General features: G+C 58.8%; 1 protein-coding gene across 10 annotated transcripts; it reads left to right on the top strand.

Annotated features, from left to right (window-relative positions):
* Positions 1-43289: 43289 nt before the first annotated feature.
* B3GAT1 (beta-1,3-glucuronyltransferase 1) lies at positions 43290-69228 on the top strand. Of its 10 annotated transcripts, XM_060304324.1 has the most exons (11): positions 43353-43445; positions 48378-48449; positions 49136-49209; positions 51168-51350; positions 51462-51553; positions 60203-60295; positions 60423-60569; positions 63963-64597; positions 65033-65329; positions 66089-66189; positions 67276-69228. In XM_060304324.1, the coding sequence occupies exons 6-10, from the start codon at positions 60292-60294 to the stop codon at positions 66173-66175; spliced, it is 1170 nt and encodes a 389-aa protein (XP_060160307.1). In that variant the 5' UTR covers positions 43353-43445; positions 48378-48449; positions 49136-49209; positions 51168-51350; positions 51462-51553; positions 60203-60291; the 3' UTR covers positions 66176-66189; positions 67276-69228. The 10 variants fall into 10 exon arrangements, with proteins under 10 accessions (XP_060160310.1, XP_060160304.1, XP_030697725.1 ...); XM_060304322.1 differs by lacking the exon at positions 51168-51350 and having other exon boundaries at positions 51405-51553; XM_060304323.1 differs by lacking the exons at positions 48378-48449; positions 51168-51350 and having other exon boundaries at positions 43377-43445; positions 51405-51553.
* Positions 69229-69545: the final 317 nt, after the last annotated feature.

The following is a 69545-nucleotide window of genomic DNA, read 5'->3' as shown; positions in this document are numbered from 1 at the left end:
GTAAGACACACAAATATTCCGCTTAAAAGCCACGTCCAGACTGAAGAAATGTGGCTGCGGTGATTTGCTCACTGAGACGGGTTTGAGGGAACCGTGTCTCTGCAGAGTTCGCCCTGCAGCAGCCTGAGGCTGGAAAGCCCGGTTCCCCAGCCCCACCAAGGAGGCAAGGACCCTCCCGGGCTGGAGCTAGAGACACAGAGGACGTGTCCAAGGAGCTTCCCGGAGGCCGAGGAGTGGCTCGCCCCATCCCTGCCCGGCAGGGCTGACCACCACCATGGACGGGCCGTCGGTTCCTCTTCCCCTTTCCTGGATGGAGGGTGGATCATTTTCCCTGGTGGTTATGTTAGCTTTTCTGCATGGTGGAGTCTCAGGTGGGCTGGAGTGAAGAGCTTTCTGTTCATGGGTCTCAAGCCCTTGGGAGCCGACCTGGGACGAGGTCGAGGCCTTGCCAGTCACACAGCATTGAGAGGCCTGGCAGCAGTGACCAGGTGGGATTTGGGGGCTGCCGTGGGAGTCGGGCGTGTGTCCTGTCGGGGGAGTGGGGGCGGAGTGGCAGAGACAGCTGGCCTGTCAGTCGTCTCCAACAGCCCTTCTGCGCGTCTGCGTGGTGAGCAGCGTGTCCCCGCTGGGCTCAGAGTGACAGCGTGCAGTGGACACCGTGCCCTTTCTCCCGTGGGGTGGGAGGGACAGGAAGCAGGCTTCCGGGGCCCCAGGGCAGGACAGGTGGGGGTCAGCCCTGGGCCCCAGCGGGGGGCACCTGCCAGCCCTGGCTCTGGTGCCCCTCCAGGAGCTGGTGTCTCCAGCAGTCTTTTAAACTTGGCAATGAAAAGCACGACTTTATGGGCACCAGAAATTGGCTAAACTCATTAGTTTTATTCTTAATAGAAAATTAATTCTGGGATGAGTGAGCCGGCTGCAGAGAGGACCTGTGGTTTCAGACATGAAAAAAAGGCAGAGCCATTTCCTGATGTTGACGGTTATTTCTGTCTTTACTACATCACAGCAGAAGTAAGTTTTCATCCTCTTCTCTTTTGTAGGGGAAGCATAGCTTCACAGTCCCAGAAATTTCATTTTTCTCCAGAGGAGGAAGAGAGGCCACCAGCCCTCATTTTGCTTCCACCCCGCTCTTTCCCTTTCTCGCGTCATTAGGGTGACAGTGCCGTGGGGCCGGTCCTGCCTCCAGGGTCAGGGAGCTGAGGGCAAGGCCGTGGAGCATCTGTGCAGCCTGAGGGGTCAGCTTTCCTCTTCGTGTCCTAACCCGCCTGCAGCACCTGGTTCTGGAGGCTGCCTCGCCAAGTGGAGTCAGGGGAGGAAGATAGAGAAGAAAGAAAAGAAGGAAGGAGGGGGGAGGGGAGGGGGAGGGGAGGGGGAAGGGGATGGTGGGGGAGGGGCCTAAGTAGCATCTCTGAGAGCCGACCATGAGCTAAGCACATTAAGGGCTTTACCTATTTAATCTTATTTAAATTTTGCAACAATCCTCTGAGATTGGAGTGATCTCCTCCGCTTTGGAGAAGGAGAATATGCGTGTCAGGGAGGCAGGTGAAGTCGGAACACGTGAGCCTCCAAGGGAGGCCTGTGCCGTCTGCCCTCGCGGCCCCCTGCCCCCCACACCTGCCCTCCCCATACCTGCTGCTCAGACCCCACCTGGAGCCCAGGCAAAGGGTCCCTGTACTCAAGGAGAAGCAGGGGTCTCCAGAGAGGGCCCAGGGGCTCACAGGGGCTTCTGTAAATGTGGACAGGTCCCTGGGAGGATGGGCAGCCCGGGGGCCGCAGGGCCATCAGGACTCCAGCCCAGCACACTGCCTGCCCCATTGGAGGAGCATCCAGTTCCAAAACCAGCTTTCCACTCTCCATCCAGTCACTGCAGCCCTGTGACCTGCCTGAGCACCTGCAATGGGGTCTCCCGGCCTCAGAGCCTCCTCCAGGGGCTCCACAGGGAGGGCCAGTGATGCCTGCCTCTGGGGAGGAGACCGTGTGAGGACCAGCTGCCTCGGGGGTGCTGGCCTCAGCTCCCCTCCAGAGCAGACGCAGTGAATCGGGCCACATGGTCCCCCTGCAGCACGGGCTACAGCCCAGGCATCAGTGTCAGACACAGGCTCAAGTCCACACCTGACCCTCCCTGTCCATTAACTTCAGGCAAGACGTTCACCCCCAGCCTTGGGCTCTGCGTCCACGGATGTAATCACAACCCTACACTGTCACCGTAAGGAGTGACGAGGTCACCGCCGGGAGGACCGTGGGCCTCACAGGCCCCGGGACGTGTGAGCAGTTGCAGCACACTCGGGCCAGGGTCCTGCTAGCATGGGGTGTAGGGAGGCTGTCTGTCTGCTGGGCTCTCATCCCTCCCCTATAACCACCGCACTTCACCCATCACCAGGACACCACTGAAATGTGGCTCCCTCCCCACAGAACAGGAGACCGGGGTCTGTAGGAATTCTCGGTGGATGTGGCACCCACGAGGTCTCCCCCTGCAGCTTCTCTCACCATCCCCCTAGCCTCCCCTCCTGCCTGGGCAGGACTGACAGGATGGAAAACAGAGCAGCCCCGCAGGGCACTCAGGGTCCCTGACCAAGAGCCACCGGGACCACACCCCAGCGTGGAGGAGCTCTGAGCCTCTGTTCTCCTAGAAGGAGTCTCTTCCATAAGTGAATTGGTGTTGTGTTCGAATCCAGGAGGAATGACCCTCCTCTGCCCTTGGAAGCTCCCAGGAGCTTAAGAGATTGGCTGACAACCTCCTGTAACAGCCTGAGTGCCTCCAGCACAACGTCTCCCTGGTGTGAACTGGCCTGAGAGCTTTCAGCCCGTCTTTTAGCAAGAAGGATGTGAGAGAGAGCTATGCTCGCCACGTCCTCACTTGCAGGTGCATCTTGCTGTGATCGGGGAGGGTGTTAGGCGGCTTAACACCTCCAGCAAGAGACCTTTGAGAAAAGATTTGGAAAAGCGCTGCCTTAATTGTTGGCACGTCTCGAACAGACATGATTCCCGCCTTGATTCCCGCCTTCTCTCGGGGCCATTGAACGAATGAGTACTCCTGCGAATGTCCAAATACTCAGCGCTGAAATGCATCCTTATCTAGACGTCCTGATCCAACGCTGTGGGAGCGTAAAGGTCAGGACTAAGCCAGCCCCCAGGCAGTGTTCTGACGGATTGGATCATAAGTGCACTCGCCCTCCAGGGGCTCCTCTGCTGGAGTCGTTAATCCATCAGCAAAGTGAGGGTGTAGATCTTCCGAGGGCTTGAGCCCACTAGGAATAATTCGGAATAAACTGGGGATTTTAAGCGCCTGCGTTACTTGGGGCTGATGGACCCTTGTTTGAAAAGTACCCAAGATTAGTTCTAATCAGACACAGTGAGGCCAGCAGATCAGGAGGCGACTGTCCCCAAAGGTAGATTGTTACTCACGGTTCCCAAGAGGAGGGTGCCCGGGGGAGCTCCAGGATCCAGAAAGAGCAGAGGAAACCCGAGCAAAATGCTTGCTTGTGGCTGTCGGGGAAGGAACGGGTGAGGCAGCTGAGCAGGCCGAGGATTGGACGTTTGGATGACACCTTTCAAGTATAAAAATTCAAACACCATGAAAATTGCCCCCAAAAAGGAGAGGAGAAACCTCCCTGGCCTGGAGATGCCAACCATTGACTCTGCAGTGACCCTCCTTCCAGAGCAGCCCCTTGATAGACGTGTGCATATAATTTTCTACAAATGGCATCATTCTATATAAGCTGTTCTACCATCTTGTTTCATGCAAAATGTCATTCAAAGATTTCACTTGAATCACCACTTTTGAGTTACAGTGTCTTGCTGGTGGCATATAAATTGGTGCAGCCACTATGGAAAACAGTATGGAAGTTCCTCAAAAAACTAAAAATAGAGCTACCATACCACTCCTGGGCAAACACCCAGACAAAACTATAATTCTAAAAGATACATGCACCCCAATGTTCATAGCAGCACTGTTTACAATAGCCAAGACATGGAAGCAACCTAAATGTCCATTGACAGATGGATGAATGGATAAAGAAGATGTGGTACATATATACACTGGAATATTACTCAGCCACAAAACAGGACGAAATAATGCCATTTGCAGCAACATGGATGGACCCAGGGATTATCATACTAAGCGAAGTAAGTCAGAAAGAGAAAGACAAATACCATATGATATCACTTATCTGTGGAACCTAAAATATGACACAAATGAACATACCTACAAAACAGAAACAGACTCACAGACATAGAGAACAGACTTGTGGTTGCCAAGGAGGAGGGCAGTGGGGGAGGGATGGATTGGGAGTTTGGGGTTAGCAGATACAAACTGTTATATATAGGATGAGTAAACGAGGTCCTACTGTATAGCACAGGGAACTATATTCAATATCCTGTGATAAACCATAATGGAAGAGAATATGATTTAAATTCTTTCCAATATGATCATGAAAAATGTCTCATTATTGTTGCTATTTGCATTTATTTGATTTTTACTGGAGATGGAGGTCTTTCTGTAGGCTTATTGTCCATCAGTGTCTCATGTATGTTGTACATGAGAATCTCCTGTTCAAACACTTTGCCCATTTTTCTATTGGGTTTTGTCCTTGTTCTTGCTGATCTGAAAAGGCGGTGGCGCCCAGTGGTTATGAGTCTCGGCTCCACCTCTTCCAACCTGTATAACCCTGGGCGAGAGCAGACCTCTCTGTGTGTCTGCATCCTTACCTGGCATAGCGATAACGTCCCCGCGCTCCTGGAGGCGCTGTGAGGATCATGTAAGTTAGTGAGTCTGACACACGTAAGCCCGTGCCTAGCACAAAATAAGCATTCAGTGACATGTTAAAGCCGGGGTGAAATGCAAAACATTTTGACAATCGTGTAGCGCAAGCATCAGCCAATTAGGATGAACATCGGCTGTGCCCTTGGGCAGCACCCTTCAGGCACAAATCTGCATTTTCCTGTGTGGGGGGCAGGGGAGGCGGGTCCTAGGGGAGCTGGTGACAGGGGAGAGGTCACTCGGAGCCCAGGGAAGCAGCTCTTTGCCAGCTGGTCTGGAAGCCAGCAGCATCCTGTGGTCCAGCTGCACCGCCCTTGCGGGCCAGGTGACGTCAGCAACCTGCCACCTGTGAGACGTCTCACCTGTTGCTCGGTTTTGCCCACAGTTTCTAAAGCTTTAAAATGTCACGTGATCAGAAGTATCAACCTTTTCCTTCGTGCTTTTGAAAGGCCTTACCCACCCAAAGATTATACAAATATTCTCCCACGTTTTCTGTCCTCTTTTAACATGTAAAATCTTTGAGTGAATTATTTTCTGTTGCTGTTTAGTTTTTGAAACAGACTCCTTTTTATTGCAGGAACCATACCCTACGGGCTGCAATTTAAAATATACGTATATGTGTACATAATGTAATGTCTATTCTATAATATATAGTATATGTAAGATATAATACATATTCATATGTGTGTATATTATATATCTCGTGTAACATAAACGTACCAACAGCAAAGCACCAAGGGGCTTCAGCTGCCCCGGTGCCGTGGCACAGGCCCAGGTGGTGGCCCGTCAGCGAGACTGACCCTCAGGTCACCCACACCCCCTCATGGCACACTCGGTGCCCATCTGGTCAGTGTCGACGCTCCCGCCCGCGTGGGGAGATTCCACAAGGACGAGGATGAGGTTCTTCCAGCTCCTCATTCTTCCCCAGTTTCCAAGCACAGGGCCTGGCGTGCGGTGGGAGCTGCACAGGTGTCCGTTCAGAGAGGAAGAGACAGACACATGGAGGAGAGAGCGGAAGGTGGGCTCCAGACTCTGCTTTCCCCCCACCGCCCTAGCCCACGTGCTTCCCCAGAAATGGGTGCTCAGCATAGGTGGCTGAATTAAAGTGAATAGGGGTGAGTTGAAGGGGGCTGTTGGGCCCCAGGTCCCAGAGCCCAGAAGCACTCCCCCAGCCCCCAACACTGCCAAAGTTGAGATATTTCTCTCCTTGAGTGAGAAGCTCCTGGAAAACAAAGACTGTTGACCACCATCGTTACCTCCCCGCTGTTACGTCGTTACCCCAGTTGTGCTCAGAGATGTTTGGGGAATGAAGCAGGACCCTCAGCACCCTCCCCAGCCTGGGTGTCCCTCATCCACACGTTATAGTCACTGACCTGTGAATTACCATCGATGGAGGGACAGAGACGCAGCTAAGGGGGAGATGGGAGTCCCAGCTCTCGCCTCGAGGACTCGGACCTCACCCACGTGACAACAGCAGTTCAGCGTCCCGCAGGGCCAGGGCTCCCTCCCTCCTCCCCCGGCCCCCCAGTGCCAGAGAGGGTGGTCACCCTCACAGATGGCTGTCACCTCCTGCTTACGGGACCTGCGCCAGGAGGACCCTGCTGGACTTCACGGCCCACATCCCAGGCCAGGAACAGAGGAGAGGCTCTCTCTGCGCCCTCTGGGGAAGTCAATACTGGCCCGAGAACGCTCGGCTGAGCTGCCGCACCCGGGACAGAGCAGCCTCCTGAGTCCGGGAGCCCCGGGTGATCACCGCTCCTCTGCAGCACAGACCCTGCACTCCGGACAGACCAGGGAAGAGACCCAGGCGAGGCAAGCCGGCCACAGCTCCCTGGGTCTTCTCACTCCCTCTCCCCTTCTGTGCCTGAAACGGAGGCGTTCACCAAGAGCACAGCAGCCAGCTGTCAGGGAGCCAGCGAGGACCCGGGGTTCAGGGCCGCCTCTGCCACCTGCTGACCACCCCGGCCTCAGGCCAGGCTCACCTCCCTCCCGGGCCCTCCCTCCCATCCTGCCGGGGGGACCATGACCCTCACCCCAGCTGCTGTAATATAAAGGACAGTTTTCCTGCCTGGCGTTTCTAAAAGTTCACCCTCTCTTAGTTCCCAAGAGAACTTTCTAACATCATCGCCCCCGCGTACCAACCACAGCAGACCACCTCCTACAGGTAATACAATTCCCCTTCATGTGTGATCCCACAGCAGTTTTTACCTCTACGCTTCTCGTGTTACCTTCTTTCCATATTTTATATGTTCCTTCCTGTGTGATACTTTACACACAGTTTAACTCAGGGGTATGTACACGCTAAGCACCCAGGGAGTACTTCCTGATGGATGAAACACACGTAAATGAAGGAGTAACCCCAGCTCACCTCGTCCATATCTGTAAAAGGGGAATGACAGTGAATCGGAGAGCCAATGTGAGGAGACATTGAAATACCGTGAGTCAAAGTGCTTTGCAATTTGAAAATAACTGTTCAAATGTGGATTATTATTAAATAATCATCACCTGTGTTCTCTGGCAGCAAGAATGCTATGACAGCACGAGGGCCAGGGACGGGGTGGGGCGACCATCCAACACCCAGGACTTGAGTGTCGCTGAAGCAGTGGGTTGGGTTGGGTTTTTCAAGCCTGAATAAGTCTTCTGTCCCTGAGGTCACCCCTTGCTGAGGCCTCACCCACTTCAGGATGTTTGGAAAGGAGACAGAGGCCAAAGAAGAGAAACAGGAGGGAGGGTCCCTAGAAGGATGGGGGTGCTGCACCACAGTCCTGGTGGGAGGAGAGGTTGCAGCAGGTGACCCGGGACCCTCACTCCACAGGGAAGCCCCCCAGGTGCACGACAGAGGGGCCTCAACCCCCAACCCCTTCAGCGGCAGCATCTTCTAAGGACCCCTCCAGCCTGTACAAAGGCTCTCGAGAGTGACAGAGCACGTGAGTCAATGGGGGAGAAACGCAGCAGGGCCCGAGAGCCTGAACCCTTCCGATGCCTGGTGGGAGTAACCTGGCGGAGGGGTGTGAGGCTGAGGACCCCGCCTCCTGCAGGGCCTCTGCAGCAGAGACAACGGGCGCCTTTCCTTAGATGGGGCGATCATCCTCTGAGTCCAGAGTGGGGACGCCTGCCCTTCCAGAAACCCCTGGAACAAAACACAGCGGAACAGGGGTCGGGGTGCAGGAGGGAGGCCCCACCCGGGGTAAGACCCAGGAGGGTAAGCACAACCTTGCAGACAATTAAGGAGCCATTCGGGTGGCTGAGAGACGCAGCCAGACTTTAGTAAAGGGGCAGAGTCGCTTTATAAAGGCACCGTGTCCCTCTGCTCTTAGGTGGCGTCACACTGAGTGTCACTGAAATCCCACCGCGAGGTCGGGAGAAACGTGCCGACAGACAGCAGGTGGAGAAGTAAATCTGAGCACAGCCGTCTTTGCTGCGGGCGGAGGCGGGTGGAGCAAACGCAGAATCCCTCCACCCGTGGAGTTCCAGGTGGTGAACTCGTTAGCTTTGATCTGCTAGCAGCGCAGTCAGTGGACTTTCCTCTTTAAGGCGAATCTATAATTTTCACCAGAACTGTCTTCAGAAAGGCTACCCCCAGGACCGAGCATTGGAGGGACAGCCGATCGTGCATCTGGAGGTGGCCTTTCAGTTACTGCCATGTGACCACGGGCGCCTGGGGCTGCCAGGAAGGGGGACCACAGCGCACATCCCAGGGGAACATCACTCAGGGCAGAGCAGCGTCTGTCCAAAGCGTCGGACTCATTCTCGAGACGGGCTACATTATTTCCAGCAATTGTAAGTCAATATAGGAAAAAAATGAAAACTGAGTTTAATCGAATAGCCAAAGCAGAAGAAATCACGGCCTTTTCCAATATTCTCGCCATCACACCGCAATCCTGGAGCCCTCAGAGGTCCGTCCACTCAGGCGCACGCCAAGGACTGCGGTGGCCGCCGTGAGGCTCCTGTGAAGGTTCCCTCAGAGTGTCAGGAAGGAAGGTCCTCCCTGAAGCAGAAATGCAGTGGCTTCGGTAAATGCACACTCAGTCAGAAATACCAGTGCCCACGTTCCTTTTCCTCCTATGACACACACAGACGGGGCAACTTGCGGTGTGGACAGTCCTCAGAATGAAGGAAACACAGGACAGTTTCAAGGGCCGATCTGGGCCGGGCACTGAGCGCAACACCAGGACCACTGGGGTCCCTCATCAGGGCGCCCACAGGCCACAAAGAGATGGGGGAGCCGTGGGGGTCATCTGAGAGCCGTGCGGCTGGGCAGGCTGGACACGGGAACCCCTGGGGGACACAGCACAGGTGCCCAAGCTGAGCTCGGAGGGTGAAGAGCTAGCCCCATGGCGAGCAGGGAGGAGGGTCACGCGAAAGGGAACCGGAGATGCAATGTCCACAGAAAACAGCACGCGAAGCACCCTGGGGGCAGGACCGGAGTTTCACGGGGCTGGAGGCCAGGGCTGTGTGCAGAGGGGTAACTGGCGGAGTCCTAGGAGTTGGGATCAGGAAGGCCCAGAGGAGAGCTGGGCTTTACGCCTGGGCAGCGTGTACTCATCGGCGGGTTCGGAGCGCAGGGACGATGGGAAGAGATTCGTGAACAGTGAGAGCTGGGGGGCGGCTGGAGCTTCTGCAGTGGGCAGGCGAGACCCAGTGGGGCTGGAACCAGAGAGAAGGGCCGGAGAGCCGTGAGTGGACTGGAGGACACAGGAGGCGAATCCGCGGGCGGGCGGGGGTTGGGCTCAAGTGGGAGGGGCCCTGGGGCACAGGACAGGGCAGGCCCGTCTCCAAGACGAGGAGGAACAGGGTCCGACAGGCCACGTTCCAGCTCCTCTCTGTCGGCCCCGGGGTTGGGATGCCATCCAGTGACCAGCGCCCACGTGCTGGGCCCAGCCGGTCATGGGAAAGAGGACACAGCGCCTGGAGGAGCTCTCAGGCTCGGAGGAAACGCAGCCCATGGGCTCTGCCTTCCCTGCCAGGCTGACCTCAGCTGACCGCCGATGTGGCCGTGCATCCTGCTGCCCTGCGTCCAGGGCCCGCCCCGTCCTCCCTCAGGTCAGCCTGCTCGTGCTGAGAGCTTCCAGGCCTTGGATGCTGGCTCTGAGAGGAGGCCTCTGCAGCCCCGTAAGTGATGCTCTCAGAGGCCCCAGGCCCTCCCTCCAGGCCTGGGCTGCAGGCAGCAATTCCTGTAAGGCTGCTCCAGGCGTCCCAGACCATGGTCGCCACCCTCTCCTCCACTGCTCTGTCCGTCCCGCAGACAGAGAGCTAAGAGCTCACCCCCGGGTGTGTGCGTGCGTGCACACACATTTACACATGTGCACACACACAAGCACGCAAAGACACACATGTGTTTCCCGGTCTACTCAGCACCCTCTTCCCTTGCTCTGTTTTGGAACCTCCAAGGTGCACTCTTAAAACAATGGGATCCCGGATTTGTCAGGACCTGCATGAGCTAAAGCCGTCTCCTCCTGCGGGGGAGCGAGCAGAAGCTCCTACAGTCCCAGCCCCACCCCCAAGCCCTGGGACCCCAGCCACCGTCCCTTCTCACCCTAGACACTCTGTTCCCACCTCTCTCTCTCCGGATGCTGACAAGGTGGAAAGGCATCCCTAGGGGTCTCTACTCATCATGTGAATCAGTCTACACAGCCCCACCGCAGCTCCTGAGAGCCCCGTGCAGACAGACGGGCGCTCCAGCCTTCAAAGACCCACCAGAGCAAGTGGGTCAGCTGTCGGTCACAGGGGCTGCAGCGAAGCCCCCAGGCAGCCCCGCCGGCCCAGCTGGACCAAGTCCCTGGCTCACCTGGGACTTTGGCCTCCTCCATGGCTACCTCTTCACCTCTCCCAGCCCAGGCCTCAGAAACCCCTGAGCCAACAAGAGGTCTCTGCCCTCTTCCCTCCGGCTCAGGTAAGGCCTGCGGTGCAGCCAGGCCGCCCTCCCTGCAGAGGTGGGGCAGCCATTTGGGGCCAAGTGCATTCGCCCCCAGGGAAGGTGTGGGCAGAGCCTCTCTGGAAACAGCTCTCTTTTGGCACTTGGTCAGTGGGCCTGGAGGGTCTCAGCCTCTCTGAGCTGCAGGGCAGGCACCAGCTGCAAGCAGATGGGAGGATGGAGGGGGTTTCCAAATGAAGGACAGGGACGCCCCCCGCAAAGACGGTCCAAGATGAGGGGCGGGACCCCTGCCCAAGCTGCGCCTTCCAGGCCAGAGTCCCTCACACCCGGCCTGGGCTGCAGGGAGTGCTTCTGTGTCCAGACGTCTTTACACAACACAATGCAGAAATGGCCTGGAATGAAGTTAAATGGCACTTGGGTTACACCTTAATCACTGCAGGCAGGTGAAGATGCCGCTGTGATTACGACCAAGGAATCTATATTTATTGTCTTGTGGGGATTTGCATCCGGGATACTGTGATCGCCCCGCAAGGCACCTGATTGATTCATGGAGCTGTAACGAGGCATTTCCACCTGTGTCATTGGGTTGCGTCTCCCTCCCACCTGGCAGGTCGGGGGGTCAGAGATTGAAGCCTCCCCGTGGGCAGGCCTCCCAGGTCGGCTGGTCTAGAGGATTGGGGAGGGGCCCGAACAGCCCCTAGGGGACGGGGTGTGGTCAGCACAGACCACTTGAGACCCAGCTGGCCAGGAACACTAAGGTATGGGCCGCCCACCCTCTGCTGTTAAAAGCAGGAGAGGGCCAAGCTCCTGGGTGCAGCTCTCAGTGGGACAGGAGAGACGCAGGCCCCCACGGGCCCCAGGCCTCGTGCCATGGGATCTTCACAGGCTCCTTAATTTTCCTCGGCTCTGCCCAGTGTGACGCGTGATTGACAGCGTCTGTCGTGAACGCTGGGCCACATTCCACAGCCGGCTGTGGGCTTCAGAAGGGACGCAGTGACACAGGGGGTGAAAGGCCACCGGCTCTAGGAGATTCTGGGCTGCAGCTCGGCCCGAAAACCACCCAGAGCCACTGCCGTCCCAGACCGGCTGTGCATACTCGGGAAGAACCAGGCGAAGGAGCGTCCTCAGCCTCCGGCGGTGTGAGCGGCGGTGTGAGGAGGGGGGCGATAACAGGGTGTTGGACCAGCCAGCAGTCCCATCTCCACCTCACTGGACCCGCCCTCCCTGGCGGTCAGAGCCAAAGGCTCTCATCCCTCCAGCTCCAACGCCAGACCAGAAGCTCCAAGGTGGCCACGGCAGGAGTTCCGAACCACGGAATCCACGCGCTGCACACCGGGCCTCAAGGCCTGCGGGCGATAACGTCCACCCCACAGCCCACAGCACACAGTCCAGGCGCCAAGATAAAGTGACCTCTGGTCGTCTCTAAACTACTCCTACAGTGGTTCTGACACGTTCCGTCCCCAGACCAGCAAAGGCTTCCGTTGGGTCAGAAGGCCCTAGAAATTTGCCCCCCCCAGCAAGGCAGGGCAGGGAGGTGACCTCTCCCCCAAGGACGCAGCTCCTGCCTTTTGGGAGACCGAGAATAAAGGGTCGTGGTGGCTTCTCTCGTACTCATTGAGCACTTTACACTATTACAGTGTTTATTCCTTTTAGAATTTAAGAAACAGACAGTTTTATGCCCGTTATACAAAGGAGGGAACTGAATCTCAGACAGCCTAAGCGTGTAGACCTCGTCCCAGACTAGAGCCGGGATGTGGGTTCTAATTCCTGGAAACCACCAAGGGACCTGCACGGGGCGCCCAGGGAACGTGGGTGTGCCCGCAAAGAATACAGCAGGGCTTCCCTGGTGGTGCAGTGGTTGAGAGTCCGCCAGCCAATGCAGGGGACACGGGTTCGTGCCCCGGTCCGGGAGGATCCCACATGCCGCGGAGCGGCTGGGCCCGTGAGCCATGGCCGCTGAGCCTGCGCGTCCGGAGCCTGTGCTCCGCAACGGGAGAGGCCACAACAGTGAGAGGCCCGCGTACCGCAAAAAAGAATACAGCAGGACACTTCCTTGGGGGGAGGGGCACAGACCGAAGGTTATCGAATGACGCTGGCTCTTCGCAGGCCCCAGCCCGGTCACAGTCCTCTTGGTCTCTAGGGTGGGACCAGCCTCCCACAAGGTGACAGCAGAACGGAAGTCATCACCACCAGGTGAGCCAGGGACACTTCTCCAGCAGGTGCAGCAGGTGGGGCTGAGACGGAGGGGCAGCCGGACAGGACGGCTCTCTACTTGCTGAGCAGCTGGGCGCCCTTGCAGGAGGCCAGACACCTCCCCAGCCAGCCGCAGGGTCCCAACCCAGGTGGACAAACTGGAAAGCACGGCCATGGGGGCATGGGGGGATGTTTGCATCCTCTTCCTCTGAGGTCCCTCTAACTCAAGCTTTCCCATCTCCTGTCCCCCCATCACTGTGGCCCCAGGAAAGGCAAGGCTTTGCTGCCTTCAGCCCGGTGGTTTCCCTTCCGTCCATGCCTGGACCCCTGCCCATGGCCAGGGAGGTCGGGCCCTCCATGTGGTGAAGGCGTCCGAACCCACTCGGCGGGATCACTGGCTGAAGACGCGCTGAACAGGGTCTGGAAGGTGAGCTCGGGAGGCGTCCAGGACCAGAGACCACAGGCCGGCTGCCCTGCTGTTTTGCAGTGGTTGTCATTCTAAACACGGTGTTCGTTATTCCGCTGTGTGGATTCTAATTAACTGTCAGGAATGCACCCTTGAGGGATGATGGATTATCCTGGGGAAACTATTAACATAGCTGTTCACTTCTGCCCACGTGCAGCTGGGCCCAGAGCAGGTGGCTCTGGTGATGCTGGGCACCCCGGGGCAGCCACTCCATGCCGGCCGCTGGGAGGATGGTGTCAGTGCCACCCCACGTGCCCCACGGGACAGGGACGCGGCCTCCTGGGGCACTCACAGCAGACCTGGGGCAGCTCGGTGCCGGCCCTGAGCGGGGAGGGCACCCGTAGCCTGAAGCCGGGGCCGAACGCAGGGAGACGGGGTGACTCGGGGCAGACACGGGGTCTGCTGTGGCTGAGCCACACTACGGGCACGAGGTGGGGTGCGGGGCTTGCAGCGAGAGCCACTGGTGCAGAAATCGTCTCTCTACACTGACCTCTAAGGCTCTCCTTTGCTTTACGTGGGTCACACTGTTCAATTCCAACCAACACGTGTTAAAAGATTACATGCGTCGGGGTTCTCCAGGGATGCAGAACCAAGAGGACAGAGATTTCTTCTAAGGGATTGGCTCTCGGGGCTGCAGGAGTTGGCAAGTCCCAAATCCTCAGGGCAGGATGGAAATTCAGGGAAGAGCTGGTGCTGCCGTCCTGAAGCAGAACCCTTTCTTCTTCTGGTCGTAAGGCCCCCAGCCGAATGGATCAGCCCCTCCCCACACTGAATGCATCAGCCCCTCCCCACATTATGGAAGATACTCTACTTCTTTGCTGTCCACTGATTGTAAATGTTAATCACATCTACAAAACACCTCCCTGGCATCTGGACTAGCATCTGACTGAGCAACAGACACCATAGTTGGCACAAAAATTAACCGTCACGAAGAAAACATGGGCAAACCAACCCAAGCTCAATCAGGAGAGGGAAAACACACTCATTGGACCGTATCCTATGGAAATTACTTAAAGGAACCACAGATACTGGTCACTCTCCTAATACTGCATCTCACCGAATCTAAGACACTAACAATTGCATTGTATTTTTTATTTTATGTACTATTTATTAAGAAAGAAGGGAATTCCATGGCGGTCCAGTGGTTAGGACTCAGTGCTCTCACTGCCGAGGGCCAGGGTTCGATCTCTGGTTGAGGAAAGAAAAGACTGCCAATTAAACTAGGTGCAATGCATTCTTATGACGTAATTTGTATCTATATTTGTTCAAAGAGCTGTTTAGGCTCATTTTGGCAATGTTTTTTATTATATATTACTCTTTTACACGTGCAAGAAGAAAATTATCCGTTTGATAAATTGGCTAAGATGTTCTTAAAACTTCTTCCCATTCGGAATCCAACTCTCCTGATTCAGGGCCAGTGACGTGCAGGTTTTTCCACACGATGTCTTCTGTGCCGTCACAAGCTTGGCTGGTGCAACATTTATAAAGGAAACTATATTAGAACTAAAAGCCTTGGAAGCCCAGAGCAGGTTTGCAATCACGCCGAGCTGACCGACTTTGGCTCTTGCTTTGGGAGGGTTACCACACATGCCTGCTTCTCCTTCCCCCACGGCAGTTTGATCCCTGTGGGCTAGAAAACCCACCTGCATTGTCCTCTGGGCGCTTTTCTAGGCCAGCCTGCAGGTTTGGAGGCTGGAGCCCTGGGCATCTGTGCATATGCCAGCAGCGAGCAGTGGGGTGGCTGACATCCAGTGGAAGCCCCCGCGGGAAGTTGTGGCACCATCTGCGCAGGAGTGGAATCTGGGGGCAAACGAAACCAACCACATCGGGTAATTACAGAGCTCGCCCTACCAGCTGCACCTGTAACCCACACGCCTCCCGTCCAGTGGCTCTGCCCCTTCCCCGTTGTACAGGTGACAGGCAAGGGTCAGAGAAGTTAACGACTTTCCCAGTTTACTCCACGTCGTTGACGAGAGTGAATGACGAGGGGAGGGGGCTGCTCTCACCAAGCCTCTCGGGAAGAAGTGGTCTGCAGCGCCTGGCCCACCTGTGGAAGGCCCTGATGATCCTGCTAAAGTAGATGGGGCCACGCTAAGAACTCGAGGACGGCAGGCCTGCGCAGGGAGGGGCTGGCGCTGGGGGCAGGGACGCCCATCACTACGCTGGTGTTTCTGGGCAGAGTCCACAGTGGGCCGCCCCCCCAGGGTTGGTACAGGAGGGGCATCCCACACGCGCCAGACACTAGCCCCGTTAACACGCACTGGAGGATTTCTGAGGTCGCGTCTCTGCTTTTCCTTCTCTGGACACAGGAGTCCTATGACGAGATTAGCCCCTCCCCAAACAAGGGAGTTCTTTATGTCAGTAGGAGAGAAAGAAAATAAACGTCTCAACCAACAGAAAGATCACTAATGTTTTACTCCCCTGGATAAACTCTACGAAATCCTTATCGATCTTAAATGTGCTACTGGACAAATACATCTTCCGAAAAGCAGCCTTTTAGAAGTTTGCTCAGACTGTATAATCAGGTACAACGTTTGCCCTCTGCTCACCGGCTCAACCCCACAAGGTCGCTGTCTCGCACCTGCACTGACCACCGGGAACACCCAGAGGGAGGTCAGCTCGGCCCGTTTACAGAGCAGAACCCGTGATGATTGTGTGTGTGCATGTGTGGTGAGCACGCCCTGCTCCCTTCCGCAATGCAGTTCTAACTGATGACAATGTCCTATGAGTGTGCTGTTCCCTGGCCAGTAACCTGTCATCAGGTGGGGTCTGGATCCCAGGTGTTGGGGGAAATTGTCACTAGAGGGATGTTTAACTCGGGACCTTAGGCAGCAAAGGGCTCACTGAGGACACACAGCCCACGTTCTGCAGTGAAACCAGGCAGAGGCTGCTGGGCAGTCCCACCCGCTGTGCAGACACTGCACACTGTGCTCCTTCGGTGGTCATTCAAGATCTCTGAGGGCCGCGTCTGGCAGGACAGTCCCTGATCCCCGTGGATCCAGGTGCCGTGGCTTCACCTGACATCTCTCTGAGGCCCGGCCACCCCCCCACCTGCACACACGCAGCTCTGCCCCCGCACTGAGCACACCACCCACACCTGCGGTCCTGTCCCTCCTGGGCCTCTGCTGCCCACCCCCCACACACACCATCACTTTTTCCCAGGGAAGGCACATCTCATCACAGAGGCAGGCCTCCCAGAACCTCGACCTCACTAAGGACCAGAGACTGGGGCCAGCCTGTCCTCTGCACATGCCACCCTGGAAGGTGGGCACGTTAAGGCCCTCCCCGACCCCTCAGGGGATGGTGATGCTCATCCTACACACAGGCCGGGAGGATGGAGCCCGGCGTTCCCAGGAGATGGCTGGCTCAGCAGTGCACCTCCTTGCCCGTCTCCCTCCCCAGCCCCTCACCCCAGTTCTGGCATCACTGTCCAGACAAACAGCTTCCAAGGCCTTCCCTCAGGCCTGGCCTCCGGGGGAAACCTCGGTAGGTAGCATCAAAACTGATACACGTAAAAAAGTTATGCTCGTGGAAGCCAGCTCAACTTGCTCATTTGAAAAGTTTTACGGATTTCTAGAACTCTTCTACAAATGTATTACTTAATATCTTTCTTTAAATTGCATGTTTTAGAACTTTCCATCAACCTTAGTAATACAGAAAGAACGTGATGACCATTTTCTCCAAATCCCACATAGACACCCCCGAATCACTTTCAAGCCCACCCTGTGCGCCACTCAACACTGTTCTCCACGCAAGGTTGGGAGGAACCAGGGAGAACCGGGTAGGGGTGATGTTCAGGTGGTGGGCAGGCCAGACAGATTCTGCAGCTTCCCAGGGAGGCTTGGGGGGCAAGGCCCTGAGCTGCGGTTCCAGCGGCAGGAGTCCAGCCCGGCCAGGTGGGCAAGGGAGCTTTGGGGTTGTTACCCTACCTGGAAGCCCAGACCTGGGGTTCAAATCCGATCCAGGTGAAGGCCTGCAGGGCCAGCTGCATTTACCTGTCTCCTCCGCCCCATCTGGAAGTTGTCCCAGGGTGCTCCAGAGGGACCCCCCACCCTCTGGAGACATCACCACACGTCCCGCAGACATGAGGTGTTTCCATTCCACAAGTGTTGCCACTCACCCCAGATTCCAGTCACCTGAAAAGTCGCCATGTTCCCTGTTCTGACTGGGACCACTGTGTGCTCTCCTCAGCCTTGAAAACCAGCCACTCAGACACAGAGCAAGCCTGGGACTGTGGGCAGGTGGACCGCACTATGCCGGGCAAACGCCCTGGCCGCTGACCAGCTGAGGGACCTCTGGCCCCCACACTCGTTTTCTGGCCTCAGATTCCTCGTTTGTAAAGTGAGAAGGTTTTACTAGATGATCTATGAGGTACCTTCCAGCCCTGACATTTTCCGTTTCTGAGGTAACCAACATCCAAAAGACTTAATTAAGTGTTGGTTTATATCACTAGATCAAAATCACTGGAATGCAGTCCCCTTGACAACAGCTAAACCTGCATTGTTCACGGCCACGTCCCTGATGCTGCGAACAGATCTTGGCATACGGTAGGAGCTCAATGAAACTGGATGGATGGAGGAAGGGAGGAACAGATGAAGGGATGGAGGGATGATAGATGCATAGAGGGAGGGATGGAGAGATGGAGGGAGGGGTGGAGGGAGGGAGGGAGGGACGTGGGGATGGAGGGATGGAAAGAGAGAGAGAGGGATGTGATTTCTAGGAATCTCCTGGATTCAAAGGCTTTGTTAAAGACCTTGTGAAGGCCACTCATTTGAAAAAAAAAAAAAACACTGAGTGGGGCATATGGGGAATTAGCCCGCAATGGACCAAAGTAAGTCGATAGCAGCATATTTAATATCAAAAGCACGCTGGGAAAAGAACACTGCGAGGTCAGGATTCCCAGCCAGTGGGGCCAAAGAAGCTGTTGATTCTCCCTTGACTACTCTTGGAAAGTTTCTGGAAGGAGGAAGATGTAAAACCCACTTGGAGGATGAAACTCAGCGCCAGGTGGAGGACAAGAGTGGGCCGCCCGCGCTGAAGACGCTCTGGAGGTGGATGGAGGCCCAGGCCAGTGGGGCCGGGGGGCAGCTCTTGGAGGGGACGGTCCTCTCCATGACCTGGGGCACAAGCAGCGCGCTGCAGCCTCGGCTCTTCTCCTACGCTGTCCTCCGGGCCCTCCGCAGTGCCGGGAGCCCAGGGAGCCGCCCCTCCCTCTGAAGTCTGCACCGCCGGCCCCGCCACGGCCGCCCACCCGTGTCTTAGCTCCAGCAGCTGATCCCCGCCCAGCCCCAGCACCCTCTTCTCTTCTGTCACCAGGGTTGGTCCAGGAGACGCAGCCCCTCAGATGACCAGCCCGGGTGGGACCCTCCACCGGGCAGGCTCCTCTGCTTCCATGCCTGGCAGGTCTGCGTAAGAACCTCCCTCCAGGCCGGTCTCTGGAACCCACCTAGCGACCTCGCTGCCTGCTCCCTCCGTTACCGCGGTGACGAGACCCGGCTTCCCCACCGCTGGCCCGGTTCTTCCCAGTGACTTGACTCTGAGTCACCCGGGGCCACCGGCCCGTCACAGAGCAGCACTCCTGACATCTGGGCTTGTGGGCTGCTGCTGCACGACAAGTCATCCCTCATTACCTGACAGCTCAGGAGGTCAGAGCCCGAGGTGGGCCGGCTGCTGGAGCATCTCACTCCTTGGCTGGCAGCCCCTCCTCCATCCTCAGAGTCGCCGGCCAAGCATGTCCCAGCCTCTCTGACTGTGACTCAGCTTCCCCCACCCCGTGGCCTCCTCTCTCTGACCCTCATATAAAGATCCTCACGATGGCACTGGGCCCACCCAGGTAATCCAGGGTTATCCCCAGGTCAAGAGCCTTAATTTAATCACCTGCACATGTTCTCAGGGCCCTGTCTTTGGGACCATTACTATCTCCATAGCAGGGCTCGGAGACTCCAAACTGCCCCATAATTTCCTATCAAAGATAAGCTAAGGCCCTGACAAGGCCTGCACGGTCGGGTCCCGTTACCTCTTTGATGGCTGCATCCATCACCCTCCCTCGAGGTCAGTCCCAGCCTCATGCACCTCCTTGGGGTGCCTCAGTCATGCCAGGTCTGTGCTTCTCTTAGGGCCTCTGCCGGGAAAGCCCTGTGCTCTCGGACACACGGCATCTCCCTCTCCTTGAGCCTCTGCCTGAATGCAAGAACCCTGACCGCCCTTCTCAACATGCAGCTGCCCCCGTGCCTGCCCTGCCCTGGCGTTTCCACCCCGCTCCTTCGTTGTTCTTCTTGTCCTCAAAACCATCAGAATACTGTACATTTTCCTTTTTTATTTCTTTACAGTCCGTCTTCCCTCATTAAAGCAGTCCCGGGAGGCCTCTCCACGTCCTAGCATGGGGCTGGAGGCCCTGAGCACCGCTGGAGCAGCGACAGGAAGACAAGGACGGTGTCTGCCCTCGAGGATGGACATCTGGGGAAGCTGACACAGACCAGAGACGACAGTACAATGAGGCAGGCCCAGGGCCATGAAAGTGCAAAACACCATCCCCTCGTCACCTCATGATTCGGCGGCATCACGGGCCACCAGGTGCGGCCCCAGACTTGACAGCCACTTCCTGGAAACAGTAGCTTTTCTTTCAAGGCCCGGCCGGCAGGCCTGTGACGACTCGGGCTCTTCCAGTAGCAGATCACAAAGCAACCCGTGACTGCCGCAGCCTTGTTCAGAGCTGGGTCAGCCCATCAGAGGCCATCACCCTTCAGCAAGGAGCTGGTCCCCACACCCCCTGCCCAGCTCCCCAGCAGCCAGTGGAAGAGAGCCAGAGCCTGGAGCCGGCGGTGGCTGCCACGGCCCACGCTCCCGTGACTGGGCTGCCCCACGTGACCGGAAGAAGGCATTTGTCGCCTTTTATGAGGATGTGTCTCTCGCTCGGCTTCAAAACCCGCATTCCCTCTCTTGTCTCCTCCTGGAGACGCAGAACATGGCTAAAGTGAAAGCAATTAATTGAAGCCTTTTACTAACACCAAAGCCTTTCCTCTGTGTAGCACCACGTTCATTATTTAATGGCACAGAAAGCCTGCTTCCTGCAGGCTGAAGCACACGGCAGAGCCAGCCTCTTCCCAATGGCTCTTCAAGGCGAGGACCCTCCAGATCGGGCTGCCGTCGGCTTTGGAAGGCCAGAGGCCGAGTCCAAATTGGAGACACTGTGCGTCTGCAGTGCCAGGCCCTGCACAGCCGAGGGGGCGACCATCCCTGCCTGAGCTCACCGTCCACTCCCCCACCACGTGGACCCGTCCGGGAGCCTTCCTTCTGCTCCACGTGGGGCAGCAGGGGCAGAGGAGCCTGCTGGGCCACGCTGGCTCTGATCCTTGAGCAGGTGGCTCTGGGGGCCATCAGTGAGAGAACGAGGCAGAGTCAACCTCAGGCCTGTGGTCATGCTGCAGGTGGACCCGTGTGTCCTCCGGCCCACAGTCCCCCGGCCACCAGGCAGCAAGCATGCAGGCTTGGGAGTGAATTAGCATCAATCAGACAGAACTCCTGGAGTGCGTAGCGTCACACCGCATACCACAGGGTCAAGTAGGGATTTGCACAGAGTCCACGTTCTAACAGCACATGGACAAACCAGCCGGGAAAGCCAGTTCCAGCTGCGTTGGCACGCACAGCTCTAGGAGCCACAGCCGACGCCGAGGGGACAGTTCCAAGAGTGAGTCCCTGGGACCAGAGGACGCAGAGGCCTTGGCGAGCTGAGTCGGCCAGAGGAAGGCTTCATTGGGGTGGAGAGGCTAGATAACCAAACTCGACAGCCCTCCCATGGGTGGGAGGAGGGGCGTACCTGGGGCGCAGGCCCAGATGGGGCGTCAGGAGGACACCCAGCAGACCCTGCCTGGAGCAGCAGACCCACGCAAGCAAAGTGCAGGAGGCAAGTTTAGAACAAGGCCACCCAGAGGGTGAGCTGGTCAGCATTCCTACCCATACCATGCACTGCAGCACCTCTGCCCTCAATACCATCCCCCTGCACCCCTCCCCACAGCTGCACTCCCTATGCCAAAGCTCTTTTCAGGTCCTGAGTCGCTCATTCAAAACAACAACCCTGTTTTATACCCATTTTACAAATGAAGAAACAGGCCCAGAGAGGGTAAGTGTCAGGGCCAAGGTCACACAGCCAGTAAGGGTTAGAGCTGGGTTCTAAACTCAGGGAGTCTGACTCCAGAACCCACCAAATTGTTTTTATTTCCCAGTGCCTTCATTCCTTCAGAAGTGCTGGCTCTTTCATTATCCCCATGTGTGGCAGCAACATCAACTGGGTTTTAACAGAAAACAACCCCTCGTAGCCCAACCCCAGCAAATCCTGGCTCCATTACCATCCAGCCCCATCACTGAGTGGGTGTATTTGCTCCCCTACTGGTCGGTTAATATCTGTTGCTGAAACCTGTCCGCTCCACCCACCCCAGCACTTCCCTAGGACACCCCAGCCTTCCCCCATCCAGCAGCTGAGAGATTAACACTCCATGACCCCCATTTTTAACCGCTGTGATGTACGGCCTCTCACGGAGAGTGCTCACAGGGCCCAGAGGGAGCGACTGCTTATCCCTCTTGACTGAAACAAGCCGAAGGCCAGCGCGGGCTCTGGGCAGACCCAGGAGGAGCGGGCCTGGGGTAGGTCAGCGCCGGCCCCACTGACCTACCCCAGGTCAGACCTGGGAGAGGACACAGCCCTCAGAGCCAGCTCTGCGCCCGTGTCCCCAAGTGCCTGCTGCCTCCTATCCGGGCAGGTGCTCCCTTGGACCCTGGAAATGTGGGGCCTTCAGGGCTGGTGACAATTTTGATGGGCTGCACTAAAAAATCTGTAAAGATGGTTAACATTTACCATGACTGACGGCCTAACTGCTTCTTTTTTATGTGTCTATAAAGGTGCTGTAATCAAAGCAGAGCCTCGGCACGATCAACCTGTGCACATCTGCAGGGAGCCCAGGAGGGGATCGCTGCCCCGCGGAGGTGCAGCCAGAGGGCCCGAGTCAGGGCTGGGCCTGGCGGGAAGGATGTGGCAGGAGGTGAGAAGGACGCACCAGCTGGACACAAAGACTGGATGGAGGTGGGCAAGGGGCCGTGTGGTCACTGGTGACTCTGGGGTTTGGGGTGTGACCGGGAGAATGAAGATGCCAGAAATTACAGGAAAGTTAGAAGGTGATGAGTTTTGTGTTGAATACGATGACCTGGATATACAGCCAGCCTGGAGCTTAGGAGAAGAGGAAGAGCTGGCCTTTGCCCTTAGTGAGAGGGGGGCCCTCCTTGCTGCCCGTGGTACCCTCAGAGCATGAAACTGCAGGGGGGAACGAGCCCTCTGCGGGAACGCAGAGAACAGAGACGTCCCCGGGCGCCACCCCTAACCCAGAGACAGAGAGAAGGGGAGCTCCACCCTCCTCAAGCCCCCAGCAAGGGACAGCACCGCCCACCAGAGCACTGCTGGAGGCCCCACCCACGGAGGACGTGGCAGAGGCCATCAGGGGATGCTCTAAGACAGAAACGACACTTGTAAGGCAGATGGAGACAGATGAACCGTTCTTCCTCCCTGAGTCTCCGTGCAGGGGCGGGAAGACAGGCGGTAGGCCTGCAGGCCGCCAGGGGACGGGAGCAGGGCCGGCCCCTGTCCTCAGCATGGGCAGCTTCCTCCCCTGGCCGCAGGCCTTGGGTCTTCTGTCCTTGAGGCCTGGATGGGGATCCACTTGTGAAGGGCATTTTATCTCTTGTTTCTTTCTCATCCTTTCCTTAAACTCATCAAATGTGTCATCAGCCCTCTATCCACCACCTGGGGGAAACAGGAGGGGTCCCTGCAGCAAACCATGGAGCTGGGTGGGGGAGTGCTGGTGGGAGATGAGGGAGGTGGTCCCTGACCGCTGGGTCGCGGGGAGTGAAGCTTTCCTCCACTCGTCCACTGCGGGGGATCTTAAGGCTCAGCCAGGTTTGTGAGGACGTGGGACAGAAAGGCCATGAGTGTCAGGACCCGCCCAGAAAACTGGGCAACTCTCCACTCGTTCTCAGATAGGAACACAGAGGCTGCAACACACCCAGCCCACGGGCATTTCCAGAAGCTTCCAGTCCTCCCAGCCACCACAAGCCCCCAAACAGACGGCTCCCCCAGGGAGCAGACCCTAGAGTCAGACCATTTACAAAGGGGCTTTGGGCTCACTAATGTGGCTTTGATGCTGCAGCACAAGCCTCGGGGAAAGTGCAGAGAGAGATTAGAGCCCACTTTCTGATCTCTGGATGATTTGAGAAGCCACTGGTTCCCAGAGGGCTGGCTCACGGTCGAGACTTTACATTCCGGGGCTGTAGAGTCTGGACGTCCCAGCCCACGTGCACGGGAAGTCCTCCCCACCCGGCTGTGTGATGCTGGCCCTCCAGGCCCGCCATGCGGGCTCACGGTGCAGGGCCCAGCCTGCCCCAGTCACCAAGGGCCGGGCTCTGTTTTTTGTGCTTTCTGGAATCACAGAAGTGATTCAGAACGTGCCAGGTAGAAATGTCCCCCCAGTGCCACACTGGCTTCCCCGGAACCAGGCCCACCAATGGGCAGCAGGATGACCCCTGGGGGAAAGGGACTTCGGGGGCTTCGCCCACGTGACCTGATTGGACCCTCAGGAAAACAGATGCGCCAGGAGGTCAGATGAGCTTTCCAGGAAGCAAGGCAGCCCATGATCTCACCCAGAGCTGCGTGACCCTTGAACCCGCGTGGAAGGGGGGGCCAGGAATAAAGAAGGGGGTCCGGCCAAAGGGATCCAGCCGAGTTAGCATGGCCTCAGAACTGCGGTAGAGGCTGCAGAGCTCGGCCCAGCCAGAGACAGCCCTTCCCAGCCAAGTCCCCCCTGGGGTCAAGCTCCTCCCACAACCCTGGCACAGGGGCAGGCTGGCAAGCCCAAGGATGAACGGGTTCCACACTCCACCATGCTTTCCAGAATCTTCCCTGACGTACAACGGACATTATGTCACCCATTTCTGTCTCCAGGATGGTGGGTTTGGTAGCAGAAACTGTGTGGGTTGAGAAACCCGATTCCCGTTCCACCCGCCCCCAGCCGGCTCGCTTCTTGTGGAGTCACACGCATCTCCATCTGTCTCCCTCCTCTGCTCGCCCATCACCCGGTGACAGCTGCTGCCTGTTCTCTCCCTTCTCCGAGGGGCCCACCCCCAGGTCCTTTTACAACTGTCACCCAACAAAGCTTTCTGCCAGGACAGCAGGACCCAAACGCATCACATGAGGGCTTTCCTGAGAGCCAGGGCAGCCTGGGGTCCGAGCAGCAGGCAGGGGCCAGGACCACCCTGCAGGCACCTGTGCCGTCTCACCTCTGCCCACAACTAGGCTCACAGCCGAGGGCCCGGGAGACAGCTTGGGGACCTTCTCCCGAAGAATCTGCCCTCGTATGGAGGCGTGACTCTCTATGGCTATGACGCCTCAGCAACTTTCAAAAAAAATAATTATCTCTGTGCCTCGCTTCTCTCCGAGAATTTTGGGATCAAAAGAACAGCTTTACTCAGGGAGAAAGACAAGGGACAGAATTGTCAGGATAAATACAGTCAGGCAGCAGCACGGCTCTGCTGAGCTGGAGGTTAGGGGGCTTGGTTTGTTTTGTTTTTCTTTCTCCTTGCTGAGATGTTCCGTGGAGGGGCTGTGGGTACAGCCAGCTCCCTGCACCGAGATGCTCACAGGAGACAGGAGGGTGGAGCCACCGGCTTTGAAAGTGTCACGTAAACCACCAGCCTGGTGCCAGGCCCAGAGCTCAGACCTGCCTTAACGGTCAAGTCAGAAAGGTAAAGAGGGGTTCTAAGCCCCCTACACTTGTTCGGCCACTTCGGTAGCTCCTGGAATCCCACCTCCACGGTCCATAGTTAAACGTGCACCCGGGCCGGCGGGCAGACAGGAAGCAGACCCAGGCTCTACTCCTGCACCTGAGGCCCTCACAGGGCGAGACAGCCCCGATGGAGGTTAGGGTTAGGGTGCTTCATAAAAGCACCCTGTCTGGTGAGGCAGCTGGACGCCGGCCGGAGCACCAACCCCCAGACGCGGGCCAGGGCTATGCTGGAATCCAGCTGCCTTGGCATCTTCCCTGTGAACAAGGACGACCCCAGACGGGGTTCCCCTGGCCAGGATGAGAAATGGACCAAGCACCTGCCTGTTCCTGACAGCCTCTGCCACAGCATTGAACAATAATGTTGGTAATGCTGTTATCAACACAGACATCACAACTAATAGTGTTTCCTGTTCATTAAGCACCTGTTACATGCACAGTACTTTCTATGCAATAGGGAAAAAAAGCACGATGCTGCCAACCTATAACCTAGGACACATCAAACGGTCCTCAGAAACTCCCAGTGCTGACTCGGCATTCATCACACCATCGCTGAGCTGGGAACCTCTGGAAACGCTAAGATAAGTCAGATATAGTTGCTAGCCTTGAGGGACTGTGATTCACAAAAAGCCAGAGGGGAAGCCCAGGCCGGGGGGCTTGTGAGCTGGGCCTGGGAGGTTCAGTGACAGAAGAGGGACGGATCACCTCCTAAGCAGAGAGAAAAAGCGCTGCACACCGGGGGGCGGGGTTCAAACAGTTCAAACAGTAACTGTTCAAACAGTAACAGATAACTGGCAATAAAAGGCAGAATGGGATAAATGTCAAATGAATGTTTCTGACAGCGAATGCCAGACAGTCTAGAGGAAAATGCCTGTTTGACTTGGGGTGATCAGGAAAGACCACACAAACACACAGAGAAGTGAGGTTTCTCACAGGATCCTACAACAAGAGTTGGCTCTCCTGGCACAGCTGGGGAAAGGGGAGGGATTCCAGATGGAGCACAGGTCAGAGGGCCAAGCTTCAGGACACCTGGAACACGCGGCTGCAGAGCTGGGGTCGTTCCTGGAAACAGACAGCCGTGGCATGTCAGGTCCAGGGAGTGGCTTGGGCAGGGAGGAGAGCTCCCCCATCAGAAGCAGGTCTGGGGCTGCAGGGGCACAGGGAAGGCACAACACGTCTGTCCCCCACCTCCCCGCCGGCTCCCCCCTACCCTGCTCCTGGCCTTCAGCCCATCTCACACCGCGTGTGGACCTTCCTGCTCTTTATTCCAAGAGATGCTTTTGTATCACAAACAACACGGAAACATCGAGGTCGCCTGAGCACAGCTCATCTTGAGAAGTAGATTCCCCACCTTCTCTCTGCGGTGGGGAGGGAGGTCTCTTCTTCCCCTGCTGCTCCGGGCACTTTCCTAACAAGAGGAGGATTTGGAGTGCAGAGGACCACCTCTTGGGCTGGGTGGCACTGTAGCCAGTGGCCAGGCGGCCGTGCCTGAGGACCGGCCAGCGGTTCCCAGGGGACACCTGTGGAAAGAGGGCAGTGGTCAGGCCTGGGCTGGACTCCACAGAGAGGAGTGGGCCCGGAAGGCCCCATCAGCTCTGTAACATTTCAGCAGACGTCCCCCTGCTCCGGCTCACAGATCTTTATGCCCTTGGTATCATGTTACACATACATCCTGTGTCCTGCATTATCTTAACCCTCCCTGAGGTCTGATTGTGACACGGTTCTCTTTCCGTTCTTTATCATCTGGGGTGTCCGAGCTCGGATGGCATTTCTTCCCGGAAGATTTCCCTGACGACCCACCTCTCAGGGAATGGCCTCTCCCAGCGGCCACCTTGGTCCTGTACCTCTTCTACAGGGTCCCCATCAACAGTCATAGAATCTCCTGGTTGTGTGAGGCCCTGAGGGCAGGACTGTGTCCACTTTGACGACTGTGTCCTTCAAGTCTAGCAGAGTCCCCAGTGTACAGTAGGTCTTCAACCCCTGCTTGTTGGATGGACAGATGGATGGAGCCATCCTACACGTGCGTCACATTTACAGTCACATGAAATTTTATTGTAAGGAGTCACCATAATTCTACCATAATTGCTGAGCAATTATTAGCTGTTTGTTAACTCATTTGTTGCTTGCCTTCCACTAAATGGTAAGTTCCACAAAATGCAGAAACGTGTGCTTTCTACTCGCCAGCATGTCCCCAACATCTGATCCAGATTTAGAACATAACCTTGATATCTACTGAATCAGCGGCTTAAAGAATGAATGAACACTTGGGCTGTGATTACAAACAGCGCTGTGATGAACCTCTGTGCCTGACTCTCAAACACAAAGGAGAATTATTTAATCAGATCATTTGTACATATATAGAGGCTTCTAAACACGTGTGTCCGTACTGTTTAGGTAAAGATATTACCAGTGATCCCCCACCAGCAACCAGCACGGGTATCAGGACGTCCTCAACTCACGGAAGCACAAAAAAAGTATACTTTTAAAATCTTTGCTCATCTGGTAAGTGAAAATAGTGTCTCATTGTTGTTCATTTGCATTTGATTTCTAAGAAGAATTAACATTTTTGATACAGCACTTTCTTAGTCATTGGTATTTCAAACTGCCCGTTTATAATCTTTGCCTATTTTCCTATTGGAGTTTTAGTAATTTTTTTTAACCAGTGTCAACATAATTCATTCTTTGGTTTTGAAAGCTGTAAGTTTTCCATTGTTTTGCCTTTTCATTGTAGAATCCTTTTGATATATAGGATTTCTTAATATAATCAAATGCATAGTTATTTATTCCACAAGTACTTTTATGCCTAGAATATCCTTTTTCACTTAGAGGTCAGCACTGACTTAAATTGTCTTCTCATATCAATATGGTTTGATTTTTTCCCATTAACATATATCATTTTTGATATATGGTATAAAGCGAGGTTCCAAACTGCTTATATCTCCCGGCAGTATTTCTTCCGTCACCCACGCCGTCCCACGTTGAGGCCCCTCCTCCGGGCGATCCTGGGCTGTAAATCTCTCTCCTCTTCCTTAACTATCGCACTGTCCTCCTTAGTAGTGCTTTGTGGTTTGTTCTAATAGCTGGTAAAACAAAGCCCCCTCAGTCAACTTCTCTGTCATAATTCTTAGCTGTTTTCACCTGTATATTTTTTCAAATGAACTTAAAAAATATTGGGCCTTCTTCCCCTCCCCCTGAAAAATCAGAGTTTGCAGAAAAATTAGACCTGTGACTTAATATGGGAAGAACTGATATCATGATATCCAGTTTCCTCATTTTCTTAGCCCACCTCCACTGCCCACAGCCTCCGGCCTCCGGGATCCATCTGCCCAGCTTCCCTGCTGCTAACGCCCGCCCTGGGCTGCCTCGCTCCACCCGCTCTCTTGACCTCACCACCCTCAGTGTACTTGATGCTGAGTCAACTTCGGATCTTAGAGACCTTGGTTCAGAGTCTACCCAGCTCCCTTTGAATATTATCAAGCCGGTTGCCCTTCCTAATATACCTGAGGATCAAGGAGCTTTATCACCACGATGCTAAACTGACAATGCCAAACCATTTCACTGCAGAATTACTAAGAAGTCACTAAGTTTAGACGCAGCCATACACGCCAATCAAAGACATTTAGAGTTAGCAGAAATCTGAGACATGGCTCATCTAGCCCAGCCACCCCGTTCCAGGGTTAAAGAAAGACAGGCTCAGAGAGGGGAAATGATGACTAGGGTCACACAGCAACCCAGTCACTTATGAAGGTACAAACGGTTCCTCTGGACCCAGCGGGGCAATGGAGAGGGTCTGGGTGTACCTACGTGGAGATCAGACCAAATGGCAGGGGGGTGGAGGCCAGGGCTCAGCAGTGGGAAAACGGAGGGAACATCTGGCTAATGAACCCTCCAGAGAAGCTCCAGGACAATGTGGCCAGCGGACCCCGAACCCGAGGCCAAGCAGACGTGGGTCCCACACTCCTGACACTCACACCATGTGGGCGTGAGGAGGGGTGTGGGGACCAGACGCTCCTCTCAGCCTTCGGTCCAAGCTGCCCTCCCAGGGAGGTGAGACGCCGAAGGACAGCAGACTCAGCGGAGAAGCCCTGTGCTCTGGCCCTTCCCTCGGCGCCCAAGCACGCGGCTGCGCTGGTCTAGTCGGGCTGCAGCACGGAGAAGGAGTCTGAGGCCCACCCAACGGGAGGATCCAGCTCCTCTGCAGCCTGTGTGGAGCTGAATGACTCGTAATTCAGTTAGACGAGAAGGAAGCAAACCTCATCACAACAGTTGAAAACATGAAAACAACAAATAAACAGCTGCTTTCAGTTAGCAACAAGGAGGCCAATTTGATCTTTGCAGACAGAAAAGTGCCATCTCGCATGTGCGTGCGTGTGTGCGTGTGTGTGTGCGTGTGTGTGTGCGTGTGCGTGTGTGTGTGTGTTCGGGAGGGGCGGTGCCTTCAAGAAGCTGCAGCTGCGAGCAGCACAGAGCACAGCATTAACCAGGTTCCTGGAACAATTTGCCCGATTAGCACCACACCAGGCACAGCACGCAGAGGGGGGCCCAAGCTGCACCCCATACACGTCCCCCACCACGCACACGTGCCCCTGCGACACACACGCACACAGACACACATGTGCGCGTGCACACACACACACACACACACACACACACACTGCCCTGTGGAACCCAGGCTGCAGGGGAAACTCCTGGACTCTGAGAGGCAAAGTCCTTGGCTGGGAACATGTCCCCAGTCGGTGTGTAGCAGGCAGACATCTGGCCCTGCAGCACGAAGCACGAATCTAAAATGAAGATTCCTGGGCCCCTCCCGAGTTAGTAGATCAGACTCCCCTGGGGTCCTGAGAGTCTGTCTTCACAACAGCCTCAGGGACTCCTCTGCTCACAGAAGTGGATGAAGAACTCGGGGACACACCTTCTCAAAGAGCATCCGTTAACCGTTGCCGTACTCATCCCGCAGAACAGAGACGGCCCGAAAATCCTCCATGGTTAACATCACAGCCATTTGTCCTCACAGACCAGCTGCAGGTGGGCAGGTGCTGGGGGTCCACTCCACACGCAGTGATTCTGGGGTCCAGGCTGAGCGTCAGCAACGCACCTCGCAGCCGTGGCCGAGGCGGACGAGGCCCCTTAGGTCCACCTCTGAGGGGGTTGCTGCCACTTCTACCCCGTTCCCACGTCCAAGGTAAGCGGTACAGGCCCAAAGCCAAAGAATAGGGGCCCCAGGCTTCGTACGTAAGCCTGGGACAAGGGTGCAGACTCGGGGGATGCAGGGGACTCGGCCAAGCAGTGCTCAGATTCTCATCCTCTCCACCTGCAGAAGGGCCTTGGTCCCCAGTGATCCTAAGAGGTTCAGTCACCCCTGCCCCACCTGGTTGTGCCAGCGGCCAGGACGGAACATCACCGGGACAAAGAGGTGACGTGTGGGACTCATTTCTACACTGTACGAGGTGCTGTGCACATCAGCTAACATGGCTGTTTCTCCTGAGCACGAGTCCAGGAGGGCAGAACAGAGATGGGCCCAACAGCCCACGTCCTGCAGCTTCTGTCCGGGGGCCCGGTGGGCCAGCTCTCAGCACAGAGGGGAATAGGACTGGGTCCTCCAGCAGAGGAGACCGCGTCCGAACCCCTGACGGCCCATCGCCAGGCGCTGGGACCTCAGACCCTCTCCCGCAGCGCCCAGCTCCAGGCCCACCCACGCCGCTCACATGGGGGTCCAGGCTGGTCAGCGGTCACAGTGCTCCGGGTCGTGCAGAGCTCCGGCACCTCCTGTTCTGTCAGGTGAATTTGTTGTGGCTTCCACACATTTTCTTCCAAAGAGCTCTGCCTGGTCCCTTGGTCCCGGGGAGACACCAAGTGATGCTGAGGTGTCTCTGCCCTGGTGCACCGATCCTGCTAGGCGCACGGGATGGAGCACGGGTCCACATCACCAAGCCTCACCCGCAGCCTAGAGACACTGGTCCCAGGCCCCTGAAGTGGGAGGGCAGCCTCGAGGGAGAGCCCGCAGCATCTGGAATACACCCTCCGAGCCCAGACTCGGGCTCCTTGACCACCTGCTTCCACGAGCATCTGGGATTTGGTCCCTTACCCCCTCTGTGGGTACATGGACTGATGTCGAGGACCCCCAGGCCTGGGTCTTGCCTCCATGGCTGGGTGTGGTCTAAAGCCGCTGGCTTTCCCATCACCCTCACCCTGACCGTGGGACCCATCAGACTGGAGACGCCCAAGCTCTTCCCAGGTCAGCGTACAGGGCGTCAATGTGCTGGGGTAAAGACACTCCTCTCTCCAGCTCTGAGGGGACCGGACGCAGGGGGATGAGACGAGCTTCCTATCCCCCAGCATCGCCGGGGTAAGGGGGCAGGGGGTGGATTTTCGCCAGTGTCATCTAGGACTCAGCCAGCTTGTCCAATCTCCAGATTCAAGGTTTTTGACAAACCAAGAAAATGTCCCTGTGTTATTTCTTTATGTGTTGTGTCTCCATCTGTCCCTCTTTCTCCTTCTGGAGCTTCTCCTGTTTACGTGTGAAGTCTCTGGAATCTGTCCTCCAAATGTCTCATTTCCTTTCTCCTCACACTTCCCAGCTCATTATTTTTGCTCCGTATTTGAGATAGTTCTTCCACCTGACCTTCGGAGGCACTAATTCACTTCTCAGGAGGTGCCACCTTCCTCTTCACTTCAGCCACTGAATCTTACGACTCAGAACCCATGACTTTCAGTTCCAGAAGTTTCCCCGTGGCCTCTGGTAGAGCCGCCTGCTCTGGGTGCTTTGGTCGTTGTCACCCTCGGGTGTGTTTCCATTTTCCGAGGCTGCCCCGTACTTGCGTCGCGGGGCCTTTCGAGCCATTGAGGTCCCTTGAGCCATGGCAAACTCCCATGAGCCCTGGGGGTGCGCTGTCAGCCCCCAGCACAGCTCCACAAGTGACGATCCCTGCTCCTACCCCGTGGCCTGGGGCCGCGAGCTCTCAGCCGTACGTCTGGGCAGGGACTCAGGCCACCCCTGCAGCCTCCAGAGCATCTCTGGACCCAGGGAGACCGGCCACACCCAACAGCTTTCTCAGACCTTCCCCCAAATATCTAACATTCATCTCAAACTTAATGCCCAAAAGAGACCCCTTGGTTTCTCCTAAGAAATCTGACTCTCCCCATCTTCCCCTAAATCTTTTTTTTTTTTTTTTTTTTTTTTGTGATATGCGGGCCTCTCACTGCTGTGGCCTCTCCCGTTGCAGTGCACAGGCTCCAGACGCACAGGCTCAGCAGCCATGGTTCACGGGCCCAGCCGCTCCGCGGTATGTGGGATCTTCCCGGACCGGGGCACGAACCTGCGTCCCCTGCATCGGCAGGCAGACTCTCAACCACTGCGCCACCAGGGAAGCCCTCCCCTAAATCTTTGATCCACAAACCTAGGCGTTATCGTCTTCAACCTCCCTCATCCTGTGTGTCCAAAACCCGTGAGTCTTCTTGGTTACCCCAGGTCTAATTGCCACATTTTCACCACACTTTCCTATCAAGATATTTTTCTCATGTCGACAGTAATTGAATTTTCCTTATTAGGCTGTACGGTCCTAGATTTTGACCTCTACTTCTAGTTATTTATTCAGGTATTCAAGCATTCGAAAAATATGTATTAAGTTCCAGCTGTACACCAGGCCCTGCGTTAGGTTTGGAAAGTAATGGTGGACCCATTGTGTCCCACCATCAAGACGCTCATTGCACACAGGTGGGGAAGCAGTTAAGTAACCAGGAAACGCTGCTCAGAGGTGAGGACCACGCGGGATCGGATGTCCTGCGGGACCAGAAGCACCGGCCCACTTTCTCCAGGACGCGTTAAGGGGTCCGGTCCCTCGTCCCTCCGTCCACCGTCAGCACCTCTTCGTGATCACCTCGCCCTCTTCCTGCTTTCACCCTGCACAGCTCTTCCCGCCTCTCTGGACACCTCCTCCTCCTGTCACTCCCCCGTCTCCATGCAGGACCAGCTAAGCCCCACCATCCTGAATCCTGTGGCCCATCAGTGAGGGAACCCCACACACAGAGGCTGGGGGACCACATCCCATGCCTTCTCTCACCCGCCCCTCGGACCCCGAGGAGAAAAGACCCCGGCTCAGGCCAGCCTTCCTGGCTCTGCCAGCCTTGTGACTTTAGGCAAATCTCTCGACCCTCTTGGGCCTCAGTTTCCTCATCTGCAAGATGAAAAAATTTAAGCAAGATTTCTTTAGAAGGAGGTCTCCTCCAGACTCAACAATCTACAAACTGATAAAACTTGTTTGCTATGAACTTAGTGGAATGTAGGAGTTTATGTTGGTGAAAAGAAATTGAAAGATGGATGTTATCACTGCCTCCAAACTCTTACCCTGTCCTGAGCCCACGAGCCTTCGCTACTCAGGGTGAACCTCAGGGACCCAGGGCAGCAGCATCACCTCAGAACTTTTTAAAAATGCAGGATCTCGGGCCTACCCAGTCAGCATCTACGTTCTCATCAGACTCTATAATCAGAATCGGGAGATTCCTAAGGAAGAACCTTGCGGTCTGAGAGGCACCGCCCTCGAGGACACGGCCCAAAGAGTTAAAAGGAGGCACTTTTCGGTTTCAGTAGAAAGAACTTCTTTCTTAGTTCAGGGAGCAGACTGAGCTGGAACGGGCTGTGTCAAAGGCCAACGGGCCTCTGGCATTGGGCTAGAACAGAAGCAGGAAAGGCTGCTCTCAGGGGTGCTGCCTGAAGGGTGAGGTATCCTGCAGGGCTGGATGGATGGCCTGTGGGTCCCGCTCACTCTGAGGTAGGAGGGGTTTCATCCCACCTCTGCCCACTGCCTTGGTTCTGTCCAGGGGCCAGGGGGGCAGCACACAAGCCCAGGACCCCCCGAGCTGGCTTTGTGACACCATCACAAAGTCCAGGTAGAAGGAGAAAGCAGGGCAGCAGAAACTGGTGGGGGCCTGTCCCAACCATACCTTAGCTCCTCTGCACACAGGGCCCTTTTCTGGGGAAGCTGCTGTGCCCATCACAAGCCCACAAACCTTCCTCCACCTGATTTCACAAAGACCCTTTCCTCCCTTCCTGGTCAAGGGCTGGGATTCTGCATTGCGAAGCTAATTCTTGTTCAAATTAGTCCATCTCCCAGATAGAATTAGAAGCTGGGTGATTTGGAAAATACAGTCAATTTAGTCCACTGTCCTTGCGTGCCAGCTCCATCTGATAATGAAGAGTTCGCTCCCCAGGCTCTGGGCTGGCAGGAGCCATTATCCACGCGGTGAGGTTAGTCTGATAGGGACGCAGGAACCAGTGGGGTGAGGGCTGGCTCAGCCCTCAGCAGGGCACCCAGCCAGGGCCAGGAGGGAGGCAAGGGCAGGGAGGCCGGGGCCCAGATTCTACCCAGGGAAGAACGCCTGGCCAGAGCAGGACACTCATCCCTGGGAGGTCAGACCACAAGACAGGGCCAGGTCAGGACAACGTACCCACCTGGGCCTCCCGTTCCTTATGTATGACTGGGGCTGGTGAGACTATCTCCTGGGGTTTACTTAGGAACAAACAAACACCCTAACATAGGTGAAACCTCATTTATTCATTCATTCATTTTTAATAAACATTTACAACATCTGATATTCATTTGGCATCTAGCAGGTACTGAACACTGTACCAGGTGAAAGGGCTGATTTAACGAGCAAGACACAGTCTGTTCTCCTGCAGGATGTGAAATTAGACAGCACTGACCAAATGGACAGTGGAGACGGTGGTGATGCTACTGGTGGTGCTGATGGTGATGACGGCGCTAATAGTGGTGATGGCTGATGCAGGCCACGGGACAAGCAGTCACCCCGGAAGATCCTGCTGCCCAGAGCCTTTCCAATGTGCAGTGAAAGACTGATCCCCCCATTGCTCATCTTGGCTATGAGCTAAGAGAGATTAAAATGCTTTTGTATGAAGCAAACAATATACATATTTTATGAAATACATTTCTCTGCCTGTTTAATTGTGGGATCTTCCATAGAGGCAGAAAGATTCACTGCTCGCCACTGTGATGAATGAATAGGGTTGCAGCCTTCAGCCTCAGGAGGCCCCGACCGCTGTCGTGTCCTGGCTCCCTGGGCCTGCTGCAGGAGGACCAGTGTCATGCAATGCGGCCTGGGCAGCTTCCTTTCCTCCGTGCACCTCTGTGGGCCCAGGTGTGAAGTTAACATGTCCACTTTCCGTCGCTGAAGACTTCTTAAGCCCGGTCTACCACAAGCGAGTCTGCTGAAATTCACAAGATGATAGCGGTTCACCAGGGAACAAGGAGAAAGGTCATTAGGACAGGTCGTCCCAGCATCTCTGGTGGTGTTCCCAAGTCCGCTCATTGCCAACACACTCCCATCCTTCCCCTGAGCCCTTAATCTGGAATGTGGGCATCCCAGTGCCCCTCAAAAAATGCTAGGAGCTTTAAGGTGGTTTCAAATTGGGGATCTGCTAGGCCTTCCCGTGTAGCAGCCATGGAGTTCTGCCAGGTGGTGCGCGGGTGACCACAGGCGTCCAGGCGGACCGTCACATCGATAGGCAAAAGCCACTTCTCAAGGTGGGTTTCCAGCAACCTGATGGCCCACTGGGGACCTCTTTTCTGGCCCTTGCAGCTGGGCCATGGAAAGCCCCCTCCAGGTTCCACCAGGTGGGCACCAGCGTGCAGACAATGCTGGAACCTGATGTGGAGAGCCCTGAGCCAGGACCACATCCCATCTCCACTGCACCAAGAACACATCACCAGTTTCACAGCAGCGTCTTTGTCCCACATGTCGTGTGTCTTTAGTTGCCCCCTTCCATGTTGGACTGGAAGCTCATGGAGGGTAAGTCACCAAGCTGCCCAGAGACCAGCAGGTGCTCCATAAACGGCAGCTGAACGAGTGCACAAATGAGGGTGATTTTTTTAAAAGAACGGAAAGAAGAGAACACATAGAGCCACTGATCTTTGAGTGGCTAAAATAATCCTGGGAGTTCAGGGATCTGAGATGTTACCCAGTCGGCAGAAACAGCCACTACTATCCTCCCACCCACTCACGGCAAACCCCACCGTGGCCCGTGACACGCGCCCTGCTCACCCCAGGCGGCTCAGACTTTTCACACCGCACCCTCACACCACAACCAACTGCTGAACCGGCTGGTGGGCCTCCTTGAGCTTCCCTCGTCCCCTCGCCTGGAATATGGGCCCCCCAACCGTCTCTGGTCCTCCCCCAAATACTTTGTCCTACTCAATGCCTCGTCTGGCTGTCACTTTAAGGAAGGTCCTGTCCTTTTCAAAGAAACACAGCTACGGGGCCTGGAAACGGGCCGTCTGTGAGCCTGGCCCCCACGACATGTGGCCCTCCTGCCAAGCCCTAGGGGCATCCCGAGTCTCCATACTGCTGGTGTCCAGATGCGAGAACACACGTGGTGTGAGTGGCGCTGGCCTTGGTGCTGAAGCGCACATGTGTACATGGGAGGCTGTACAACCTACATTGCTGGGGATTTAGGGTGCTTGCTCTGCTGAATGAGGAATGAGAGAGATCAGAAAGTCCATAATGACCATCCACTTGCAGAAAGCGGGGCTGGAGAATTAGGACTGTCAGACGTGTGCCCTGACCCCGAGGGCCCCATAAGAGGACTCCCTGACTCCTGCCCTTCACCCATCACAGGCTGCTTAAAGACAGGTCACCCACCCCCCGGAAGAGACCCCAAGTGTACACAGACAGGAGCAGCCCTAGGTGAAGGCCCAGGTGCAGCCATCCCTGGGCATGGCCCCGGGGAGCAGCCACCTGGCCTGGGGGCTCCGTGTCTGGGCAGGATGTCTGGGCAGGACTGCCGGCCCTGGGCTCTCACGGAAGGGCCTGATGCTGGCCTGTGTCCAGGCTTCCAGTGGTCTCGGCCCATCACTTCTTCCCAACGTCGAGGAGAATCTTGATCCTGAACGTTCACACCCTTTCCGTGCATCCGCCCATGCTTCCTCTTTCTTGCTTCCCAGAAATCCTGACACACTGGACTGCCTCACCAAGCCCATCAGCTTCCCAAGATCAACGAGGCTTCAGGAAGCCCCAAGTGTGAGTTCTCTTTCCTACTTGCCAGAGCTAGATCAGGCCACGTGCAGGGTGACAAGAGCATCAGGCCAGCAAATTCTGAGCATCCCTTGCCCGGTGTGTGACATCCTCTTGGCTCCAGGGAGAGAAAGAGGAGGGAAGGAAGGAAAGGAGGGAGGGAGGGAGGGAGGAAGGAAGGAAAAGAGAGAGAGAGGGAGGGAGGGAGAGAGGGAGAGAGGGAGGGAGGGAGGAAGGAAGGAAGGAAAAGAGAGAGAGAGGGAGGGAGGGAGAGAGGGAGAGAGGGAGGGAGGAAGGAAGGAAGAAAAAGAGAGAGAGAGAGAGAGGGAGGGAGGGAGGAAGGAAGGAAAAGAGAGAGAGAGGGAGGGAGGGAGGGAGGGAGGAAAAGAGAGGGAGGGAGGGAGAGAGGAATTCACAGGCCTGAGGAATCCTGAGGGAGGAGAGAGACCTGCCTCTGATACACTGAGCACAAAAAGGTTTCTCAAACCTTTTAATGCAAAACTTCTCTTTCAGAAGGTGCCTGGTAGAAAACTCACTCCTCTAAGTCTGAAACTTCCCTGCGACTGTTTTACTCTCCTCTTCCTCCTCTCCCACCCAGAACGTCATCACACCCAGCATCTTGGGTAACGACAAAGAGAAAGTGGGGGCCTCTGCCCACGGCTGCCCCTCCTCTGCTCCTGTGTGTGCTGTCGTCAGCCGCCCTTGCCCAGGTCTCGGTCTGCCCCTGTCACACACACACACACAGAGACAACCCGTCCCTCCGTATTTCTCTTCCTTCCTTGCGAAGAGTCCAGGGGATTCACGTGGGGAGGAGCAGACAGCGAAGCTGAAACACAGAAACCTAAGGCTTGAGGGAGGGGACCATCGGGCTGAAAGCAGGAGCTGGGCTTTCGCTTCCCTCTTTTCAGCACCGATCAGAGCTGCTGGCAGGTGGCTGAAGGAATGAAGGAGTTCCCATAGGGAAGACCTGGCTGCTGCCCCAGCTCTTCCAAATCCCATGGCGGAGGGTGAGTGTCGGCTCAGGGGCAGGGAGTCACTTCGGCAGAAGCTCTGCCGACCCCGAAGGTCTGGGATGTGCACCTCCACCCCCGTCTGGCCGTTGGGGGGCCAGGCAGGGGAGTCAGGACCACACCCGTCATGCTCCTGAACACTCCTCCCTGGAAGACAGGAGCGCAGGGGTCAGGCACACGCGCGTCCTCAAACCCCAGCTCCCACCGTGCTGCCCCTGGTCTCCACTCCCGGGCACTTGCTCAATTTTGTTTCTCAAACGCAGGGAGCCCCCTCCCCCCAGCTTTGCCGGCTGCCATCCCCACTCCTGCCCCAGCCTCCAGCTCCACACGCAGCCGTGGGTCCCAGCTGGCCCGTGACCTCTCACAGGGGCCTCCCTGGCCCTCGACTGCGAAGAGCCCCTCCAACGGTTCTCCCCGGCTCTCCACCTGCCGATCCGGGTGATGAGCAGCGCTGAGTCCTGGAACGCGCCTGCCGGCATCAAATGACAACTTTGTCACTTACTGCACACACGATCTTGATTAAATCACCTGAATACTGCGCCCCAGATTCCTGACCTATAAGATAACAGAACCTGAGCATAAGCAGCACGTCACAGACAATACCTTACGTCATGGAGTTCGTTACTGCCCGTGAAGACTCCAAACAGCACCTGGCACACACAAAGGGCCTCATCAAAGTTAACTCTGCCAGCGGCTGTATTTCCTGCTACATCCTGGCGCCCAGAACAGCGCCTGGCGAAACACAGGAGCTCATGACGGGCACGTAGCGTCAGCTGGGCACACGAAGGCATGCACACATCAAGAAGAGCCTGCGGGTTAGACCGGAAGAAGTGTGACAGGACTTGAGGAAGGCAGTCCATCTCCTGGGGCCTGGGAATCCGGAGAGGCTGCAGGAAGAGAGCACAGGGCCAGAGCTGGGGGATCTGGGGGACCTAGGCCTTGCTCTTCGACTGACCCCAGCCCGGATCGTAAGGGGCTCCAGAGGGACTGGGGGTAATGGGCTCTGGGGAGCAGTCAGGGAGCAGTGGGCAGGTCAAGGGTCACCTGGGTTGCTTTCTCTTCCCACGTTCACCTCAAGCAGACGCCCCTCCAAGTCCAGGGCCCTCCCACCGCCTCTCACACCTCCCTCCGCCTCGGGAAAACAAAGCGAGACAAAAATTCCATCACTGAAGCAGTCTGAAGCCATGGACGGCCTCTTCCTGTGGACGCAGAAGTTTGCTTCAGCTCGGGAAGAATGCCAGCCCGATGGCCAGGAGGGGAGGGAGAGGGGAGGGCGGCTGAGCTTCCTGGTGACCAAAGGATGATTTCCAATTTGTCACGGGAAACAGAAACGTTCAGGGTCCAGAGCTCTGACCAACCCAGTGAAGGAGAGTTAAAAGGCCTCCTTCCCTTTCCCTCCCGGACCTGAGCTCAACCACCCAAAACAACAGGTGCACGGCCAGCCAGAGCCACCGGGGGCATTTCACGCGTGCCCGCCAGATGCCACAAGGCTCGCCCCGCCTCCCTGGTTGGGTAGGGGGCAGCTGTGCCTCCTCCCCCCCTCCCCCGCCCAGAGGGAGGCCTGTGCACCTGCAGCACGTGGTGAGGGCTCTCCCTGGACCTTCACACTCACATCAGCAACACCACTGCTGTAGATTCCGGGTCGGGGGGTGGCTCCTAGAAATGGGGGTCCCAGCAATGAGACAGTTAAGGGGGGCACTGGATCCCAGCAGCCCAGCAGGGAGCGGCTCAGCTGCTTTCCTGCACCTCTGCTGAGGGGGGTGAAGGGGGGCAGGGGAGCAGAAAGGGCTGTCGGCAAAGGAAGCATCTTTAGAAATCAGGAGCAAACACAGCTCCTGCAGGAAGAGGGCCAAGGCAGAGGGAGCCCACAAGGGGGACAATTAGCTGATACAAGCAAACTAATTGTTATTCATACTAAATTAGGGCACAGGTGATTTGGAGAAAACCCACAGACCCTTCCAGATGTTTTAGGGGTTTTGCATTGCAGATGATGGCTTTATGGGACCCTTCTGGGAGGCAGATTGTAGGAGCTGGGCCAGGACCAGAGCGGGGCAGGGCTCCCGTCAGGCTTAACTACACAATAAACACATAAAGGCTTGTCCCTGAGGACAGACTCGGCTTTGCATACTAAACACTTTAGCGCTAGGCTCTGGGGGCCTCTGAGAAGAGGGGCTCAGTCCTGGCAGGGGAAGAGGTCGGAGGGGACGGTCAGTCATTCTGGAGACCCAGGGGCTGCTCCAGATGTCTGGAGCCAGGGCTCTAAATCCACATGTGGAAGGGAGAGATTTCCACAGACCTGACAGGCCAACAGGAAGACAGGGAACGGGCAGGAAGGCAGCCGTTCAGCAACCACTTTGTGGCGGCTGGTGGGTGTGCACACGTGTGTCTGCCTGTGTGCGGGGGTCCACGCATGTGCATGTGCCTGCGGGGTATCAGAGGGCGTAGGTGCGTGTGTCTGCGTGTGTATCTGCCTCTGTGTGCATGTTTTGTGTCCACATAGCTGTGTGCGCATCTGTGTGTGTCCACGCACTTGGGGTGTTGCCAAAACTTCCCACCTAAACTAATGGCAGCTGTCCTCTCCTCACCGAACCTTACCATGCTAATTTTAATCCTATTTTATTGTGTTAAGTTGGCTCTAAAAATTAAAATTTTTTAATTCCATAAACAGAGCCTGGGGCTACACTGCAAGACAGGTCCCTAGAAAAGGGTTTACTGTCACTGTTGTTCTTCCAACAATGGTGAGGGTACATCCCGTCACCCCGCCCAGTCCCATCTGGCTCCCCTCCTGCTAGACAAAGGGAGGGCAGGCGGGAACAGCTGCAGAGAGGGCCCACTGGCCTGGCCGCGGCAGTCAGGACCAGAACAGTGAGTCCAACCTCTCGACTGACTGCTCCTGTAGAGACTGGCGGCCAGGGAGGGGGTCACTCAGGCAGGGCCTTCAGAATCGGCCTGAAAGCCAGGCCTCCACACGGCCTCCCCCGAGCTCAGCAGCTGGGGGCAGTGCCTCATCCTGGGGGAACTGATGGAGGGATGCGGTGACCCCGTCATGTCCTCACACCCACTCTCCACACTCTCTCTTCCCTCCCTGTCTGTAAAATGAGGGCAGAACTAAAGGTCTCCGGGTGGTTTCTGCCCTGCTCTTTGTACCACATGACTCAATGGGGCAGTGGGTATCCATGCAAAGTGAAGGCCAGGCCCCCCCCCCCCGGCCCCGGGCTCCTCTGCACGGTCCTCTTCCCCCCACCCCCACTGTCCTCGAGGAGGCAAGGAGAGCACTGAATCAGGAGACGGCCTCTCAGCAGTCTCAAGGAGCAAGGATTATTCCAACAGGGGAAGGAAAAAGCAGAGTAGGACTTGCTGTAATTCCTGCCTCATTACAAGAATGAAGAAAGGATCCTGCACTGCAGCAGGAGATACTCAGGTTAGATTTGGCAGAACTTCCCTGATGGCATAGAGGGCCATTAAACACAAGGGTGGAAGAGGGAGTGGAGGAAGGGACAATTGTCCCTAGAGGTAGTAATTAACTATATTTTCAAATGTCCCTGAGACGGTATGTTCGGTGGGACCCTTTCCTCACTTCAAGATCTTGACCAAAGCAGCTAATTGTGAAGCCCCTACCCCTGCTTCTACCCGAGCCCCACCTGCCTCACATACTCAGCACAAGAAGCAGGGCCTGGCTCCGTACTGATCAGGCCAGAGAAGGTGACGGGGAAGGGGTCCCCCAATGCACAGAGACACACTGCCCAGTGGTACCACTTTGATCCAGAAACACCTGACAGAGGGTCGAGAGTCAGTCACCGAGTGAGGGAAGGAGGCCTCTGAGCAACTAAAAAGCACTGACATGTTTCCGGTCCTGCTGGGGCCAGAACCCCACCTACTGGAGCTGCCCTTCCTGGGGCTGCAAGGAGGACCAGGGTGGCCCTGACTACAGATGTCCGGGAGAAGGACCGCTGGGAGTGCAAAACCTCAAAACATATACAAGGATGGCCTCTAAGTCTCCGGCAACTTGACAAAAGAGCATTTGGCAGTATCTCCACGGAGGGCTACAGCTGCACCCCATACATTCTCATGCGCACGCATAGGACTCACACCCCTAGCCCACGGGCACACGCAAGCAAGGAACATGCAGGGGCTTCCTGGCCCAAGGAGCCCTTGACATTTCCGGATACCTGCTGGCCCTTTGCTCCTCTCTGCTCCTGTTATCCCTTTACAGCCTCTCTCCAAACCCCCACATGGCCCGCTGCCTTCTCTTTGGAAAGTCCAGGGTCCTTTGATAGGGGGAGGTGGGGAGGCTGACCCACAGCAGCTTGGCGTGCCTTCGACAAGGCAGCAGTGCCCCGACAGCCGAGGACCCCCCCAGCTCCACCCCACAGGCACCCTGTATCCGGGCAGGTACCACCCGCCCCCACCAGCCACCTCCCTCTCCGGGTGCCTGAAGCCAAGGGGGGGGGCCTACCCTCCCCACTCTCCCGCTCTGCCTCCTTGTCCCAGAGAACCGCCCCCCAACTGCCCAGCCCGGAAACAATCACCCTTTGAGAAAGGCTGCCAAGCTGGGCGCCAGGAACGGCCTGGATGGAGGCGGGGTGGGGGTTGGAGGGCTTTAACTCCCGAGAGCGAGGCCTGGCGGTGTCGCCCCGCCCGCAGCCCAGCTCCAGCGCGAGGGGCCGAGGCCGGCTCGGCCGGGGAGGGCGCGAGGGTGGTACCACTCCGGGGTCCTTCCCTCCTCGCGCCCCGCCTCAGCCCGCGAGGGTGGTACCGACCACCAGCTGTGCGGGTCCAGCCGGCTGCCTGCGCTCGCTCGGGGCGGGGGCGGGGACGGGGGCGGGGCGGGGAGCGGAGGCGGGGCGGGGCTGGCGCGGGGCGGGGGCGGGGCTGGCGGCGCTGTCACAGAAGCGGCCGCCCGGGCGCATCCGCCGCCGCCGAGGGGACTCCGCGCCGGCCGGGTCGGCTGGGCTCCGGCCGCGCGCCCCGGTGTGCCCGCGCCTCCGCCCTGCGCCCGGGACCGCCCGCCCCGCTCTTCTCTGCGCCCCCGGCCTCCCCTCCCGGCTCCCCGCCCCGCGCCCCCCGCGCGCTCCCGGGCTCGGCCGCCGCCTCGCCGAGCGCAGAAGGGCCGGGCCGGGGCGGCGGGCGGCGCGGACCCCGCAGCGATGAAGGGGCCCCCGGGGGCCCGCAACCCGAGAGCCCCCGGGGCTGGAGGCGCGCGCGGCCCGGGCCAACAGCCTGGGGGCGCCGGGGCCGGCGCGTAGGGGCCGCCACCGCGATGGAGCGCGCCGGGGACGATCCGGACACGCCGCCGCAGGTCAGTGCCCCCGCTGCCGCGCACAGAGCCCCTTTATGCTTCCGCATCGGTCCCCGCGCCATGTCCACCCGGGCGCGTTTGCGCGCGCCCGTGTGTGTGTGTGTCTGTGTGTGTGTGTGTGTGTGTGTGTGTGCGCGCGCGTGTATGGCTGTGCGTGCAGTGGGGCGGCTGGAGAGCCAGCTGGGGACCCGGCCGGGGCGGAAGGCGCTGCCGCCGCCGAGGGGCTGCGAAACCAAACCTGGGCGATGCCTGCCCTCCTCGGGCCGGCGGGAAGGGGAAGCTGGTTCTCGGCAGTTTCCAACAACCGGCCGGGCTCTTAGCTCGCTGGTTCCTGCCTCCCCACCTCAGCAGGTGGTTCCCGGTGGCCGGGAGCCGGGGGCCAGCACCCGCCGCAGCGGCTCCCCAGCGTCGTCCCCAAGCTCTGAGGCTCCAGCCACTGGCAAGTTAAGTCTCTGAAGCTCTGCCGGGAGGCTGAGGGGCTGAGCGGTGCTGAGAGGACCCAGCGTCCTTAGGACGTACAGTGCAGGGGGCGGGGGAGGCACGACCAAGTTCACCACCCGCCCTCCGCCGCCGGGCTCCGGCCTGGGGTCCTAGTCCCTCCCAAGCCAGAGCCCGCAACTTCTGAGAAGGAACAGAGAGGTGAGGCAGGAGAGACTGGAGTAGGAGGCCAGGGATCAAACTGTGCCTGGGGACAGCCCAGGACCCAGCAGCTGAGGTCGGAGAGACCGCACCCACCCAGACACAGATGCATAAACAAGGCCCCAACTGGCCCCCCTGCCCCGACCTCCCCTGGCCGGGCCTAGTCTCAGCTGGGCACCCTTTGCCTGGATTCTTGTAGAAACTGGGTCTCAGGGGCTCCGGGGAGCTCTCTGCACTGGACGCTGAAGCCAGCCTTGCGGACAGCTGGTCGCCCCAGGCTGGTGGGGACAGCCCTACCTGCGTGGGTACCAGTCTGGGTGGGGTACCCATCGGGAGCTTGGGCTGTGCGACATGTACCAGTTCCAAGGACTGGGCACGGATGTCCCAGTACAGAGCCTGTGGTACCTCCAGTGTGGTTGTGTGGAAACGGGGCACAGCTGCGTAAGTTACTGGCGTCGTGGGGCGCGTGGCTTCACAGGACGGTGGCTCCAGGGTCCTCTGAGATTTGCCTTCTGTCCCTCACCACAGAGATTGAGACATTTCCTCCCAAACCTGCTTAGCTGGTGACGGCTACTGCCCGTACTGGGCCAAACGTCAAGTCCCCCCCTTCCTTTGTTTGGAACAAAGACCCTTCCCCGTGAGACCTTCAAAGAGACTATCCATTGTGCCCAGTCCATGCCCATCACCCCCAAAGTTTCTGGAGCTGCATGCACTCCCCTGTGCCCCTTTGGATGGGAGCGGGAAGGCTTGCCCCGGTTATGGAACAGGGAGGGTTGATGGATTTGTGCCCCATTCAGCACCGGCGCCGAGTGGCTTGCTGTGCACGTTTCTGTACCTGACCCGCAGATGCTGGGGGATCCCTCCTTGTTCACGCTGTTGGAGGCTCACAGGTGCTGGGTTGAGTACGTGCACAGAGGTTTCTGGACCAGCAGGCACTGACCGTCCACCTGAAGCATGGGGACAGGCAGAGACCGGGGGCTCCAGAGGAAGATGCCGGTGGGGCCTGCCCTGTCCCCGGCATCGGGCCTCTGGACGGACCTGCATTTTCCCACCGTAGTTTTGAAGGGCGAGGGGTGAGGGGCCCCGGGCGGCTGTACCTGTCTGGTCGTGGCACGGCGTATGAGGCAGGGCAGGAGCGTTGCAAGCGTGGCGGGTTCGGCAGGGTGAGCTGCCCCGAGCCAGGCTCTAGGATCAGGGAGCGTGTTGGTTCAGCTTTGGCCGGAGGAGGGCCTGAGCTGGGGTGGAGAGGCCTGAGCACTCCCCTCTGCTGAGAACTGAAGGGGGAGAGGGGCAGGGCTGGGGAAGAGAGAGAATCTGAGAGCCTGAGGCAGGCAGGGAAGCGTGCGAGAGACAGCAGACAAAGACGGAGGCACGGATGACGGGGGCCCAGGGGCACGGGTGGGCCAGCCTCGGGCCTCCTTCCAGGATGCCCCCCCCGCCGGCAGCCATCAGCCAGGGCAGGAGGCCCTCCGTGGAGCAGGGGGGACGGCCTACTGAGGAGGGCTCTTCCCGAGGCTCGGATGAATGTGGGGTTCAGAGGGAGGTCCTCAGGCAGAAGGGGGACAGGCTGTGAGATCTGGGACTCTCAGGGAGACCCATCTCTTGGTGCCTGCCCCACACCCTTCCCGGCCCCGGGGTACAGTGGACTCTGGGGGATCCAGCACCTGGGGAGAAGGAAAAGGAAAACCTCCTTCCTGCACCTCCAGGCCAGAAGGCCTTTGGGGACCCTGCTGAGAGCGTGGGGTGGGGGGCAGGGAGGTAGTGCCGTGCAGGGCACAGGCGTGGCCAGGCCGAGGCAGCCTCAGCCCCTCTGTGACCAGCTAGGTGGACTTTGGGAAAAGCGGAGCCCTGTAAGCCCTGGTTTCCCAAAGGCCCATAAATCCAGGAGCCTCTCCCACCAGGCTGTTTGTAGGTGAAGTGCTCGGTGGATGTTACTGTAACATCTGCATTGCGTTCACCTCCCCCCACCTTCTTCTGGGGTCTGGATGGCTCTAGAATTTGGAGTAGCAATTCTCTGGCCCACTCTGGGGCCGGTCACATTGGCCTTGTTGCCGGCTCTCCCCTCAGACTCCCACGCCTCCGGACTCTGGGGCTTGTCCAGCCCCTGCCATGCCTCTGCATCGACACATGCTTGGTGTCTCCTTGCCGAATGGCAGCAACATGGGTCCCGTGTCTAATTGGTGGTCAGTGTGGTCACTGCACGTCTCAGACAGTGGTTGTCCCCAAAAATCCACACAACTGACGAGAACCCCAGGCCGGTGGCCTCTTGGTATCCGTGCTAGAAGCTGGCAGAGTGGGCGGAAGTCGCTCAAAAGCCCCCTTCCACACACATTCACTGAGCACCTACTGTGTTCCAGGCTCTGGGCCAGTGCTGGGGACGTAAAGCGTCAAACAATCCAAAACCAAATCAGGTTTCCGGTTTAGCTTTAGGAGGAAGGACTGTGTGGGTTGCTTTTTTTTTTTTCCGCAGCTACAGCAAATTTACTTTTCTAATGAGGTGTAGCTTCAGCCAATGTTAAAATGAATCTGTACTCCCTGAGCACACCAGCTGACAGCGGGACAGCGGCCTTCCAGCCAAGCGCCTGGCAGGGATTAGGGCTTTGCCACCGATAAGCCCAAAAGTGGGGAGTCTCAGTCTGGACCTCCAAGAGTTGGCTGGATTGGCGATGAGCCTTGCCTGCAGTATTAGAGCTGTCAGCAGGGTTTCTCCTGCCCTGCAGGTAGAAGACGTGAGCCGTTATTATTGCTTCATGAGGAGGGGGGAGGGAAGCAGGGGGAGCAGAGACCAGAGGGCAGGGCTGTGGGTATTAGGAGGGGACCCGGTCTGCGGGTCCTTGCTGACCCCCATGCAAGCCTGGGCGCATGCGGTCACCTCCCCCTCACTCCTCTCCCGTCTTGCTTCCTTCTGCGTGAAGTAGTCGAACAATCTGTCCTCGGAGGCCATGAGTGTCTTTAGGCTCAGGACTCTGGGCTGTTCATTTAACCAGCGCTCAGAAGCCTTAGAGCCCAACACTGGACGTGGGGCGGCTGCTCTCCCTCCCTGGTGGCATCCCGCAGCCACACCAGCCACATTTCAAGAGCACAGTAGCACACGTGTCCTGTGGCCACCATACTGGATGGCGTGGATGCACGTAGGATGTGCCCAGCGTCCCCAAGTTCTCCTGGCAAGTGTTGTTCCGGGCTCTACACAGCTGGTTTAGTGAGGCGCTGAGAGCGTGGGCTGCTGGACTCACACCCCGGCTCTGCCACGCACAGCCGTGTGGCTTGGGCCATCGCCTAACCTCTCTGTGCCCCTCATGTCTTGTCTCTAAGCAGGGATAACAGGATGTTTGTGAGGCAGGAATGAGGATTACAGTTAATCATGTTACTCACTTAGAACGTGAGGAGTGCTTTGCTTAGCAATTTTTTTTTATTACTCATTTAGTTAAGATTTCACCTAACAGACACTTAGGGAACAGCCTACTTGGTGCCAGGCGTGCCGAGGGGCCCAGCGTGTGGCCTTGCTTCCGTCTCCCAGCCACCCTGAGTCTCGGTTTCCTCCCCTGTGATGGGGGCGTGGCCGGCTAATAAGCCCTGCACCACTCTCCGGGGACAGAAAATGAGGTGGGGTGTGTGTCTGCCTTTGCAGATGAACACTGCCAGATCCCCAGGGAAGCAGACGCACCTCCCACCAAAGAGCATTTCCTTAGCCCCCGTGTGTTCAAGGTAAAAGGAGCAAATGGGGTTCCGGCCTCCGCCAGCATCTCGGTGGGGACGTGAGGTCTCTGCCTGGGCTCCCAGCCCTGGACCTAAGGTCCAGCGGAGCGAGAGGGGCCCTGGGCCAGACGGGATTAGCGGTCAGCTGGCTGAGCCCGGTTCCAGGCCCAGCTGTGTCGGCCGCTCTCTGGGTGACAGAATCTCAGGAGCCTCTATCTCCTCATCTGAAATGAAAGGAGCATGAAGCATGTGAACATTTCCCACCGCGATTACGCCGCTTCCCTTGGTAAGCTCTCCATGACGGACGCCCCAGGAGCAGGAGGCAGGAGTGGGGAGCCCACCAGCCGAGAAGGCAAAGGGAAGAGGGAACGGATCTGGGAGCAGGAATTCGCATCCGCAGCCATGGACTAGCGCTGAGGCCAGCAGACGGCCTGGCCTGGGATTAGGATTCTGTGGCTGTAGGTGCTTCCTTCTTTCTGCAGATAAGGAAGCCGGTGCCCAGGGAGGGTCCACTCCTGTTTCAGGTCACACAGCACTTTAGTGCCTTGTCCCAGACTGTGACCTGAGTCTCCCAATGCCCACCCCTCCCTCTCTCAGGTTCCCTGTGGACAGAGACAGGCAGGACAGAGACAGGCAGCAGGACCACAGGAGCAGCCCCCCAGGCTCGGGGTAAGAGGCCCACCCTGAGAGCCGGGCTCCTTTCCCCCACCAGCCGGCACAGGCCTTCGCTCTCCTCCCATGGTAGCTGGCCCAGGAGGACCCAGCTAAACCATCCTGACAGGGCCCCAGGGAAGGTCAGCTGGTTCAGGCCACAGGCAACGCATTAAAAATACACTGGAAACCTTGATTAAACCAGTGAATCATCAGCCTGCGTGGTATGTGCTTGCACACTCTGACCAGAGGGGTGAGGTCAGCCTGGAAATCCTCAGGCTGGGTGAGCCATCGGGGCCCTCGCTGGCTCGAGACCGGTTCTGGGGGCTCCCAGCTCCACTCAGCCCAATCCCGAAGCCCTGGGTCCCCATTAGCTGATTGGGGTCCCCCGGGCGGCCTCTGCAGCCTGAGGAAATCCAGGCTCGTCCTCAGCCCCCTCCCCCGTCACTGACCCGATGCCCTTGGAGGTCAGAGTGGACTTGGGGTGTCAGGCCGCATCCCTGGAGGCCCAGTTACTGGAAGGTGCGGCCAGTGGAGTGGCCACACCAGGCCTCCGGGGAAGCCCTCCCCGCACAGCACGGAGCAGAAGGACGGACCGGCTCACAGCGGGGCTGCCCGTTGGGCCCTGGGCCCGCTCTGCTCCCAGGCGGCTCTGCTTGGGTTGCCGTACTGCCTCTGAGCAGGTGCTTTTCTTTTTCCCTCAGAAAGCTTCTGAACTAAAGCCGAAGCATTACTCACCTAACTCATCACCTGCCGATATTAACTTCCTCTCCCTCCTGTAAGTCTCCCTCCGAGAACCAGCATTCCAGCCTCCACCCCTCCCCACACCCAAGGCTGGAGACCCAGCAGGCTGCCTTGCGTGTGCGTGCCTGTGTGTTCCAGCGTGTGCATGCATGCATGCGTGTGAGTGCACGTGTGTGTGTGTGTGCATTCCATCCTCCGGCCACGTCTTGCTCACTCCTAGCAGCTCATCTGGAACCCCTGGGGTTGCGTCCCCCAGGCGTGCCCTGGGCATGTTTCCTCATGGTAACGCTCCCAAGTGACAGCCCGCAGGAGGGCCACGCGCTGGGACCACACACAGGTGCCCACCCAGCCCCGCTGCAAGGAAAGCCCTCTTATGCCCCCCTGGTGTCTGGATGGGTCATTGCTGACCCATCTAACCAGAACTTCTGGTTGACAGATTCGTTTTTGTAGTTAAAAAAAAAAAAAACAACCCGTAAAGTAAAATGAAAATGTACCATCTTAACTGCTTTTAAGTGCTTACTGGCATTAAGTACGTTCGCGGTGTCATGCCACCATCCATCTCCATCTTGCAAAGCTGGTTTAGTGAGGCGCTGAGAGCGTGGGCTGCTGGACTCACATCCTGGCTCTGCCACGCACAGCTGTGTGGCTTGGGCCATCGCCTAACCTCTCTGTGACCCTCATGTCTTGTCTCTAAGCAGGGATAACTGCTTAAAGAACTTTTTCATCTTGCAAACTGGAAACTCTGTACCCTTTCAACCCCCCGCCGCCAGCCCTGACAGCCACCCTTCTGCTTTCTGTCCCTATGAGTCTGACCACTTACCCGCCTCTGTAAGTGGGTCACATGGGCTTAGCCGGGCTGCGCCTGCCCCTCCCTGAGTGCAGCGTCCTCCAGGGTCATCACGTCGGAGCAGGGGTCAGGGCTTCGTCCTCGCTCGGGCTGGATCGCACCGTGTGGATGTGTTTTGTCTGCCTGGTCATCAGGCTGGCGGGTCACTTGATGCCAGACTGTGGGGCAGAAGTGGTCAACAGTGGTGTCTCCCCACTGCCCTTCCCTCCGGGAGGCTGCAGACGCCTCTGTGCTCTGAGTACCAGGTGCCATGAGGAGCAGGGAGGATGGAGCCCTGCTTTCCCCCACCTGTCCAGTACTAAACGCGTGTCCCTAGAGCCCAGCCCTCATGACCGTCCCCAGGAGGGTGTGCCTGGCCAGCCCAGAGGTGGGGCAGGAGCCCGGCCAGGGAAGAGCATGCCAGGCAGAGGCACCAGGTGGGGTCGCCTGCCCTGCTCCCTCCAGAACCCCACCCGGGACCCTTCCTCGCAGAGCCTGTCCCTGGGCCGGGAGCCCTGCTGACCCAGGAGCCCTGTGTGCAGGGCCAGCCCCTCTGCACGCAGCTCCGCGGTGCTCAGCCCCGTCTCAGCCGTCGTGCTGCCCTGCTGCCGGCTGTATAGTGCACGGCCTGTAAAACAGACAGAGTGTCGGCGGGATCTACCGTCTGGGGGCCGAGCTTAGGGACCCTCCATCCGTCATGCCTCTCAGGGGGAGCACATGCTGCCCACTCGGGCTCACAGGCCTTCTTGGGCTGGACCCCCTGCACCTCCTGCAACACTTTCCCTGAACTGTGTCTCATCAGGCAGTGGGAGCAGCTGACACGCAGGGGTGGGGGGACGAGGGACCCGGCAGGAGTAACAGGAAACAGAGGTGGTGAGAGCAGCTTTCCGGGAGCCCTCACCTGCTTCCAGGGGGAAAGGGCATGAAACGGGCAGCTCGGGGTCGATGGTCCCACACCCCCAAGCTCAGCCCGAAGGAGGAGAACCGCAGCTCTGACAGCTCTGGAGACAGGAGGAGAGACGGGGGACCCCTGACCTTCCGAAATCCCCGGTCCTGCCCTGGGTGTGAATCTTGGAGGTTGGGCAGGGACACAGGACTAATGCGGGGGGACAGGAAGGTGTCCCAACACCAGGGCAGGCCCAGCTCAGTTTCCAAATGTGTAAAAGAGGAACAGAAAAGCGGTGCCCACCCAGGGAGCTGCGTGAGCCCACGGCAGGCAGCCCGCGGCCAGGAGCCCGGACATCCCGCTCATCACACCGCCGCGGAGCCCACGCCCCATGGACCACCCTCCTCAGCACAGCCTTGTCCTTGGGAGGGAGGAATCTGCTAGAAGAACTGCCCAGAGGCCGGTCAGTGCTGACCCGGGGGGAGCTGAGGTGCCCTGGCTTCCCTTTCTCTTCCAGACACTTGGACTCGGCTGGATTCAAACAACATGGTTGCTGCTATAATTTCTATTACAGTTGACGTCGCCCAGCATTCGTGGTGCTCCCTGTGGGCCAGGCGCCGTGATAGTGTTTTCCATGGACCCCTCATTTGATCGCAGAGTGGCCTGGTAAGAGTCGCCGAGAAGGGACTCAGTCGCAGGGACACTGGTGCAGCCCCTGCTCCGTGTCTGGCCCGGGCCTGGGGTGGATCCAGAGGAGTCCGTGGCTTGGGGGCTGCGGACAGACACGAAAACCGACAAGCTCTCGCAGGATGCGGGCTGGCCGTTCGCTGTGTGGACGCTGAATGCTCAGGCCTGGGAAAGCTTGCGAAGGGGGAGGGATATGGCCGGGGGCGCAGAGCTCCAGGTGGTCTCCCCCGGTCAGCACCCCACCCCAAACCGCTCGCCATCAGCACCAGAGGAAATGGAGGCTGCACAGCCCGGGGGCAGGGGACGGTGCAGTGGGGACAGACTGCCTTCGGCCGCTCACACCCCTCCAGGGCATCCGAATCCCAGCCTCGCCCATGGCCCTGCACAGCCGTCCTGGCCCAGCCGGGCGTCACACCCTCAGTTCCAGGGCCAGAACCTCCAGGTTACCCAGCCTGCTTAGTTCTGGTCCCCTGGCCTTGCTGAGACCACATGCCCTGCTCACTGGCCAGCCAGGGTCCCCAGGACCTGTGCCAGGCTCCACGCTGTGGACCGTCCTTGCAGCCAGCACTCCATACCCCCCAGGCAGTGCAGCCCTGGGCCCTTCTCAGCCTCCCTGGGCCTCCCCAGTGGAGGGGGGTCAAGGAGACCCGGTTGCACCACCCCAGCTCCCGGAGCCCAGGGTGCAAGGGCCCCACCGTCTTCTGAGCTCTGGTGTCCTCAGCCTCGGCAGGGAGCTCACCGCTCCCACCCATGCTGGCGGCCGGTCAGGAGGGGAGGCCCGCCCAGCCGCCCGGTGGCTCTTGCCGCCCTGGTCCACTAGAAGCTGTTGGCTTTGCTCGTCCGGTGCGCCAGCCCCGCCGTCTGTCTCGTATCAGAATCTGCGGAGCCCTCGGCTCCTGCCGCCACAGTCACTGGCCTGATCCGGTGGGTGTCACTGTGTCCCAAGCTGCCCCACCCCTCACAGGATGCTGGGCGACGCAGCAAGCTGGGCGCTGGCGGGAAAGGTTGGCGTGTTCAGTCCAGGGCGTTTGCTGTGACCATGTTGGAATCGGGCGGGGCCTCGGCCTGTGCCAGGGCGGCCTACCTGCCGGTGCTGCTTAGCTGTGGCGCGGGAGGACGGGGGGCAGGCCGGGGGGCAGGGAGACGGTCCCAGGAGCCGCGAGTGGAGCCCTCTGCTCCCCGGGATCGTGCTGCGGGCACAAAGAAGCCCACCTGGGTCAGCTCGAGAGCTCATCTTTGGCTGACTGGAGACCCACGCGTGGGCCCACAGATACGTGTGCACTCATTCAGATAGGGTGCTGGCCACGAGCACACATGCATGCACACGTGTGTGAAGCCGTGAACGGGCAGCCCTGTGACGTCACCCAGAGAGGGTGGCCCCGTGGAGCTCGCAGGATGGACTCGGCCCCAGCCACACTCCTGAGTGAAACTACAAGTTCCACGTCCAGGAGGAGGGAGAGCAGGTGCCGCGGCCGCTGCCGTCGGGCCAGTCGGGTGGAGTCAAGCGGGCAGGGGGTGGGGGCACAGTGACGAAGCTGGTACTCGGGGCTCCACAGGGCAAGGACCCCGTGGCAGCCAGCGGGCCCAGGGACACACAGGCCCCCACGCTGGGCCATGGCAGAGGCCTGGCAAAGGGGGCAGCGGGGGTCAGAGGCCACAGGGAGGAAGGACATGAGGGGATGCTGGCCGTGAGGGCCGGGCTGGCTTGCTTTTTGGGTCTCTGGACTCGGCCTTGGGGCTGGCCCAGACCTCGGGGTGGGAGGGGAGTTACCGTCCGATGGACCAAGGCAGGTCTGCCAGTGTCCAGAGCTCTCACGAGCGCTGCAGGGAGGGAAGGCGCCGGGCTGGACGTGGGGTCAGGGACGGTGGTGGCAGGAGGTGGAAGGGAAGCAGAGAGGATGCAGTTAGTGGGGGGTGAGGCAGCACAGCCGAGCGCCTCAGATGCCACGGAGGGGGACTCAGGAGGTCTTGGGGAGGGCACGTCAGGGGGGCGGGCCAGGCAGTGAGGTGGGCTGTGCAGACAGATCTCGATGGGAGGCCGTGGAGGAAAGAGCAGGCCTGGACCAGCATCCGGGCACGGCCCGGCGGATGCGGGGAGCAGTGGGAACGGCCCGGGGTTTCCGTGCTGGCCGCCGAGACGAGGAGGAAGATGGAGCTGCTCTGGGAGGAAGACGACGGTGGGGTCTCTTTTGTGTTTGAGGTGTCCATGGAACATTCCAGACACAGAACAGCTCCAGGCTGGAGGAGGAGACTGAGACCAGAGCGGGCAGGGGGAGGGGGAGGCCACGGGGAGCCCCTCGGGTGTGCCGGCTGCGTGGCCAGACGGGAGCTGGGGTCGGGAAGTGACCTGGCCTCCCTGCTGTGCTGGACAGGCCCTAAGGTGTCCCCGTGACCTCTGACGCCCGCTGTCCACGCCTTCAGTGTGGACACGCCTGTGACCAGGAGAACGTGGTCAAGGTGATGGGCTGTCCCTCCTGCGGTCTCACAGTGTCCTGGAGGACGCGTCCCGGCGGCAGACTTGCCCCGGGTGCCCTCCCTGCTGTCCCAGGGCGTGGGTGACCGTGTTGGCCGAGGACACGGGGCAGGGAGCCGAGGGCAGTGCCGCCCACGGTCCTGTGACTTTGGGGCAGTGGCCTCTGCCGCCCCCCAACCCCGGGCGTGGAAGCAATCGCGCCTGTCCAGCCCTCCAGGAGCCCCTGCGCAGGGGACCCCGCACGTCGGCTGGGCTCCTGACCCACGGAAGGTGGAGATGGAAGAGAACTGGGTGGTTAGAGCTGTAAGCACGTGACCACAGGTCGGCCGCGGGAGAACACAGGGGTGCTTGTCTTGGGGACAGTGACGTTCTCTTAAAAGCTGGCGTGGTTGCCAAAAGGGGGCAGGGACAGAGATACAGGGAGGAAGGGGGAAGAGGGGGTCGGGGAGGCAGCTCCTGCCAAGACCAAGCCTCCCCCAACCCCAGGCCAAGCCAAGGGCCAGAAGCTGGACTCCATGCAGGGGCCGCTCCCCAGTCCACAGATGGCAGAGCCGGGCCTGCCCTCACTGCCCCCCCACCACCAGGGGAGGACCGCGGCCGTGCCACTCTCTGCCCGCCTGCCCAGGGCTCCCGTCAGCACCTCGCTGCTGGGTGCCCTCCCCGCCCAGCCCTGCACAGCCACCCCAAGACCCTCTGCGTGGTGGCTCTTCACAGGGGGCGTTCGGCCCAGCTGGCCACTGTCAGACGGTGCAGTTCTCCATCCGGTCTGTGTCCCTCTGGTCGCTGTCCCCACCTTGAGCCAAGCCGCGGGTCACCCGTGTGCTCCGGGCCCAGCCCAGAGCAGCAGCAGGAAACCCCCGAGGTGAAGCCCTCCTGCAGGGAGGCTGTGGGACGAGTGGACGCCCTTCTGCCCAAAGACCACGCCGCTGATTTGGGAACTCCAGTAAACCCACGGGTGCTGATAGCTTGTTCCCTTCAAATTCCTGCAGTGATGCAGGGGGGACCATGCAGACCAGACCCCCATTTTCACTCTTTACTAAGAATCCAAACCTGATCCCAAGGCTATATCTGAAAAACCAAGAAAGAAAACGAGGGAGCCACCTCAGACAGACGACCGATGAGCTGTGTTTCCTGACTCTCGGGCGAAAGAAACCCACAGCTGTTCTGCCCGAGCCGAGCCGACGTCCTTCTGCCCCAGCGGGGCCTGGCCTCCTGGCGAGAACCCCTCCTTCTCAGCCCCCACCGTGAAAGCCCGCTGGGGAGCCCCTTCCTGGGGTGGCCCTAGGGGGGCCGGCCTGCAGGCAGGGGGCATTGTGCATGGGGCACCTGGATGTGAGCAGCTCCGCTGACTCCAGGACCTTGGGCCCTTCCAAGCCTCGGTTTCCTCGCGTGTACAATGGGTATGAAACCTCCCTGCCTGCCCCACAGGCTGCTGTGGAGATAAAGGACCGGCTTTATGAAGAAATGAATCCCACCTGCCCAGGGCAGGGCTGTGAGCTGCAGGGCCAACCCTGAGCCCTCCTGGGCATCACGCCCTCCTCGTGGGTGGAAGGAGCTGTGGACCCCTCTGTGTCCAGTCCCCTGCGGGTGGTGGGGACAGGAGCAGGAAGTGGACAGAGATGGTGGGTGGAGAGGCCCCCGTGTCCTGCCCCCTCCCCCGTGGAGCCGGTGTGGGTGCAGTGGCCAGGGAGGAGAGGCCTGGGGCCAGTTAATGGAGTGTGGATTGACTGGACAGGAGCTGATTAGCTCTGGCATCTGGCTTGTCCTGAGCAGCGGCCGCCGGATCAATACTAATCCCTTGATCCCATTAGGGCCCCTGCAGTTCTCGGGGACGGCGTCCAGCCTCCCTCCCGGGCACTGTCTGGGGCTGGAGGGTAGAACTGGAGCCCTAACTGCACCCGCCTGCTGTCTGCTGTTAACCCCTCCCCGTGTCCTGCTTCCTGCAGCCCCTGGCACCCCCGCCCGTCCTCTCACACCACCACCCGGCCCCCCATAACCCGGGCCCTGACATCTGCTCGGCCCCAGCGGGACTCAGGCTCCCGGTGTCGGGCCCGTTTCTTTCCTCCCGGGCACGGCAGTGCTCTCCTCACCACCTCTCCTCCAGTGACTCAGGACTGATGTCCTCAGGGGGCTGGGGGTCCCCTCTGGCGGTCAGTGATCCAAGTGTCCATAATGTTGGTTCCCAGCCTGTTTGCAACAGTTTCTGCTTGTTCTCATCATCACGGAATATGACATAAACCAAGAAACACGAGCTGGAAAGAAAGAAATGTGTCGTTCCTAGGAAAACTAAGCTGAATGCTCTCAGAAGATTCCATGAGGCGAGTCTAGGGAAAACGTTCTCCAAATGAGGTGAAGATTGGTGGGAAACATAACAATTCTAAAGGATGCGGCGCAGGTTCCTCACCGAGTGTCCCAAGGTCTTGGATCACTTCCGAGAAGTCGTCGCTGAGGCCAAAGGCGGTGTGCCCAGCGGGGCGACTCCCAGAGGGTGGCGAACTCCCAGGACAGGCCTCAGCCCCGCTTCCCAAGCGGGCAGTGCCACGCTGGCCAGTGAAGAGCGTGTGGTCGGGGACAGGACCGCTGATCGTGCAGTTGTCGGGACACGTGCAGTGTCCGCATCACCTCGAAGGACTCTTCACCCCGCGGCCTCCTGTGACCGCCACCGTCCCGGGCTTATGGGCACCACGGCTCCTATCCTGCTCCAGAGGCGAGGGCTGGAGTGGTCTGTGTGAAACTGACCTCCGCCACACACATGCACACGCCATCTCCGGAGCACCTCCCTGAGGGATGGGACGGAGCCGTGTGAAGCCCCTTTCCCTGCTGCCGTGTGGTCCAGGGAATCCAGAAGGGCCTTGCCCACCACCGATGCTGAACTAATATTTGCTGAATGGAATTAAACCAGCCTCCTCCGCAGGTACTGGGACGCGGGTGAGGTTTTCGTCTGAATCCTGCAGCTCAGGAGGCAGCCTATCCATGCATTTGGAATCGTCCAGCCTGGAAGCCAACCTTGCCCTGGCCCTGCCTCCCCAGGCCCAGCCTCTCCTGTCCAGCCTGCCCGGCTACAGCCCAGCCTTGGACACATCGGAGCCCCCCATCTGGGTCCCAGACACCCCCTGGTTCTCACAACCCATGACACCCTAAAACCCATAGGCAAATTCCTATAACTAGGTCTCCCCAGATGTGGCCAGTCTCCAGGGCTGCTTGGCCCATGAATCAGCTGTTACACTGGCCTCTTGCTTTGACTTTGGCCTTGAATGCCACCCGACCCCGTTTTCCCACCAGAGCCCTGTCTTAACTTCAAGGTGCTAAAATGGCAGAACTGAAACTTCATAAGAACCTCCCAGTCCAGCCCTGTGTGTGGAGATGAGGGTGGAGGCCGAGGAGGACAAGCAGGGGCCCCGGGGGCAGCAGCCAGAGCACTGTCCCGCCCCCTCACGTCCCCTGTGCCGTCCCATGGGGCTCACACGCCCCTCGGCGCAGCCTTGTCTGTGTCCAGCCGAGGCCCCCCGTCTGCACTTGCTGAGGGGCTGGGCGGCGGGGGCCAGTCACGGACACGAACTGCGGTGGCTGGTGGGGAGTCCTGGCCTCGGCGGACACCGGGCCCCACCCTCGCTCTCGCCGGCAGGACCTCGCTTCAAGCACCGCAGTCTCCCTGCCGCACCCCTCCTCCTGGCTCCAGGTGCGGCCGAGCCCCTCCTCCATCTTTGCACTGACTCCTCTGCCCGTGGCCACCGAGGGCCCAGGGCGGCCCTGGGTCTGCGGCTGCTTGAGCCTGGACCAGAGGCAGGCTGCCCGCCACCCCTCCAGGGCCAGGCGGGAAAAGTGGGCCGAGGCCAGTGGTCATCCTTGCAGCCCCGTCTCACACTTGGGCCTCTGGGTCTGGGGTAGCTTCCGCTGCTCCCAGCCCAGGTCCCCCCAGGCCTCTGCTCCCTGACGCCCAAGCCCAGGCCCCATTTCCCTCAGACCCGCCCCCTGCTGGCCAGCTGGTGCTCTCCAAGGCTGGGGGCTCTCCCTGCTCTGCTTCATAACCGCCTGGTAATTCGCTCCCTGATTTTGCTGCTATGCTTATAATAGCCTCCATTAAAGTTATGGGGTTTGCAAGCCGTAATGGCTTCCAGAGTAATTAATGCACAACTGGGTTTATGGCTAAGTTTATTTTTAGAGCTTTTCTGCCCGCCCCACCCCCTTCCTTTCATAGAAGTTTTGACCAGATAGAGCGGATGGGATCAGAGCCTCCCTCCAAGGCCCTGGCGTCCACGGCCCCCCTTCCTCTCCTGGTACCCCTCCTGCTCCCCCCAGGGGGGTGCTGGGCCCTGCAGGGGGCCTCCCGGAAGGGGCTCTGGGGCCTGACCCTCCTTCCCGAGCTCCTGATGCAGCTCAGACCCAAAGGGCCCGGATTCAGGTCTGGCCCCACTGCATGCCGACGGTGACTTGGACAAGATGCGGACCCTCACGGCCTCTGCAAACTCCAGGTGGAAGGGGTCGAGGGCAGCGCCTGCGGCCCAGGCGTTGGGAAGACTGAACGTGGAGTGTCAAGTGCATCTCTGGCCCCACAAATGCTCCCCACCAGCTGTTCTTTGCTCAAACTGCAGCCCGGGCGGCCGAGGGAGGGGCAGGTGCCGGAGGCTGGAGGCTGCCCCAGCGCAGCTGCCTGAGTGCCAGGGCAGGCCAGCTCCCCATGGCTTCCCCGCCGGAACCAGAGCCTCCCCAAGACCAGGATGCCTGGAAAAGCTCCAAGGCGATCACAGGACCAGAGGAGACCTCCCAGCCAGCCCTACTGGAAGCGCCTCTGACCCCCATCACGTGGCCTGAGACAGCCCCGCCAAACCGAGGCCCCAGCTCAGCCCTTCGCAGCCCTACCTGTGGCCTTGGAGCAGGGAAGGGGCTGGGCGGGGATGTAGCACGAGCTCACGCAGCACAGGAGACGCAGACAGGCATCCTGGGTGGGACTCTGGGCTCCCACCTGCTCGGGCCACGACAAGGAGTGTGGAGGAGACAGCTCGCACCCCAGGATCATTCCCTGCTCTGTGCCTGCACCGTTTAACGCCGGTGGCAGGGGGGGCAGGCCGTGCACCATCTGACTCCAAGGAGGCTGTGGAGCCAGGGGTGGCAGGGGCAGCGGGGCCACCCCGGGAGACCGCAGTGCCTGTCACTGGAAGACAACACGGTTCTTGCACCAGGCATGGGGACTGCTGGCAGAGAGAGGACCAGGCAAGGAGGAGGACGCACTGCCTCCAAAACGGGAGCCCAGATCCTGCTCAGCCCTGGCTCTCAGCTCTGCGGGAGACGAATGTGCGTCTGCGGGGGGCTGGGTGGGCAGCGAGCGGCCTCGGGGGCTCGGTGTGCCGGTGCTGGGCACTGGGGTGGCCCACACACTGGGACAGGCCAGGGCCGCCCATGGCTGTCCTCCCTCACGCCTCCCCCTGTGGACCCCAGCTGCATCTTGCACGGCACTCAGCTCAGAAGTGAGGAGGAAGGTGAACGTTGGGATGTGACAGTTTCCATGGCGGTCCGGAAGCTGAGCGCCTGTCTCCTGGCATGTGGGCAGCCGGGCCAGAGGGGAACTCTACCCACAGGGCACCTCTCCTGGAGCTCCCGGAGCCCCTGCTGCTGCCATTTGAGTGCCATCTCCCCGGGACGTGGCAGCCCCACCGGGAGCACGTCTCCTGGCTGACGCCCAGCTGCAGCGCCCGGCCTCCGCCCTACCTCCGCGGGGGCTTCGCAAGAATAGATCGTGTCCGGGTCCACTCCTTAATCCAGGCTGTGAAATAACCACCTGGGCACAAGCCTGCGACCATCACAGCTGCTGACTCGTTCCGAGCGCTTGCTGTGTCCATCTGGTGCCAGCCCACGGGCTCCACGGGTGTTAACGCATTTAATTCCCAGAAGCCTTGGGAAGTAGGTGCTGAAGGCGCCCATTTCATAGATGAGAAAACTGAGGCACAGAAGTGAGCTGGGGTTAAACCCAGGCAGGTGTGTCTGAATCCTGAGTGGACAGCACCCACCGCCACCTGTGAGGACAGAGGCTGGCCGCACCCCACGGACTGGCAGAAGCCAGGTTCCACCCTGAAAACACGATGCTGTGCGTCCCGAGCCGGCCAGCGGGGACCTGTTCTGCCCAGGTCTCTGGCCGCCACCTTTGCTCTCTCTTGCAGGTGTCCACCCCGCAGGGTTCCTGACCCACCTCAGAAGGCAGCACCCACCAGACTCCGGTAGGGCCGGACTCCGCAGACCTGCTTCGGCAATGGGTGGGTTGTGAGCGTGGTCAGGCCTGCTGGCCAGCATTCAGCTTCCCGCTGCCCCGTGCCTGGCCCACCCGGCCCATTCCTGTTCTTTTCTCCCCTGTGCTCGCCGCCGTCCGCTGCCGTCGCTCAGGTAACGAGGAGCTGTGGGCCCAGCCAGCCTTGGAGATGCCGAAGAGACGGGACATCCTTGCGATTTTCCTCATCGTGCTGCCTTGGACGCTGCTGGTCACCGTGTGGCACCAGAGCACCATCGCGCCCCTGCTCACCGCACACAAGGGTGAGCCCCCGCCCGGCCCCAGCTGCCGGGCTTTGCTGATGGGGTGACCACAGCCAGGGCTTCTGGAGTCCTGACTCTCACCCGCTCGGTAGCTGGGGAACCGAGGACGAGCCAGGCTGATGACCGTACCCTCGTGGGCGGGGGGTCTCGGCCCGTTTGGGGCTCTGATGATGCCACACATACAGGCACAGACTCACGGGGCAACTCTGCACCTGTTCCCAGGACGTGCACCCGGGAGGGCTCAGGGGTGGGTGGCCAGGATTCCCGGCCTGCGTTGTTTAAAACCTTTCAGGGCGAGTGTGTTGTTCGCTCCTCTTTTCCTGATCAGGAAGCCCTGATCCAGTGCCACCTGCTGAAAACAGGCTGGACAGAGGCAAGTCCCCCGGAGCCGGGTTAGAACTGGCTTCGTCTGGCTCCCAGCCCAGAGCTTTTCCCTCTCACACCAGGGCCCCCTATGCCCCAAACCCGTACACGTGCGCATCCCCCCGCGCCTGCCCCTCATGGCCAGTCTCCAGTCCCACACTCCCCCCCTCTCTGTTCGATCCCTTCTCCCATGGGAGCCCGGGGAGCCTGAGGAAACACAGAGGTGCCCAGGCACATCCCAGGGAGAAAGCTGACAGGACTGGGGTGGGTGGGGGGATGCTGGGAATCAGTGATTCGGGTGCAGGCAGGGCCAAGAGCCACAGTCTGAAGCTGGGCTGCTCCACAGTTACACATTGGGGCCTGCTCAGCCCCGGTGGGTCCTGAGGCTTCCGTGAGGAAGGGCCAGGCTGGAGATGGCTAAGCGCCCACTGCCTGCTGGGGCACCTGGAGCTGTCCTCCCAATCCAGCACCTCTCCTTGGTGCTTACTTTTGTGGGGGTTTTTTTTGTTGTTTTTTTTTTTGTGGCCATGCTGCTGGGCCTGTGGGATCTTAGTTCCCCGACCAGGGATTGAACCCGGGGCCTGGCAGTGCAAGTGCGAGCCCTAACCCCTGGACCGCCAGGGAAGTCCCTGGCGCTTATCATTTTAGAGTTGTCACCCAACAGCACATCACTACATTTACCACATGTAAAGGGACATAATACCACGTGGCTTCCATTCTCGGCAGGGCTCTGGGGTCAGAGACGCCAGGCTGCTTCGCTCAGCACTGCCCTTCCTGCCTGAGGACAGGGAACTGGCATCCACTCTCCCCAGAGCAGCCAAGACAGACAGAACGAAGGCAGCAGCAAAGGAAGTTAGGGAGGCCTTAGGACCCAAAGGCGGCAGAAGCCCTGACCCAGCCCTGTCGTAGGCGCGGAGAATGTACCAGGGCACAGACCCGCCGGCGGGGAGGGGGGGGTGATTTGAGTGGCAGAAAGGGACAGGGAGGGAGAGGGACTCTCAGTGTCCTTCCCAGGCCTTGGTTTCCAAAACTTTACTCACGGCAGGATAAACTAAACTTTACTTATACCTTGGTCAGAAGCTGCTCTCCTCAAGCTTGTTGTCTTTCACAGTCTGACCCAAAACTCCTCCTGCAAGTGCTCTTGGCTACCTGCATTTGCGCTAGTCTCCCGACCCTGCACCCACGGCCCAGGCGCAGGCTCCCACTACCCCTGTGTGTCTCGTCGTGGGTGTCTGGTTGGCCTTTGGGAGCTCCCTGAGAGGCGGGAGCACGTGTGTCCCCGCCCCTCGGTGCCCAGCGTCCAACCCCACGCCAGCACCCAGGCTAACAAGAACCATGGGAAGGAGGGAGGGGGCGGCAGCTGGCTGGACCCCACTTCGCCCCCTGCAGGTAACCACTCACGCCATCCTTTCCATAGTTGCAAGAAGCCATGAGGAACAGGGCCGCTTACCAGGGATGGTGAGCCTCGGGGCAGAGTTACGAGCCCTTTAACCCACATGCAACTCGATAAAGGAGATGCAGGTATTGGCTCCATTTTGCAGTTTCTAAAACTGAGGCACCAGAAGCCAAGCACCCTGCTCACAGCCGTATGGTTAGTACAGAGTGGCGCAGGGTCTGAGCCCAGGCACTCAGATCCCTAGGTCAGTCCTCTGACGCTTGCCACCTCCTGCTGAGATGGTGTGAGAGCAGTGAGGGGCCCACAGCCTTTCAAACAGGAAGACACACCTCAGAGAGAAGGGACTCTTTAAGAACAAGCATACCCGTGGGGGCTTCCCTGGTGGCGCAGTGGTTACGAATCCGCCTGCCAATGCAGGGGACATGGGTTCGAGCCCTGGTCCGGGAAGATCCCACATGCCGCGGAGCAACTAAGCCCGTGCGCCACAACCACTGAGCCTGCGCTCTAGAGCCCGCAAGCCACAACCACTGAGCCCGCATGCCACAACTAGTGAAGCCTGAGCACCCTAGAGCCCATGCTAGGCAACAAGAGAAGCCACCACAATGAGAAGCCCACGCACCACAATGAAGGGTAGCCCCCGCTCACTGCAACTAGAGAAAGCCCGCGCCCAGCAACAAAGACCCAACGCAGCCTAAATAAATAAATTTTTTTAAAGTAAAAATTTTTTTAAAAAGATATGAATCAACACCATTTTTTTAAAAAAAAAGAATACCCATAGGCTGATTTCCCCTCATGAGAGGACTGCTGGCTTTGCCCATGGGGAGAATGTCCAGGATGCAAGAGAGAGCTTGGTCATTAGAGCCGCCCCAGCGGGCGCAGGGTGCTTTCCGGAGAGAGGGGCTCTCATCCCTGTGAGTGTGTCACAGAGGCCAGGCCTCTGCCAGGTTTCACACACGCCTCTCCTGGGGTCCTTGGGGACACATGGGCACACATGGCTGGGTGTGGGGCAGGTAGGGTTCCAGGTGGCTGAAAGAGTGTGACCGGAAAGTGCAGATTAGGAGACAGACACCAAACCCCAGAAGAGCTGAGATGGGTCTCCACCCTCTGCCCCTTTGCACAAATGTGAGAATAAAGTCAGCGACGACAGGCACAGGGTTCAGAATTATCTTGCCAGCTATGGGCAACACCCTAGAAGAAAATGCAGTAGTTAAGTATCAGATACTCTGCACCAAGATTCAGTAAGCCCCGGGGTTACTGACTCCAGGGTTTGTGAAAAATCGGGGCGAGGTAACCGCAGACTCCCGGGTCCACGGTGTGCTGTAGCCACGACAGCACTAACGCTGCCCTCCGGCATGGGAGGCAGTGCCCGGGGCTCTGCAGCCCCAGCCGGTGCGAGGCAGTGCAGTCAGCTCTGGCCAGGTGTGAAGGGTATAGGGTGGTAAGGAGAGGACACTTTGTCACATAAAACCCGAACCGCGGATGCAATCTTGGAATTTGGCCAGTTGCCGTCAAATAGCTACAGAGCTGTCAAATGCGAGAAGGAGGGAGAGGTTATTTCTGTGTCATCTCGGGAGTCACAACTAGCAGAACCCAGGGGAGGATGTCAGGCAAGCAGCCTTGACCGCCAACTTCAGCCCACAGGGCCCCAGGCAGGGATGCGCTGACGTTCCCGCGGGTGGAGCAGAGGAGAGCTGCATGGGGCGGGGGGGCCGAGGTACTTGCTGCGGAGCTGCCCACACCGCCCCCCCTCCAACCCGCAGATGACGGCAGCGATCCCCGACGCGAGGCGCCACCCGGCGTGGACCCCAGGGAGTACTGCATGTCCGACCGCGACATCGTGGAGGTGGTGCGCACCGAGTACGTGTACACGCGGCCCCCGCCCTGGTCCGACACGCTGCCCACCATCCACGTGGTGACGCCCACCTACAGCCGCCCGGTACAGAAGGCTGAGCTGACGCGCTTGGCCAACACACTGCTGCACGTGCCCAACCTGCACTGGCTGGTGGTGGAGGACGCACCGCGCCGCACGCCGCTGACCGCGCGCCTCCTGCGCGACACCGGCCTCAACTACACGCACCTGCACGTGGAGACGCCGCGCAACTACAAGCTGCGCGGGGACGCGCGCGACCCGCGCATCCCGCGGGGCACCATGCAGCGCAACCTGGCCCTGCGCTGGCTGCGTGAGACCTTCCCGCGCAACTCCAGCCAGCCCGGCGTCGTGTACTTCGCGGACGACGACAACACCTACAGCTTGGAGGTTTTCGAGGAGGTGCGCGATTCGTGGACGTATATGGGGCCCGGGGAGGGTGCGGACCCGGCGCGGCCTTCAGCCCCGGCTGGCGAAGGGGGAGGAGATCGGCCTTGGCCGCAGCCCTGGCTTCCGGGCACTGTCTGCGTGAGGGCTTCCAGTGGGGGGACAGGGAAAGGGGGTTCCTTGTCGACTCTCTGAGTGTCCTCCGGGTCTGGGAGTCACGACAGTGTGGGGGGAAGGGAAGGAGTCATTTCAGACTCTAAATTGGGGAGACAGAAGTTTTGCAGCAAAGGACAAAGAGGGAAGGTCACGTGACAAGGCGAGTATCAGCTGGTTGGAGGGGTGGCCTTGCCCACAGCCCAGGCGTGCTCCTCCGCAGATGCCCACCCCGAGCAGCCCGGGTGCCCCGACTCCCATCCCCGCCCAGGCGCCCTGACCCTTCTCCTTCTGTAGATGCGCAGCACCAGGCGGGTGTCCGTGTGGCCCGTAGCCTTCGTCGGCGGCCTTCGGTACGAGGCCCCGAGGGTCAATGGGGCCGGGAAGGTGGTCGGCTGGAAGACTGTGTTCGACCCCCACCGGCCGTTTGCAATAGACATGGCGGGGTTTGCGGTCAACCTGCGGCTCATCCTGCAGCGAAGCCAGGCCTACTTCAAGCTCCGCGGCGTGAAGGGAGGCTACCAGGAAAGCAGCCTCCTGCGAGAACTTGTCACCCTCGGTGACCTGGAGCCCAAGGCGGCCAACTGCACCAAGGTAAGCCCCTCAGCAGAGCTGACAGCTGCAATGCAAGCTTTCTCCAGCCCACAAAGCCCTCCCTCTAGATCAGGGAAAAGGAAATAGGGCCCCAGACAGCCTCCCAAGACGGCAGCTTATCGCCCTTCAGGAGCCACGGTGATGGCAGGTGGGGGAGCAGGAAGGGGCGACCGGCGAGACAGAGCCCAGGACTGAATCCCTCCCTCACCTCGAAGCAGCTGGGCTCCACGACCCTCCTGCCAGACACACCTCCATGTGTGCACACACATGCACAGACACGGGCACACACATACATATGCATGTGCACGCATACACACATGCATGCATGGAACATACATGGGTGTGCGTATGTACAACACAGGCACACGTATACATATGTTCATGCATGCACACACACACACACACACACACGCTGCTTCAAGTTTGGACTTCTCCAGCCAGGGCCTGGGCTGTCACTTAGCTGAGCTGAAGGTCCCGGAACTCTCTCTCCCTCTGGACCCATCAAGAAATGCAGGGGAGGATGAGAAGCAAGAGGAAACCTTGAGACCTGTTTGTCTCTTTTCTGTAGCTGTAGACTTTCTGTTTCCAACAGATATTTTGAATGCAGCCTATGTACAAAAAGCAAGAATGAGGGCGTAGGTAGAAATAAAGAACAATGGAGAAAATCTTGCTGGAACAAGGGCAGAAGGAGAGGGGGCAGGGGTGGGAGGGCGAGGTCAGGGGCCTGCCCCATGTGGTCTCACGTCTCTGAACACACAGATCCTGGTCTGGCACACACGGACTGAGAAGCCGGTGCTGGTGAACGAGGGGAAAAAAGGCTTCACTGACCCCATGGTGGAGATCTGAGCCCCAGGACACAGGTAGGGGGATGCAGGCAGGTGACGCACTGGGCGGGCCACCCAAGCTTGGATGCAGAGTAAATCTGCCAAGACTTTTCCTCTTAGTCTTTAATCGTGAAGGTCAGAGCAAATGCCCCGTGGAGTAGAGGAGGCATAGCTGAAGTCGACAGGAGCCAGCCTCCCCCCGTGGCTGGGTGGTTCTTCCACCAGCTGCTTGGAAGGCCTCACCTTCCAGGCACCGCCTGGTGACAGCTCCCTGTCATCACCACTGTTATCCTGGCCACCAGCCGGTCCCCTTATGAGGCGCTGCTGTGTGGACCCGCCCAGGCTCTGTCTCCTGCAGGTGCCTCCTCCGTCCTGGTGAAAGCGTGGACCGAGGAGCCTTGCCTGACTCCCAAGCTACCACTTTCCTCGGTTTGACCTTTCTTTCTGTAGGCCTCAGTTTCTTCATCTGCAGAATGGGTTGTTGAGGCACCAGGAACAGTCTGGCACATAATAAGTCCTGCCTAAGTGTTGCTATTTTTATTTGTTTGATTCTTTTTGGCCAAGCCACGCAGCATGCAGGATCCAGGGATCGAACCTATGCCCCCTGCAGTGGAAGCGCAGAGTCCTAACCACTGGACCTCCGGAGAAGTCCCTTTATTTGGTTAAAACCCTGTATTGCTGTAGGTCACAGGCTCCATCTGTGTTTTAGAGGCAAAGGAATGAGGTGGAGTAAAGCTGAAGTGAATTGTGCCAGGTGATTGGCAAAGCCAGGAATTTTCTATGAGCTTCTCTGTGATCTCATCAGAGGTGGGAGCTCAGACAGTGGGACACACCTCTGTCCTCTGGCCTTGGAGTCAGGCTGAAGCTTCTGTATCACCTGGGCAATGGCCCTGCCCACAGGGGACCGCAGGGGGTCTGCTTATCTTGTCCCCTGAACTTAGAAAATCACCTCAGTCGCTGCCACTGAGACTGTGTCGGGACAGAGCATCACTCCCTGCCTCTCCCGCTCCCGGCCTCTCAGTGGGACCCGGGGGTGGGTTCTGCGGAGCCCCTGGGTGACGCTTCAGGGGCCCAGGATCCAGCGGCTCCCTCACGCCTCCCCCATTCTTCTCCCCGTCACAGGAGCCCCCTTCTCAGACCTGCTCCTGGCCACCTGTGCTCCCCACGCGGGTGGTCCCTCCGAGGCGGACTCCTGTGGAATCGCCGTCACCCTCCTTTCTACTCTGGGGCCTTCAGAGAGACCAGCCTGATGCCAGGACAAAGGACGGAGACCCTAAAGCACAGAAACCCCAGACCTGTTGTTCTGTTCCATCTGCCCTGGCAGGGCCGGCCGGGGCAGACACCATGGGCCCCAAGCCCGGGAGTGATGCCAGGCTGGGAGGGGGCGAAAGACCCCAGCAGTCCAGCAGAGGGCTCCCCAGCTCCCCCTCGAGGCCCCACGACCACACAGGACACCTGGCCAGGGACTGCGGAAGACGGCAAGCAGCCCCCACCCCCGGCATCAGGAACGAGCTGCTCCGAGGAGATGCAGCCCCTCCGGCCGGCTTTCCTCTGGCTGCTGCTTGCGGAGCGTAAGGCTGTCTGTGCTCCCGGCAGGCGGCCAGCCCTGTGCGCGGGGAGTCATGCTGCCAGAGGGCTGTTCTCCCCATACCTCAACCTCGTGGAGGGAGCAGAGCGCCCTCCCCGGCTCTTGTCCCAGCGCAAGGAAGGAGGTGGGCCCTCCACCCAGCACAGGGTATAGACCACACGGCACCTCCCCAACGCCCACTGGGCTCCGGGCCCCTCGCCTGGGCTGGGACTGGGGAAGCAGGAGCCCCCAACCCAGAGCCATGAGAACCACAGGCCTCAGGGGCTCGAGGGAGCAGGTGGGCCAGGAGGAGAGAGGAGGGGCCCGGGCGGTCCCAGGGCTCCTCCCTGCCCCTGGCTGGGGGACTCTGGATTAGCAGAGGGGTTTAAGGAAGGGGGCAGAGATGATCTGGACCCCGAGGGCAGGATACCTGAGCACACACTGCTTTGGAAACCATGCGATTTACACACCGAGTGGGAAGTAAAACCTCCCTTCTCCCTAAACTGGGGGCGCGAAGAGCAAGCCGGCCTCATGTCCGGCCGCCCGGCCGCCCCAGACAAGGAACCGTGTGCGGCCCTCAGCCAGGAGGAGAGGTGCCTGTCTCCCTGGCTTCCCGACGGGGCCGGCCCTCCGCCGGTCTCCACTCACACTCCTGAGCGTTGGAAGCACAATTTTCCTCCCCTGTGGAGGCAGAGGAAGGGCCTGAGCCCGCTGAACAGGTGTTTACTTTTAACCGCTAATAGCCCCTACTCCACTTAGACTCATGGGATGGGTCTGCGGGCCATGGAGAGCCCACTCCTGGGTGCATGGGTGGGTGGGCAGTGGGCCGCAGCCCAGCGACCTAACATTCACGGAGTATCGGCTGCCTGTTTTTGAAGTGGATTTAACTCCTCAGCATAGTCACGAAACCTTCGAGGGAGGGCTCATGTCCCTGAGGGCCCTGAGCCACCTGCAGGACGTCCCACACCCATGGTTGCCTGAGAACCACCTGGGTGGCGGGGGAAGGGAGGGTGGGCGAGGGCGGGCACCGTCGAGCGAGTGAACTCATGCAGGGCACTACTCTGCCTCACTCGCCGGGACCAGCCCCAAACGCAGGGGCGGCTTGGCTGGGCTCGGGCCGCCTTGGCCCGGAACCCAGGGCTCGTTTCAGGAAACTTGGTAACGACAACATGGTCTCCTCTTTTCTTTGGCAGATGGTGTTTCTATTGTTTTCACCTAATACCCTCTCTTAGCTGCACGTGTGTTTATTTGTAATTACAACCTGATGGACTGCAGCTTTCGCCTTCACTGGGAATGAGTTTGCTATGAATCAGAACTGGGTCCATGGCTAGTTTGTTTTCCAAACGCAGTGTGTTCCCTGCTCCCCCCTGTACAGGAGTGGGGTGGGGGCCGGAGGACAGAGACGGGGAAGGTGGAGCCCCCAAGCTGCACTATCGGGTCTGTTTTAATTTAACTGTATTTAATTTGTTTTGAAATTAAAAGTCAAATATGGTTTTTAACAGTCTTAATCCTCCTCAGCCCTGTCTTAGTTTTCCTCATTCATTTAACCGTCCAACCTGTACTATCAGGTGCCTTGGGGGGACACGCCTCGTTCCTGGCACAGCACAGGGCCAGAGCTCTGCCTGCCCAGGGCTGCCTTCTCCGGAGAGAACACAGATGCTCGGGGCCAGGGTGCTCCGACAACCGTCATCAGTTCCAAGGTGACGGATGAGGCAAGCGGGGCGGAGTGCAGCTGGGGAGGTGCTGGCATCCCACCTGGGCCGTCAGAAAGGCCCCCCTGGCCAGGTGGCCTCCGAGCCGACGTGCGGAGAACTGGGTCCAGGAA

Source organism: Globicephala melas, chromosome 8, assembly GCF_963455315.2.
Source record: "Globicephala melas chromosome 8, mGloMel1.2, whole genome shotgun sequence".
NCBI classification, from domain to species: domain Eukaryota; kingdom Metazoa; phylum Chordata; class Mammalia; order Artiodactyla; family Delphinidae; genus Globicephala; species Globicephala melas.
The sequence above is the reverse complement of the archived record's forward strand: the minus strand, read 5'-3'. Positions and strand labels throughout refer to the sequence as shown.

Excerpts from the sequence above, each read along its gene's own strand:
- B3GAT1 (XM_060304321.1), top strand. Across the intron at positions 60,570-63,962 it reads CCTGCTCACCGCACACAAGG|CCCACAGGGCCCCAGGCAGG; the intron begins GTGAGCCCCCGC and ends CGCCAACTTCAG. Across the intron at positions 65,330-66,088 it reads AGGCGGCCAACTGCACCAAG|ATCCTGGTCTGGCACACACG; the intron begins GTAAGCCCCTCA and ends CTGAACACACAG.